This window comes from Penicillium coprophilum (genome assembly GCF_028826855.1).
Source record: "Penicillium coprophilum strain IBT 35676 chromosome Unknown utg000005l_segment0_segment0, whole genome shotgun sequence".
Lineage (NCBI taxonomy): Eukaryota > Fungi > Ascomycota > Eurotiomycetes > Eurotiales > Aspergillaceae > Penicillium > Penicillium coprophilum.
Genome location: NW_026622724.1, coordinates 2,251,656 through 2,319,946, shown reverse-complemented (window position 1 = coordinate 2,319,946; position 68,291 = coordinate 2,251,656). Strand labels below are relative to the sequence as shown.

Here is a 68,291-nt window from a genome sequence, read left to right as displayed (position 1 = left end):
TATTATAGGTAACACTTATATATAATATAAGGTATAGGTAGGGTTACCCTCTATATATTTTACTATATAATAGAATAAGTAGGGGCTACTAGTAATTAGTAGTAATTTAATATAATAATAGATAGATAGATTATACTTATTTCTCTAGCTCCTTTTCTATAGCGGAAGTAGTAGTATAGGTATTACTAGTAGCCTAATAGGTATTACCACTAGCCTAATAGGTATTACTAGTAGGGCTATAGGCTTTACTAGTAGAAGGATAAGTAGTATTAGTAGGCTTAGAGGGGGTAGATATAGGGGGGGTAGTCTCCTTATTATTACTAGTAACTTTAACTAGCTCCTTATTATCACTACTCTTAGTTATATTAATATCTAAGTCTTTATTACTAGGGGTCTCGATAGGGTCACTAGTAATTATTAGTAACTAATAGTAAAAGCTAGTAAGAAAATAGATATAACTTATAAAATACTTTCCTTAGTTATTACCTAGTCGCTTAGTATATATATACTAGTATATACTTTATTTCCCTAGTAACTATTAGTAATTACTAGGAATAGGTAGTAGTAAATAGTATAAACTTATATAGTAGCTCTCCTTAATATACTTTCTAATAGTACTACTAGAATAGAACTACTTAAAGTACTTTCTAGATCTATTACTACTAGTAGATACTATTAGCTACTAGTTATAATAAGTAGTATCGATAAATAGAAAATATATAGCGAATAGTTATAAAAGAGGTAGTATAATATATATTAAGTAATAGCCTTTACTAGTAATAATTAGTAACCTATAGTAATAATAAGTAGAAAAAAGATTAAAATATATAATTAGTCTAGTCTTCCGAAACTTATAGAAATATTTATTACTAATATAATTAGGGTAATTATAAAGTACCTTATAACTAGTAACTATTAATAATAGCTAGTAACTACTAGTAAATTAAAACTTATATTACTAAGTTAGGAACCACTATACCTTCCTAAGTAAGCTCCTTTACTATACACTCTTTCTAGGTATTATTAACCTTTAGGGCTTTTAAATCCTTTAGCTAAGCTAGCTAATCGATCTAGTTATTAGGCGCTATAACTAGTAGCTTCTAGTAAAATTAGGTAATTTTAGAGTTAAACTTAGTTCTCGAAGATTACTACTAGAAATAACTAGTAACTACTAGTTATAAATAAAAGTAATATCTAAAATCGAAGAAAAGATTAGCGAAAAGTGAAAAAAGTGAAATCTCTTTATTAAATTAGCTAATTATATCTTATTCTACCTATTCTAGGTATTCTATATATTATTTAACCTTATATATTAGCCTAGATATTTAATTAAGATATATAAATATATAAAGATAACTATATACTTACTTAGAATAGGTAGTAATAACTAGTAGTAATAAATAATAAATAGTATAGGGAGGGGTTATACTAGTATAAGATAAATATAAGAGGGAGAAAAAGAAAGATAAAAGTAATAAGGGGGGGTAAGTATTTATATATAAGAAATTAGCACTAGGTACCCTCTATTACCTAATCCGGTAATATTTCTTTACCTACTAGCTATATCTATAGCTTATAAGTTACCTAAAACTCTCTTCTATTTCTAAGATCTCTTAATTAAGTAGATTCTAAAGATATAAAATTTATTAACCTTCTATCTAAAATAGGCTATCTAGGGCTATTATACTAATTATATCTAGTTATTACTAGTAATATCTAGTATAATATAATATTCTTATTCTAATATCTTACCTCCCTAGGGATATATATATTTCTTCCTATACTTTAATTACTCTATAACTATAGTAGATTCTTACTTATTACCTACTAGTTATTACTAGTAATAACTACTTATTAACTAGTAAGTTTATCCCCTACCTTTCTTTAGTTTTAAACCTACTAGTTACTACTATTAGTCTTCTTCTTCGAATTCTTCCTTCTTCCTTTACCTATCTATCTATCCTATTTTCCTACTTCTTTTCTCTCTTATATCCCTTTAATACCTTAGTTTTACCTTTCCTATCTCTATATTTCTAGCTCCTTATAGAAACTCCTATAGCTAGGTAGTTAGATAACCCTTCTCTCCTCTATAGGGACCGAGCTAAGATCTAGAAACTATATAAAACTAGTAGCTATAAATTATACCTTAATAAACCTAAATATTCCGAAGAGCTACTAGCTACTCTTAATAGCTCTAAGCTTTCTAGGGTAATTTCTAAGTATAATAATAGCTTTTAGCTTACTATATATAGTAACTTAATATTTCGAACTATCTAATATATCCTTTATTTATTCTACCTACCTAAGTACCCTTATAGTGACTCTTAAGGATTTACCTATATTATTAATATTTTATACCTTTTACTAGAAGATACTAGTAAACTTTATTCCGATATCTAATATAGGAAGAATACCTAGATAAATAATAATAAAGTATAGTATAGAGAGAAGATTTACCCTAAACTAGGTAATATTAGATATACCTTTAAAACCTAGACCTACTCTAGTACTATAGTATACTAGAAGACACTAGAAGCTTTCTAGTATAGCTTTTATTACTTTATAGTTACTAGTAGCCTTCTAGAGTAGATAGAGCTCTAAAGAATTATAATTACTTATAATCGCTAGTAAGAAACCGATTAGAACTAGGTCTAGGAGTAAACTTAGTAGTATTTTAAGGGACTTTATTATAGTTATATATATCGATATAGAACTTAATACCTAGAGGGAAGAATAGTTCTCAAGGAATCGAGATAATAGGTAAGTCTTATTATCTAGGTATTTCTAGTAATTCCTAGTTATTACTAAGAATATCTATATCTAGTAATATCCCTTTATTAGGTACTCTAAGTAGCGCTTTAATAATAGAAAGTAATACTTTATATACCCTCTTTCTTAAGTAAATAGTATAGATAATATATATCTTTATATATTATATAAAGGAACTACCCCCTACTAGTTAACGCTACTAATAACTATATATACCTTATAATAGTAAGATCCTATATATAGTTTTACTATAAGTTTATAATTTTTTAAGAGATACTAGGTATTACTAGTAGCTAATAGTTACTATAGCTTTTTATAAGTCTAAAGGGAAAGCTCTTTCGCTACCCTATAATATTACCTTTACGTTTCTTATCCTAAAGGATCTCTTAGCGACTCTATATATTATTTTTATCTCTTAGGGTAAGTATACCTATTTACTATCTCTACTATACTATATACCTTCTAGTATTAAAGCCGATATAGTAGTATTAATAAGGTAAGCGAACCCTTATAGCTTAACTACTAGTAAGTCTATCCTTTCTATAAGCTCCTAGTAATTACTAGCTATTACTAATAATTATAGCTAGGTTTATCTAATTAAGGATTATAGATAATTTTCTTATAGAGCGAAATATATTATTACTTATAGAGTTATATATATCCCTTAGTAACTATAACCTAATTAAGGTATAGATTATAAAGGAGAAGGTTCTATAAAATATAATTAGTATAGATATATATAGTAATTAATAGATACTTAATATAATTACTAGTGATTACTAACTCCTCCTAGCTACTCTTTTTAAGTTTTTAACCTACTACTAGCCTAATCCTAATAGTGTATATATCTAAGAGTTCTATAATAACGGTATAAATCTATAAATTATCTATTTTACTAGTAAATAGGTAAAATATTTTACCTAGGTAAAGTTTTTTTAAATAGATATAACCTTTAAGTAAGTAGAAGGCCTAATTATAGAGATTATCTTTATAATAAAAGATAAGATCCTAAATCGTAGTATCTACTATACTTACCCTATTATTTCTAATTACTACTAGTAGTTACTAATAATATCTTATCTTAGTATATATACTAGTGTATATTTTTATTAACTTAGATTCTATAGAAATATACTACTATCTATTTAAGGTACTCTTCTAGCTAATCGAAGAAAGGGCCGTAGTAAAGATATACTAGTTTTACCTCGATAGTACTAGTATTAAGGTAGTTATTAGGGATATATATCCTAAGTAGGTAGTAGGTAAGTTTATCTTTACCTATTACTACTACTTATTACTAATAATCACTAAAGGATTTAGCTATTTCCTTATAGAATAGCTAAATATAGCCTAGTTTAGGGACTAGTAGGAGTAAATCTAGTAAATTCTTATCTTCTACTATATCTATTTCTTTTAACTAATTACTAAGTTTTATAGGTAACTAGTATATACTATAATAGTTAAGTTACTTATAGTGACTACTAGTTAGGTAAATAGTACTCTTAATATACTATATAGCTTATAAATTCCTAGAGTCGCTATATAGGCTACTTATAAAGCTATACTATAGATACTTACTAGTTTAAATACCTTTATATCTAAGATACTAGCTAATCGCTATTAGAAATACCCTCTAAATACTAATCTCTTAGAGTTACTATATACCTATATTAATAGAGAAACTAGAATCTAGCTTACTATTATCGAAGCGATTAAATTATAAGTTCTACCACTAGTAATTACTAGTAATTACTAGTAATTACTAATAATAGTAGTATATAACTATATAATAAGTAGTCTTTAAAAGATATTTAGTACTTTATAAAAACCGGTATATAGCCTATATCTATATTATCTATACTAGGATCCTATTTAAAATACCGATCTTAGGCTATAGGTATATATAACTACTTATAAAGATTAGTTATTATAAGTTACTAACTATTACTAGTAGAGATTAATAGTAATAAGCCTACTATAGACTCTCCTATACTTATAGGTTAAAATATAAAGAAGAGAAAGAGTAAGTATAATAAAATCCCTACTACTAGTTAATACTAGTCACTAGTAATCCTTACTAACTATTACTAGCTTACTCTAATAACTAGTCACTATCTCTAGCCCTATAAGATCTATTAACTCCTACTCTAGTTAAGAAATCGGTAAAGGGAAAGAGATAAGCTAGTACTAATACTACTAGAGGTTTATAATTATTACCACTTATTCCTTCTAGCTACTAACTATCCCTAGGCTCTACTAGTATAGTTTATAAACCTTAACTAGCTACTAAGGTAGAACTAGGTACTAGTAATAACCTACTAGTAGTAACTAATAATAAGTAGGTATAGGATAGAGTTTCCTTAAGTGATTAGTTTATATAGTAAACCCTAGATTTCTAAGCTAGGATAATAACCTAGATAAAGAGTGTAGAAGAGAGATTAGAAAAGAGGGGATAGGAAATAGAAATAATAGTATATCTAGGAATTTTAAGTGATTTACTATAGTTTCCTATTACTCCCTTATATTACTAGTAATTTAAGGTAAATTATATTATTAAAGAGATATATACTAAAATAGAGTATTCCTTATAGTATTTATTAGCCACTATTAGTTCTAAGGACCCTAAGTGAAAGAGATAAATTTAGGGATATTATTAAAGAGATATACACTAAAATAGAGTGTTTCTTATAGTATTTATTAGCTACTATTAGTTCTAAGGACCCTAAGTGAAAGAGATAAATTTAGGGATATTATTAAAGAGATATACACTAAAATAGAGTGTTTCTTATAGTATTTATTAGCTACTATTAGTTCTAAGGACCCTAAGTGAAAGAGATAAATTTAGGGATATTATTAAAGAGATATATACTAAAATAGAATATTTCTTATAGTATTTATTAGCTACTAATAACTACCACTAGCTCCTAGAACCCTAAGTAAAAGAGATGAATTTAGAGATATTATTAAAGGGATATTATTAAAATCTAGAGCCTTGATTACTATAGTATATATCGCTTAATATAACGCTATAATAATAATTTTAGTACTTATACTATACCTATTACTATAAGATATTTTTTAATCTTACTACCTTCTATCCTATTACTCCTAGTAGTCACTAATTACTATCTTTATAGCTTAGTACCTAAAAGGACACTAGTAGTAGAGTAATTATATAGGTAGATACCTAGATAAATAGATATAAGTTTAGACTTTATTAGTAGTATCTACTTATAACTAATAATATTTAGTAAAAAGGTTCGAATCTATAATTATATAAGATATAGGAAGAGTTAATAGCTAATTCGATATACTATTATTATAAGTTACCACTCCCTATATTATAACTAATTATCACTAACTACTTATTAAGACTATTCTAGCCTATTATTTATTATACCTATACTATAGCTATATCCCTAAGGGGAAAGGTAAAGCTACTAGTATTTATAAGTATATTAGATATAAGTATACTATAAGTTATAACTATATATTACTAGCTATTACTAGCTATTACTAACTATTTTTATAGACAAAAAATATAGCGTAGTATAAGAACCTTAAGGTAGCTATAGGAGTCTCTAGTAGTGGTTAAGAGTATATTTTATTCCTTAATATTCCTATTTACTACTAGTTATAACTAATATTATTACTAATTAGGTCTAATAGATTAGCTTATACTACTAATAACGAGGATAGTGATACTAGATCTACTAGCGATAATAGCGATAGCGATAGTAATAGCGATAGTGGTAGCGATAGTAGTAGTAATAGTGGTACTAGTCCTAGCCCTACTACTATAGCTACTACTAAGGCTAAGTTTACTAAGACTAGAGCTACTAGGACTAAGGCTACTAAGGCTAAAGTAGCTAAAGCTACTACCGCTAGTAAAGACCCTACTAATAAGGGTAATAAAGGGAAGGGTAAAGCCCCTACTACTAGTAATAACAATAATAGTGACAATAATAGTGATAATAATAGTAACAATAGTAGTAATAATAATAATATATAAGTTAGTAGTTATAGATAGGAATAACTAGTAATAACTAGGTATTACTCTTTATATTTTTTATAAAGCTTATAGTAATTAATTAACTTTTTTAATTATATAATATATAATACTCGTTTTTTACTAGTAAATTATACTAGACTATAGACTACTAGTTACTACTAGTAATTACTACTAATAAATATAACCCCTTCCCTTAATTTATTAGTAGGAACTTTCTAGAAGCTCTTAGTAATATTTAAGTTATACTATATTTTAAATATAGTGTCCTAACTAGTAATTATTAGTAATAATAAATTATCTATATTAACCTCCTATATATTATTCCTATATTATATAGAACCTACTAGATAATAACTTCTATCGAGATATTACTAGTAATTACTAAAAATTAAATACTAATTATATATTAAATTTACCCTAAAATTTTTAGTTACTACTAGTTATATCTAGTAGCTATTAGAAAACCCCCTATATAATACGTATTAATATATTAAGACTATTAGGTAAGTGATAAAATATATAAAAGTTATTGTTAGGCACTTTTTACTAGTAGCTCCTAGTCTACTAGTAAATACTTCACTCTTTCTAGTAGACTTAACCTAATAACCTAACAGCTTTTAGGGCTATAATTTATTTTATTAAACCTATATTAGTCGCGACTAGTAGCTCCGACCTCCTACCAGTAGCAACTAGCCTACTAGGAGCTACTAGTATGAAAAACCCACCTGACAACCTGACAACCTGACAACCTGACAACCCCCCTATTCCTCGCACTTGCTCCCCACTCGACTAGCAACCCTAAGTCTTAGAATATCATAGGTGATACTTGAGGCTGAGGTGCCACTATTAAAAATATCTTGACCTCTAGACATATCACATCACTACGAGTTATTGGCTTTGGCTTGCGAGTGAACCTGTTCCGGTGGAGGCCACTGGGTGGATCTTCTGAAGAATCTACAATAGTTCAAGCCGGAATTGGGAAAGCTGGGCGTTAAATGAGGCGCCATAAATATGCATTTATCTCCCATAGATTCGTGTATTTCCAATTTTTACGGCGACTCATTCACAGGAAGGGGCTTTTGATAGAAGATGATGTTGAAGACTTAAGTAGTTGGTATCTTGGCATTGTTTGCTTGAGATTTTATAGGTTTGCAGTGTTTGAACTGTTTGCAAAGAAATTAATCCGCGCCAACCATGTCGAGGGTCTGTTTATACGCTGATTATTTTCTCACTCAAATGCCTTGAAAGGATACAACATGTTTCCAAGCTAATATCTACATGACACATACGACCATAGGGTGTGGAAAACAGGGCTTCCCGTCCGCTCAGCCGTACTCAAGCCACACGCCGGTGAGTTAGTAGTTGGGTGGGTGACCACCAGCGAATCCTCACTGTTGTATATCGGTGTTCACCCATTTCTTTTTGATTCGTTAGGAAACCCCCTCTTGCCGCTCTACTCTTCAGCCCATTCAGCCCGTTTACCTAAATGCCCTGAACACCACTATTCTATACCTAAATATCCTATACGCCCCTAAACCGCTAACGTGTCCTTCCCCTCCCGTACTGATTTTTTCTTATATATATATTGTTTTGATCATAACAAGCTACTTCTCGAAACGTATACGTTATATATATACAATTTCTCCTCTTCTTGACTCTTAACTAGCTCCGGTAAGATAAAATACCCTATATAATAAAACACTAACTAGGTACTTATATATTCGAGCGCCGTCACTACCAATCTATATACTTAATATTGCCTAAAACTAGGAGAAACAATAAGTATTAGATTTTTTTATATTGTTACTTATATTTACCTTCGGATATAAGTAACCTATGACTTATTAACTAAATTATAACTCGATAAACCTATTAGGCCAGTACTCCGGTATAGACCCTCTAAGCGCCGAACCTAATATTGTTCCTTGATACCTTTAAAAGGACTTAATTTATAGTAAGGTATATTGGTAATAGTATGGTTAAGAGATAGATTATTAACGTCGGAGGGTAAGGGATTAAGTGGCTAGAATCACTAAGTAGCGTAGAATTAAGAGAGGGGACTCTAATATCTAATTATATTCAAAACCCTAGTTCTCCCTTATCTATCCTCCTCCCTTACGACCCTACTAAGTACGCGTGTATTAATAGCGTAAATAAGGCCTTAGTAGGATATATCCTCCCCCTATACTTATCCCCTTCCTTCCTATCTATACTTTCCTTATTACCTAGGTTAGGAATCCTAAAGCTCCGAACTAGAGCCCTCCTAATATCAAAATCACGTAATAACGGTTTATATATCACGTTACTTAAGAGTAGGTCCTACTCCGTTAAGGTTATCTAGTGGGGCGAGCGTAGCGGAAGCTAAGTAGTCCGATACAGAGTCGGGCTAAGATACTCCTCGAATAAGCTTCGAGCTATACCTTCTAGACCTACCCTTACTTCTAGAGCTAGTGTAGGAGAACCCGATAGTATATTATATACCTAAGATAATAAAAGAGATAGAGGAGATAAAGGAGGTAACTTATCACCTTATTAATATACCGAATGATCGGTTATCGGTGGATAAGAGCACAGTAGAGTCGGGCTATTATCGCTTTTGTGTCTCTATTTATACCTTAGCTATAGTATATACAACGGCCTTTTATTATATTCGACTCTATCTAGGCGATTAGAACTCTTGAAGTCTAGCGGGAGCTCTAGTAATAGTTACTAGGGTAGTATCGATAACCTAAGCCTATATTAATAGGGGAGGCGCGGTGTTACCTCTTCTTCGCGTAGGAATTGTGTAAGTATAAGCTCTTTATTAGTAAGGATAAATCCGAAATAAGTACTAAGTATATAGGTATAGTGCTATACCTAGGCGAGGTATATATAGTGGTATAAATATATACCGTTAATAACGGCTTTAGTATACTTAATTTTCTCTTCCTACTAGCGGACTAGTTTTATATCGCTAACCGTAATAATCTTACCTTTACTAACAAGCTCGTTAAGTGTTAGAATATTGATATTATATAGTGTATAGGTACCTTCTACAATAACCTAGTCCGGTAAGATAGTGGTCTCTATACTATTATCACAAAAACTATCGAAAGAACCTAGGTACACTACAATAGTTACGTAGGGATCTTCCGATAAGATTACGTTTTGTAAAGTAATATTTATATAGGTAATTAACGTATTATAGTAGAAACTTTCTAGCTATCTCTTATTGTAGATAATATAAGCGAGGTCTAGTAGCTAGGCCTACTACCGAGTTATAAACTATTTATCTAAAAAGGCGCGTATCCTAGGACTCAAAATATTAGACGATTGAAATACTTACCACAATTCGCTTTGGCTAACCTTATCGTACCGGCTATTAATACTAGAGGAGGATATTGTGGTTATAAGTGTGTGGTAAAGTTTGTCGGTATCTAGCCTATACCACGGCTCGAGGAAATTGTCGATTATTAAGAATATAGTGGATTTCTTATAAAATAATAGTAGGAAAGCGGACTAGATAGATTAAAACTCCTTATTTTATTTATACTTTAGTATGATTAGGCACCCACGCGCCTAACACTGCCCAATACTACCCTTGTTCTTTTAGCGCTATATTATCTAGCCTGTGTGATGTTGTTACTAGCAACAAAGTGTACAGTGACTGGACATAAGTTTTTAACACGTTAGGCCCCACACCCCCCTGATTATATAATATACTGCCGGTCTAAAACCTCTATAAATTCATACTATAAAATCTAGTATGGTGTATACCACCCCTAGCTCTCAATGATAGCCTCCACCCAGTGCGGCATTATCTTAGAGAGATGCTCTAGGTACCTTAGCTCTAATTCATCCTATGCCTACTACGCTGTTACCACTAGTATCTCCTTTGTTGTGTTATTGTTCTGTATATATAGGAGATTAGGCCGAAGCTTGTATATCTTAGCTTTTAATAACGCCTAGAGGTTTTCAATTGGATTCAAATCAGGTGAGTGAGGAGGCTATTCTATAACTTTAATCTCTATCTTAGCTAATATATCCCGTACAATATACGTAGTATATATCGGAGTATTATTATACTAAAAAATACTATCTAGATTTGCAAGTAAGATAGGTAGAACCCGGCGGTATAACTCCTTAATCACTAGGCTAGTGATACTAGTACGCTTAGCCTTAGGATTCCCAAAGAGTGGTATAAGCCCTATATACCGTGTAGCGCTAGAAAATATAGCCCAAAATATCTACTTCACTTGCTTTCCTCGGTGTGGTAATCCTTAATATTGTCCCTCCTTTGGTTAGTCTTTTAGACGGATAAAGGTCCACTCTCGACGTATACTAATCCCACACTTAATAGTACACTTATTAGACCAAAAAACATAGGCCCAATCTTTAGGTGTAAAGTGCCGATAGTGTAGGGCCCAGCGAAGGCGTTTAACCGCGTGTTCTTCCTTTAAAAAGGGCCGCTAGCTATATCGCTATTTATGGAGGTTCTCTGTATTTAAAAGACGTTATATAGAGCGGTATTTGACCTTATGATTAACCTTAGTAAGGAGGTCTTCGGCTATAATCTTTGGGTTTCTATGGATAGCGTTCAAGATCTGGTCTTTATTAGCTTTAGTAAGCTTTTTTGGCCTTCTAGATCGCGGTTTTGATATGCCTACTCGGCGCTCGCTCTCCTTTTTCACAGTGTACTGGATTGTAGAGATTGGAATATAAGGATAGCGGTTATGAATACGTCTATACCCCTATCCTATAGTATATAGCTCATATATACGCTTATATATAGTAGGCGTAAGCTCTTTTGAACGCGCCATAGGTGGAATAGTATAGAGGGTAGAGAGGAGAGATACTAAAGAGAGAGATAAATATAGGTAATTAGATCTCCTTTTTGAAAAGTAGCTTCACGTACTATTTTAGCGTGGTTTTCATATACACGTTTTAGGTAGGCGGTATATCCCTACACTAGCGGTGAGCTATGTGGGGCTATAGGTGTGTTAAAAACATATGTCCACTGACTATATCTGTGATCCCAAGCGGTTTGTAGGGTTTACATACCGCTTGGTACCTGAGGCAGAGACAAAGCAGTCTGCCAAGCCGGAGCCTAGCACTTCGGCCACCGAAGACAGGGCTTAGTGGCCCTATATAATAGATTTATACTAGAAAAGCAAGCGAGGTACGGTTTATATAATTACTTAGTATACCTAACTAACTCCTATAGCTAGTACTATCCAATAGAAACCATGCGATCCTTATAGAATCTCATATCAAAGAGTGATAGGTCACCTAATATCACCTAATCTAAACCTAGTAACCAGTATATAAACAAAAACACTATATATATTCTCCTTTTACAACAAATCTACTATTAATATCCGATATCCACTAACTCTATATTGTCCGTCTCTTATTTTATTAACAAATTAACAATACTAAGCCCTCTATTATAGATCCTATAGTAGTTATACCTATCTAAATAAAAGGAAAACTTATCACAGCGATAGAAGCGGGATCGCCACCGCTATAAATTAGCCATAGGGCGTCGTGCTATATTAACGGGAGCTATTATAAAGGCCCCTATTTATAAGTCTAAGGTTAGCTAAACAGTAGTATAGGCTAGAAAGGGAAATCCTAAGTATCTACTAATTTATATAGTCTATTCGCCCTTACCCTAATCTACTAGTTATATATCCTTACCTTTAACTCTACCTCTAGTATCCCCTAGATAATCTTACTTCCTATAAGCGCGAACTTTCTATTATAACTACTATCTCTAGGATCCCTGCCCTTATCGATTATACTCCGCGGATTGTTAAAGCGGATCCTAGCTCTGGTATTATTATACTTAGCACCCTAAAGCTCTACTAGAACCTATTTTTGCACTCTCTAGAAGCTAAAAAGTTTGGTCTCGATAAGTTACTCGAACTAAAATAGAAGCTTCGCTCCTACGTCGAGTTATTATATAGCTATAGCGTGGTATACCGCGTTAAATATAACTTCGTGTTTCCTACGCGGACAATATCAGGCCGCTAGGTACTATATCTAGGTAGCTAGATAGATACCGATTTTTGTCCTAACCCAAGTTATTTGGAGTTAACTAAGTAGAGGGTGCGGGAAGTAAAATAGTTAGATAAAATAGAATATCTATTCGAACTACTAGTTAGGCGCTACAAGGATATATAGGATAAGCGGAAAGGCTAGCTAGGCTATAGATATAACAAATAGACACTAAAAGAATAGCTAAAGCCTTAGACCTAGAATAATTACTAGCTTTTCGGTACTACTTAGTGTTTAGGAGCGTAGAATAGGAAGGGAAGGAATTGAGTATTAACTAGGGAAACTATCACAAAAGTCTTATTATTTAATTAGAATAAATTCGTCTTTATCGTTATCTACTATATAGCCCTTCTTCGGGGTCGCCGCTTAGGGCATTTTCTCTTATTTAGCCTTACTATAGCTTTACGACTATTCTAGGTCGGAAATTTAAGGCTATTATCGATAATCTTTTAGGAAGTTTGAAAAGTATATATTTAACCTTAAGAGACCGGAATAATAATTAATCGAAAAGAAACAAGTTAATAGTTATAGATAGCGGTAACAAATCATCCTATTAGGGTATCCGCGTATCCTAAATATTTATTTACTCTAAGCTAATCTCTAGTAAAGTTTCCGATAGGTTTATACAGTTATAAAAGGTAACTTAGCCCTAGATTCTCGAAGCGGTTTATTGTCTTATAAAGCCTTAATAACAAAGTTATCTACTATATCTTGTTAAAATTCCGAAGAGACACTTCCGAATAGATCGGTATATTCTAGATATTCGTAACGATATTATCGATTTAGGTATTAGAAGGGAATAGTGGGCGTAAGGTAAAGGTACCGGTGCGGTCGAATTTTCTCTATAGTATAGTTAACTAAGACTATCTAGATAAAGAACGCCCTAAAGGCACTAATATACTACTAATGTTTAGAGTCGTTTGTTTTCTAGAATATACGTCGAATCAATAGGTTCGGATTACCTAGGCCGGCCTAGTTAGTAGATAGAGAAATTTAGTCCTAATTTAAATTTCTTAGTAAGTATAGTTACTATAGCGAGGTTATTATCTCGATTATATCACTTATAAGACCTATAAGTTCTTCTAATATAGAAAGAATAGGCTTACCTCTCTTATTCTCTATCTGTTCTGCGGAACACGCTTCTATATACTCTAAGTTTTAGGGATTAGATATTATATAGTCACCTACTAATAGACCTTATAGTAAATAAATAGGTATACCTTCCCTATCTAGGTACTTAAATCTCCTATTAGGAGTAGGCTCTATAAGAGAATAAATTGAGCTACGTTAACTAGAGAATCCGATATCTAACGAGGTACTTATAGTTAAGGCTTGCTTGATTATAATAGTCTCTGATTTAATTGTTAGTTTTGAGTAGGTATTAATAGAAAAGTGGCTTAGTCTATTTATTTATATAGTCGCTTTTATTTAGTCGTTTATTCTAAAGGGCTACCTAGGATCTTTGTATAGAGGCTCGCTCTAAAGCTCGCTCTAATAGGCTACCTAGCTTAGAATTACTTTACTATAGTGGCCCTTCTAATAGAAATACCTTAAGAAGCTACTATATTGATCTAGTAAGAATACTCGAAGTCGAATTATTACGATAAAGACTTCTCTTTGTCACTCTCTTATAAATTTCCGAGTAGTCTTAGGAGAAAATAAGGATAGAAGAAGGTCCCTAATAGTGAGTAGTAACTTAACGCAAGATAGATATTTAAGTTTCACTTAAACAAAGTCTAGTCCGCTAGCTCTATCCTATACGCTAATTTACCTAAATTGGATATTAATCTTACTAAAGATCTATATATACTTGTATTTATACTCTTCGAGCTTATATTACCGCTATAGTAATAGCTATACTGATTTTAGTGAAGCTATATACCCCTATAATATTTATTTACCTATATTACTTTTACTCTATTAAGTCCGAGTCGCCCTATATTTTAGGATAATAGTAGTTAGTATTTGTAGGATAGACACTATTATTCTATCGATATATAAGAGGGAACACTATATTAGTAGGAGTATCTAAGCTAGTAATCCTAATATTGGGAGCTATAGTATAACTAATAGTAGGACTACTCTAAGAATAGTCTACGGGGTAAGGCTACTCTTAATAACCTTAGACTTAGGAGACTCTCTATAATTATATATAGCACACTTTTACTAGGTTAATTCACACAAAGACTAGAGACCCTAGTAAAAGTCGGCGGAGGATAGGAGTTATTAGGAGCCTAGTATAGTATAGTAAGGCTAATATAAGTCTCAAAAAATCTCCTTGGTAGCTTATAGCGCTATAAATTAGGAAGCCGGCGGTGCAAAATAGATATAGGAGTGGGCGGTAGTCTAGCTACACTTAGACTAGCTCTATTAGGCTATCGAAATAGGATAGCCTCGAGGTATAAGTTATCTTAAGGGCTAAAGAGCCTAGAAGTATACTTAAGGATTTCTATTAGTTTAAGTAAATCCACTTAATTATAGCTACTTATACACTACGAACACACTAGAGTCTAATTATCTTCCGGAGTTAACTCTATCACTATTAGTTCTTAGGAATATAAGGGGCCTCCTTCCCCCTAGCTAGCGGCGTTCCCTGATTTTCCCTTTTCTTCCTATCCGATTAGGTTATATCGGCTTTCCTCCCCTAGTGGTAACTAGCAGTATAATAGCTAGTTATTCCAATATAATTATAATAGCCGATAATAAGAGATTACCGAGCCCCGAGCTAGGTACCTCGCGACCTTAAAGGGGCCCTTAGCGCGATTATAGTTACTCTAGTTTCGAGTGTATAGTCTTTAGTGATAATTCGGCTAATATAATACTATTACGTAAACGTAAAAGAACCGAAATAGAGGAGTCCTCTACTCTTATATAAGCTACTATTAATACCTTATTCCTCTATAGCCCGAAAAGCGCTTAACTATAATATTCAACACTTACGATAAACTAATATAAAACTTCGAGAGGATATTCTCTTAAAGAGGAATAGGCACCAAAAGATATAAGAGGAACTTTTATAGCTAAAAGAATTGGACTATAAGATCTACTATATATAGCTAGACCGTTAGGTGACTTTACTATATAGGTATATATTTTGTAAGTTATACGCAGAAAACCTTTTAACTCTGATAGAGATCACGTGACCTATAAGTTACTCCTAGTATATCATAGTCTCTATACCTTATAGTAGGGGACCTTATCTTCTACTATATATTAACCTTACCTATCCTATTATTTACTAACTAGTTAAGTGGTTTATATTAGGTAATCTCGGGAAGCTAGGTGCCTAGGTAGAGGTTACTAGTAGTTAGAAGAGATAGATTGAATAAAATATACCTCTATACCTCTCTAAATTAACTTCTTAGGCTATATACCTAGGTTCCTTTATATACAAAATCGAGTATAAGACTAAACTACGAGTGCTAAATCGACCTATATACCTTAGAGTATATAGCCTTAAGTGTTTACCTCTTCACAAAATAGCTCTCTCCTTTCTCCTTATATATTAATATAGTTTTCTATAGTATATAGTGCTTCTTATAAAACCTATATTCTTAGTCTCTAAGCTCTTAGGAGATATCCTATTTATAGGGTACCTAGCACTAGATATATCGAATCCAAACTATTTATAGGATAATATATATCCACTATATTACTAGTCTAGCTTAAGGATATAAGTCTAAGCTATAGAGCTATACCTAACTAATCTTAAGCCTCTACTATTCTATATACAATTACTATAATCCTCTCGAATACTTCTTTAAGTATTAAATTAATAGAATTGATTTTAAGGTACTCTATTAATTGTGATATATAGAATATAATATAATATATATAAACTAGAGGAGTAGATATAAGAAGGGCTACTAGAGCCTTATCTATAATAGAGTTTAGATCCCTTTTATATAGTGGGAAGATTCCCTAATAATTTATAGCCTAGAAAATGAGGTATAATATATATATATTAACGGTATTTTATATATAAGTGGTCCCTACCAAACTATATAGTAAAAACGATAAACTTACCTATCTAAATAACTAATATATTTATTTAGTTTTTTAATTACCGATAGTAATTAATAAGAATTTTAATGTAATATATTAATTTCGGAAGAATCAAGTCTTTATATTCCTATAGTTTCAAAAAATACTAAAAAATACACTATTAAATATATATATCTTAATCACTATATTATTAAATTTCCTAAAACTCTATAAAGTACCTACTTATTATTTAAAAAGTATTAAGATATAAGGAAAAGTTTATATATATAACCGTTACTACAATATTATATTATAATTTATCGCTTTTACTATATATTTTAGCGTGGACCACTCGCTTATAAATACGTTAACTAGCTACCTCACTAATAAACGTAATTATCACCGGGTCTAATAATAAAATTTATATTAGGTATATTTTTCCGAAAGGCGGCCTAACCGGTTTTAAATCTATCTAATATAGTTACGTAGCCCCTCTTGACCCCTCTAAAGTTTTTAGAGTAGCCTTACCTCGCTGACTGTATTTTAATAACTTGATTCTTTTAAGAAGAAAGAAGAAAAGAAAAATATTAATATATCGGACTTTTAACTATTACTACCTTCTCTTTCGGAAGGAAAGCTAAGTCTAACAATAGTATATCGATATTCGGCTACTATTCGATAGCGTTTCTCACGGATAACACTAATATCTATAACCGATCAATCACTTATTTTATTGATATCTACCGATATTAGGTCTAGCGCGAAATAAGCCTAGGAGGAAGTATACCCGATTACCGAACCTTTACTAAAGCTAAGATAGTCAAAATTTGCACAATTTTTTCTAATAGATACCTATAAAGCTCTAATAAATACTGCTATTTTAGAACTATTTAAGGTATAAGCTCTAGATTACGCTAAAATATTATTTTATAAATCTCTAATATTATCCCTTTTCTATCTCTAGGTAAACACCGACGTAATAAGGAATAGATTATATTACAAAACTAGCGGGTTTATCTTTTTCCTAGGCGAATCAAGTGTTAGAGAAGCTTTTATAATAATAATTCCTCTAGAAATAAGTGGTAATATATAGATTAAAGGGTAGAGCTTAGATATAAATCTCTATTATTATATTTTACGGAAATCCTGGATTTAGGTACCTAAGGGTACTAAGCTTATTGTGCTACTTATAGATTCTAAGTGAATTAAACTATCTAACCTCTAGATAAGGATAATACTTTTGCTTTCGAAGTCACTATTTATTTAACTAAAATCTCCTTTATAGTAATACTCCTAATTAATAATATTATTTAAAGCGCTTTTAGTAGTAGGCTTATATTTAGGAGAAAAGAAATATTAGACTATTAACTAGTCTTCCTCTAATTAGTATATATCATATTTTATAGGTTACTACGTATTTTATTGGTATTAAATCCTATATACTATAAGAAATAATAGTTAGTTAGTTATATATAACTTATGTTAGTAGGTATCACAAAATAGGAGTTATTCGATCTATCACTTATATAGCGTAACTTATCGTCCGAAATTTACTAAGTAGAATAGTGTGTAAGTTTATTATTAATAGGCGAGGTATACTAGAAGGAACTTAATACCTAATCAAAATCTTACGATCCTATATCCTAAGGAGGCTAAGAAACAGTGAGCTCGGATAGATATATATTTAATACTTCTTTATCGATATTTTATGGTCTAGTGTCCTTAGCTAGGGGCTAAGAAAAATAATCCTTAGATAGATAGCTAAGATTTCTATTGTTAAGAGACTCAAAAAACCTATTTAACACTTTAGTATTAAAATCCTCGAAAGGTTATACAGAATTTTCGTCTCTATATACCTCGAATTAAAACGTATTTAACACTTTATGATTAATATCGTGTGGTCCTATATCCTAAGGAGGAGGTTAAGAGAAAGTGAACTCGAACGGATATACACTTAATACCTCTTTATCAATATTTTGTGATCTAGTATCCTTAGCTAGGGGCTAAGAAAAATTATCCTTAGATAGATAGCCAAGATTTTTGTTATTAAGAGATTCAAAAAACCTATTTAATACTTTAGTATTAAGATCCTCGAAAGGTTATATAGAAATTTTGTCTCTATATACCTCTAATTAAAATTCGTTTAATACTTCTTCGTGAATATTTTGTGATCCGGTGTCCTAAGAAGGAGGTTAAGAGAAAGTAAACTCGAATAGATATACACTTAATACCTCTTTATCAATATTTTGTGATCTAGTGTCCTTAGCTAGGGGCTAAGAAAAATTATCCTTAGATAGATAGCCAAGATTTTTGTTATTAAGAGATTTAAAAAACCTATTTAACACTTTAGTATCAAGATCCTCGAAAGGTTATATAGAAATTTTGTCTCTATATACCTCTAATTAAAATTCGTTTAATACTTCTTTGTGAATATTTTGTGATCTAGTGTCCGAAGACAATAAAGTAAGACCCTCGTAAGGCTATAGAAGATTATTGTCTAAGGATAGATTGTCTTAGAAAGTATTTAATACTCGATTAGTATCTTCTAATTAACTTAGTATTCGATTCACACTTTATAAGGAAGGTAAAGAAAGGAGCCTTAACCTCTCTAGGTAAGGTCTTTTTCGAAATACCTTACTCGTTAAATATAAATAGTTCCTATTAGTAGGAGGGATTCCTATCTCTAGAGAGTTAATAAGATCTATTACTATAGCCGAGGTTAGTAAAAATATAGGCTATCTCCTACTACTTAAGGGAAGATATACCTAAACTATCTATAGTTACCTAATCGTTAGCTATTATATAGTATAAATTTTATGTAGTTAAGTTACTAATATATACCTCTATTAGTAGGGAATAAAATAAGTAATTATAGGCGTTAGAATTAGGTCAAAATACTTTAGTATTATATAAGTATATCAATAATAGTAATAGATAAAAGGTTAACAAATATTTTAATATACTATCTTAAGCTATAGGTACTATTGTGTCTATAGTACCTAAAAGCGCTATTTTAGATTATCTACTAATAGTGTGTTTAGATAATATATAGTTTCCTATATTTACCTTAGATACCTCTATAGAAGATTAGCTTAGGTTATTAGAGTTAGAAAGTTATACTTTACTTCTCTTTTATTTCGATACTTTCCTTTTTATAGTAGTTCTAAGCTTTGACTATATATATAACTACTTAGAGATAAAGTCTACTAGTTTAGAAAGCCTTAAATCTTCTATATCCTTATTAATACTAAGTCTACGAAGCCGATTAATAGTAGTGGGTATACACTTAGAATATTCTCTTCCTATATATCTTAGAAGTGTTAGAACAATCTTTATATTTAGAAGTTTTTGACTCACTTAGTCTCCGAAACTATTAAAGGTAAGGTAATAAGGTAGCTAGGGTCGCTAAATATTTAGACCTATTTATTATATATATATCTAAGTCGAATATAGTAATCTAGGTATTTCTTGATTTCTAGTGTTGTAAGAGTAAGTAGCGGAGATTAGGCTTTAATCATAGCTAGAAGGTTATTTAAAGTACCCTATACCTATTTTTCACCTATATAGTATCTAAGATTAACGACTAGTAAAAGTAAGTTATATAGTTTAAAACGTTAATAAATTTCGAGAAGATCACAATAACCTTCCTTCTAATATAATCTATAGAATATATCTAGTATACCTCCTCGGATCGGAGAAAAGTGTGGCTCACTTATAGTAAAGAAATAACTAGGTATATCGATATAATAAGACTAGTAAATAATAGATAAAGGTAGGGATAATTAACTATATATATACAAAATTTGTGGCCGTAAGTATATTATTAGTAGCTATATCGATAACTATAGTAGAATCGATACACGCGTTGTTAGTGTTCTCTAAGGAGGCCGAATAAGATATAGGCGCTAAGATAGCGTTGGTATTAGTAGGTTATTCGTTAGTGTTATTATTTCTAGTTATCTCTTCGGAGAATATATAGGAGTAGGTAGATAGCTAAGATACTTTAAATCCCCCTTATATAGTTTTCAAAAGTTTTCCTAAAAGCCGCCTAAAAAGTTCCTTTTTATCGATTAAAAGATACTAGAAATAAGTCTCGTATTTAGTAGAGAAGAATTAAACCTTGTTCCCGCTAAGGGAATAGGTAAGCTTATAGAGTAATCTCTCGAGGTCCTTATCTAGCTATTGTGCGGCCGCTATACTTAAGAATAGAAGTATAGAAAGATTAAAAACTAAAGAAAAATATAGCACTAGGATTCTATATAGCTCTAGACTAAGCTAAAGGGCTAAACTAATAAGCACTAATAGATTGTCCGAGAGCATAGTTAATTTAGCGTAGTAGGGTATAGGTAAGTTTATCCTAGCTATAAATTAGTTAGTCTAAGCCCTAAATTATTTAATTGGATAGATATTCTAATCTACCGCACTCTCTACGAGAATCTAATCGCCTAATGTAAGAACTAATCGTAAGAGTATAGTTATATTTTATTAGTTAGTATTTATACCTAGAACTTTGTATAGCTCGAGATCCACTTATTCTCTACTAGTTCTAATATAAAACTAATATCTCTATCTATCTAAATATATATCTAGGAATAATAGGAATAATAGTGAGATAGAAAAACGGTTCTTTTATAAATTATAGTAATCTCGATACTTTTGTAAGATTATAGGTAAGTTCTATACTTATAAAGTAGGTACTTATTAACTAGCTAAACTTAAGTGTGGCTATTAGCACTAAAGCTACAATAAGGATCTTCCTATTATTTAAATATTTAAATGATAGGAAGATCCTTATTATAGCTATATCTACCTATTATCTAATTTTTATATATTATATTACTTTTTTTTATTATTATCGGTCAACTTATTCTAAAATATACCTTAGCGTATTTATAAAAATATAGAAAAAATAGTTTGTATAATAGTGTAAGGAAGCTGATCCTAGTGATATCCCTCGAGCTAAAAAGCAGAGTATTAGGAATATAAGTAGGGCGACTATCCTACTTAGAATACTACAATATAACTATTTATCTTTAAGTTCTATTACTTAGTTATTATCTCAATCTTCTTACCTATATATATCGGTTTCGCGCACAAACTAGACTAGCCTAAAGCGAGGCCTAACCAAAACCTAACGATATATCCGACAATAATATAGAAAACTATAAGGCTATTACTACCGCTATAGCTTTATTAGGATCTACCGCGGTAGGATAAGTGGTAGATACTAGCTATTCCTCTTAAAAAAAGCGCCTATAAAACTATGAAATAAAGGTAGTATAATTAGCTAGGGATAAAGAGGAACGCGATACTAGAAAGGCACAAAACAAAAGCACTATTAGTTAGCTTATATTGTTCTAAAAAAGAAAATTTCACTTATTAACAATTTTGAATAGGGTAAGTAAGACTAAGAGCTATCTATCGTTTTCACTTAGAGGGTGTAAATTGTGATATTAGAAGGAAGTATAAGTACAGATATCTATTAGCCTTGTGACTTAGAACTTAGTTCTTTTAGCTTTAGTGGTAAAGACCCTTTAAGATTACTTATACTTATTTAAGTGATTAATTTCACTTACGCGGAAATTAGGGCTATTTCTATTATATATAGACTAAAATCGCTTAGATTTTAGCTAGAATTCCTATAGGCTGCGGGCACAAACTTTTAACAATATTTTGTCTATAAATTTTAAGAAATAGGGTAAAGTATAGCAAATCTATAGCTAAGTAAGGGTATATAGTATATAAATAAAATTAAGTTCTTATTTTTTAGTATCCTTGTGTAATAGTCCTATCTTTTGTAAGACTATTGATTTTAGGTATAATAAAGTAAGGCGGTCTACGTAGATATTATATAAGCACTATATCTCGACGATAAATAGTCTTTAAACCTAGTGTCACTTTTTATTTATTTCACTAGCCTATTTTATATACTCTTATAAGTTAAGCTCCTTTAGAAATAGACTATAACTAAGGCCTTAATATCTTAAATCAGATCTAAGAAGATATTTAGGTCGATAAGATCAATAAATTTCGAATAAACGGGTATCTTTGCGAATAGGTAACTAGCTTTTACCCCGAATAAATTGCCTACTAGCTGAATAGTGGCTTCTTAAATAGCTTATATAATATCGGTTAAAAGATTCTCTTTAAGGATAGTACTATATAGTTACTCCGTTTCCCTCGTGTGAAGAGTATTTACCCTAAATACGCCGATAAAAAGGTAGTTATAGAAGTAGAGGCTCTTTCTCTTATCCGCGAAAGGATAAGTGTTCCTATTCTAGATATTAAAGCCTAGGGCCTTACTAATAGTAATCCTTTGGGTCTTAGCCCTTTTATCTTAATAGACTTTATCGATAGGGTTTATCTAAATAATATATTCACTAGAGGTAATTCTAGGCTACTCAAAAAAGAAATTCTAGATAGTGATCTCGAGATTCTGTATAGATAGATCGCGAACTTTATATTACAAATTTTCGAGATCAATTTCGACCGAATCGGAAGTTTACCTACGCTAAGGACTAGTTATTCTGCGCCTACCCGCCCTTTAATATAGAAGATATAAGAGATTATATAGACTAGGGGGGTCAACACTTTTAGTATATCTATAATCTATCAATCTTTTATATTTACTAATAAAGGTCTTTTAAGGTGATCGAACCATAGGTTTCTCGATAACCTTAGCGTATTTTTAGTATATTATTGACTAAGACTAGTAATAACTTCGATATTAACCGAATTTAATCACTAGCGAACTAGATACTATCTCTAAATATACTTCACTAAATATTGTGGAATTATTAATACCCCGCTATATAAATATAGCGTATAAAAATAGGCCTTTTAAACTTATATACAATAATTTCGGCCTAGTAAATATAATTATAAAAAGTGAGAAAGATCTTATAATTATCAGGGTTATAGACCTTAAGTGGGTATATATAGGACTAGCGTAGCTATTTAGTTTAGCTCCTTAGTGGCTTCTTTATAACCGACTAGTTAATGAAGAGTGGGATTTTAAGGATAGTAACCCTCCCGAAGCCACTAAATAGTATTTTAACTATCTTAATATTTTTTAAGAAGCTTTGGTAAAGGAAGAGGCGAAAATACCTAGAGAGTAGGGTATAGAACTCTCTAAGCTTATTAAATAGTCCGAGGCTTTAGGAGCTATATAGTTTTATATACTCCTATCTAGTGGATTCTTCGACTTATTTAGTTTTCCTTGTATATAGCTACGGTAATACGTGAGTGCTTAGTGGTAGATAGAATATATTAATAAGTTAGAAATTAGACCGGAAGTGAAACGCTTTACGGCTAATAAGCTCTAAGACTTAGATAATTATAACAAAATTGTCGATTAAATTGAGGGACTTAAAGACTATCTAGATCGTGGCGAGATAATAAGGGATAAGTTTATTATGGCTATCGATAGACTTTTAGTTGTGAACTAGTAGTATAATTATCTCCTTACTACCTATATATACTTAAGAGCCTACGACTAAGGGATTTGCTCTAATAAGATTTAGTGCCTAAAGGCTTTAATTAAATAACAAAATTCGGGAAGCTTTAAATCTTATCTACTATTAGGCTCGAAGGATATATCTAATTTAAATATAGTAAATATCTGAATATATTCGCTCTCCTCTAATAACTTCCTTTATATAAAAACGAAGAATTAACGACGTTATATATCTAAAGTAAGTGAAATTTTAATTAAAAAGGTTAGCTAGCTAGTATAATAACCTATTAACGCTACTTAACTACCCTACCCTTTCTATACCTATATTATCAGAAATAGCTATTAGCTTACTAAGTAACCCTTATAGATTGTATTCCAACTTTCTCGCTACAAAGACTACTTCCTAGCTAGATCGATTCTTTTCTCTTTATCTAAGACAATTCCCTATCTATTAGGGAAACTCAAGAGTAGAGCGTAGAAGGTAGAAATATAGAAGAAGCTATAAACCCTAACTAGCCACTATTTTATAGTAGTATCTACTACTCTAAATATATCTTATAGATATTATACTAAGCGCGTTTTTCTATAGATACTAGTTATCCTACTACTACCTAATCGGCTAAATCTTCGATAGGTAATACTATTACTACTCTAATTCACCTTTAGAATCCTAAAAAGTTAATAATAAGGCTAAATAAGTGTATCTCCCTAGAACCTAGCTATTACAATCTTATATAACCCTATAGGTAAAGGCTAGGTAACCTAGAGGGGATAGAAACGCTAATAATATAGATCTATATTATAGCTAAGCTATATAGACTAGTCTTAGATATCTAACTCCTTAGCGAAGTTACTAAATTCGAGAGATACAACTATATAGTCTAGACCCTAGACTTTGTCTTTATAAAGTTCTATATTAGATACAATAACAGCTTAAAAGGCTATACTTATAGATATCCCTTGATTTATAGAAAAGCGTTATCCGAGCTCTACCTACTAAAACTTCACTACAAGATTAGGGTTATAAAGGGTCTTCTAGGGGAAGAGGAGTGGTGCTATATAAGGTAGAAATACGGGATTGAAAGAGACAAATATTTGATTCTAAGTCGTGGTATAAATCTATATTAGAGGAATTCTTACTCGGATACTATAAAAGTTAAAGCTACAAATTTATACGATAATATACAAGGATTATATCTAAGTTAGTAATATAAGGTTATATAAACGTTTACGGCGTAAGATTATCGCGATAGATTTGATTTAATAAGAGAAAATATATTAACCTACTATATACACTCTTAAAATAGCCTCTCGCGAATAAGTAAGAATTAACTATAAGTAGAATTAGCTTTTAAGTCTATTATAAAAGACCTATACCCTCTTCTATTGTCTACCTATACTCGCACTAAATTTCGGTATTATATATAGCAATATTTCTAAGGTACTACCTACTACCTTTAAATTATTATTTCTAGGATTTTCTCCTTTAACCCAACTTTTTTCCTCTTCTTTATATACCGATATTTTCTTATACTCCGGCTCCCTTATTCTATTCGCTATTTTGTCTCTATTCTTTAGCTTTATACTTCCTCGAGTTCTAAATAATGTCCAAAATATACTCCTTTACTTTACCTACTCTAAAGAAATTCTATACTATAATAAGCTATATAGCTAGTTTATATAATAGATAGAAAGGAATAATTTATTAAGCTATAGCTAGTGTTCTATTACTAAATTAAAGCACACTATTTCTTTACCCTAGTAAAACGAAGATAATAAGGACACCGATAAAGATCCCTTAGAAGAGTAAGAGCGCTTTGAAAAGAGTAGTGAGGACTTCTGGTTTTCTTTAAAAAAATAGCAAGATATTAAGCCAATCCGCTATACTCCTTCCTAAAATAAGCTTTATTTATTCCTATACTAGGGATATCTTATTACGCTTTACTATTATCTATATAAGAAGTAAAATAGTTAGTTAATAAATATAGAAAGCTTCACAATCTACTTATTCTTATAGAGTAAGGAAGTGCTTAATACACTTCTAAAAGAAGTATAGTAATTCTTAATTTAGCGGTATAGGAATAAAATCATAATCTTTCGCGGTTTTATTAAACGGGATATAGTTAGTTAGGTTCTAACTAAGTCGAAGCCTCCTTATTTATTATCAACTTTAGCCTTACCTCTAGAAATCAAGAATAGTATACTAAACAATATCGAAGCTTTCCTAAGTCCTAAAGAAAGGGCCTTTTATAAGCGTTGTGGTATACTATACCGCTAAGGTTATCTTCTCTATAGTCCTCCCGGAACTAGAAAGTTAAGTATATACTTTACAATTATAGGGCGCCTTTAGCTTAATATCTATATAGTTAGCTTAAACTCCCAAAAGCTTAATAAAGATAGCTTAGTCAGCCTCTTCTAAAGCCTTCTAAGATATTATATTATACTCCTTAAGGATATAGATAATACTAGAATTAGCCAAGACTCCTATCGGCGGATAAAGGATCCTGGTAATACTAGTAGAGTAGAGAATTCGCGCTAAGAAAATAAGCTTGATAGCGCTGGTATTTCTTTATCGGCCCTTCTAAACTATATTAATAGCGTTATAGTATAGGAGGGCTATATTCTTATTATAACTACAAATTATCTAGAAAAGCTTGATCCGGCCTTGATTCGAGAAGGCCGGGCGGACAAAAGATATCACTTTAACTTTGTGGACACTATAAGCGCTAAGTAGCTCTTTTATACTTTTTTTAATAAGGTATCTTTATCTATCCCTTCGATTAGTGTAGAAAGAAAATTAAATAATCGGTCGATATAGGAGGATAGTATATTATAGCTTTCTAGCCAATTTATAGATATTATTTCCCTTAGCTAGTTAACTATAGCGGAGATTAATAACTATCTAATAGGGTTTAGAGATAACCCCGAGATAGCTATTTCGAATGCCCTTAACTAGGTAAGAGGTAGAAGGGAAGCTCCTAAGCCCACCGCGGTTATAGAGTGATTAATAGATAGTAACCCTATATATTGTATAGGCGGGCTGTCTAGAAAATCCGCCTATTGTCGAGCACACCGCCTTTTAGCGGAGGGATAAATAAGAGCCACGTGATAGAGAAGCTACTCACGAGAAACACTTGAGCCTACCCTGTAGGTAGCTTAGGGAGTCGACTTAGGAAGTAGCTATAGAGGATATTTTAAGGACACTTAATTCCTATAGTTAGTTAGTTCTTTATCTTTAATTATATATTGTTACTTATATTTACCCTTAGATTACTATATGACTTCTTGATTATAACTCAATAACACAATATTTATCTAAGACTTTTCTATTTTATTAGTTAAGATTTTTATATTTAATTGACTTTCAAAATACACACTTATTTATATAAATACCTATAAGTATCCGCTTTTACTTTGACTAGGTGACTTTGGTACCCTTATAGTTCTATACCAGAGATATAGAGGCTATTTATAATAGATATACCCTATTAATATCTATATTATCCTATAGGAAGACCTTGGATATAGTAACTAGCGCACAATAAAGAATAACGATATTATATATCCTAAGAAAATAGTATTTCTTTTAAAAAGTTAATCGGCTAGTATAAGAACCTATTAACGCTACTGTGTTACCTAAACCCTCTCTATATCCGAATTAACTATCGGCTTACTAAGAAAATATTATAGGTTATATTCTAACTTCCTCGCTACAAAGACTACTTCCTAGCTAGATCTTTATTTAAGACGATTCCTTATCTATTAGGGGAAACCAAGAAGAGGATAGCGCTAAAGGTAGAAATATAGAAGCTATAGGCCCTCTAGATATTACCTACCACTATTTTATAGTAGTATTCCCCGCTCGATATATATATCACTAATATACTCCTTTATATATACTTAGTATATTTTCTCTAGATATCACTAGTTAGCCTAATCCTAACCTATCGGCTCGAACTTTAATAAGTGATACTAATATTCTTCTAGATCCCTTCTCTACTCTAAGTCACCTTTAGATCCTTAAAGGGGTAACCAAGAATTCGCTACCTATTGATCCTTATAAATAAGCGTTAGGTAACCCAGAAGGGGTTTCCGGAAACGCTGAAAATATAGATCTAATTTAAGCCTAGCTATAGGGACTAGTTTTAGATTTTTAGCTTCTTAGTGAAATTTCTGAACTTAAGAGATATAGTTATATAGTATATTAGCTACAAAAATAGTCTATAGATTTTATTATAAGAGTACCTTAGCTACCTAGTATATTAATAGTCTAGAATCTAAAGTAATAGACTATTTATCTACCTTTAAGTATAGATAATAACTTAATTTCCGAGCTTCTGATCTACGCCCTATTAACCTAGTTTGCTTTGATCGTTTTCTCTATTTTTAGAACTCGACTTTAGTATATAGTAAGGTATTGCTAGAGTGGTTGTGTCCTATATATAAGTCCTGTATTACAAATTTTGAGTTATTCTATTTTAAGGAACTAATTATATTATAGGACTAAGATATCTCTCGGTCTCTATATAACTATTAGTTTGATATATAGAACCTATAAGTTCTAGAATAACCTATATCGTTTCCCCCTATTAACTAGAAAGTATAGTCGTTTTAGACTAATTAAATATAAAATATAAACCACTTAAGAACGTATAAAGTAAGATAGAATTTAGAAAGACTAAGGTAGAAATATATAAATCGATTTTTGTATAGATCTTATTTATCTATATTAATATAGCTATAACTAATCAATCCTACGAGACTTCCCTTACTTAAGTAAATAAAAGTGCTTCTTTTTAAAGTTTCTAATAGGAATAAATATCAATATAACTAGGGTTAGAAAGCTAGGTACTTTTCGCCTATACTAAATTAATACTAAGATACCCACTATACCTTATTTTTTAGATTCGAGAATACTTTTCCTAGGACGCCTTAAAGAGATAAAAGCAGGAAATATATATATATTACACTATATATAGAAACTCCCTAGGTATATATATATATTCTATATTCTATTACCTCTATACTAAATTATAGATCTTTCTCTAGATATAAAGTATTTTCGATATTAGCCACCCCTATAATAAGTTATATAGGCTATAGCCGAGTATCTTAATTAACACACTATTATAATAGTAAATACTATAATATATACTATAAAGAGGGCTACTTCTACCCTCCAAGACGCCTTAGGATTGGATTTTACTATTATATAACTATCTTCTATAACTAATATATTTGATTGATTCTCGCTGATATTATAGTCTAGTCCGATCCTCCTATCCACTACGCCATAATATATATCGACCGCGACAGCAATCTTAGAACCTCTGTATCTTAGTCTATCTAGGAATAAGATATAATTGTGTTTAATAGGGAGGCCTACTAAAATTTCCTATTTACCTCTAGGGGGAAAGGGTCATTCTTAAAGTTAGAGATACAAAAAGTGTTATAATTTACTATCGATCTACACTTAACTACTTCCTATAGTAGAATTACTCCTCGATTATTAAGGTAGTTATAAAGTTTATCGAGCCGTAGAAGTAGGCTAAATACCCTTATAATAGTGGAAAGCTATTACTAGGGTCCGCTATAAGTGACCTAGAAAAGACTAAGCCTACGTAGTAGCCCTTAGGTATTAAGTATAAGTACCCTAAGTATATAAGGAAAGAAAGTATATTTCTATCTATATAGGGATTCTTCTCTATACTAATATCTTATAGGACTAGACTATATCGAACTATTTCTTTATATTCTCCGCGAGCTAAGTAACTATAGTATTACTACCGATAAGTTTAAGGAAATTGTTATAAATACCGAACTAAAGGACCCAAAAAATATCTAGACTATCTATAAGCTTTTACGGGTTCGAAAGATAGAGTAATAGTTTAAGCGGGGTAAAGTTAGTATATCCCGAGTACTCCTAGTATGATTTGTAGATAACTCACACTTCTTAGATATAAGTACAGTGATTTACGTTAAGAAAGCTAGCTCTAGCGCTAAGGGGAATAAAGAGGATCACTCTACTAAGGTAGTCTTAGCGGTAATAGGAGCGCCTAAGTATAAAAAACAATAATCTACCCTAGCTAGAACAACAAAAGATCCTACTTCTATATTAGTCGACACTCTTCTAGAAATCTTATCTATACCTCTTAAATTAGAGGATATCAACGATTTTAACTACGAATTACCACCCGGATACGCTAACTTATTTTTGGAGCCTATAATAACCGACACTCCGGTCTCTATTGAGAATACCTTCGTAGGATTCCCCTCTAACAATAAGTAGACTAAAGCCCTAGGCTATTACGGTGTGCGGATAGATATAAACTCCTATCAAAACATCGCCAGCCTAGAAGACTACGGCTCACGAGCTACCAGTTAATCCTAGCCGTACTACCTAGGATTAATTGGATACCCTAATAGGCTGCTACGTATCTAAGTTTTAGTGGCTGTGTTAGACTTATTGTTTTTTTATTCTTTTTTTTTTTTTTTTTTGGTTGATATAGATTGAAAAGCCAGAGGTATTAGTATAAGATAAGGGATTTCTTGATTTGATTTAAAAAGTCTCGAGAGTATAGATTTTCTAATACTATACTTTAATTTAGTTTTTACTTCTTAGTCTCTTATCCGATACTTTCTTTCCTATAGATCTTTTGTGTATTTTATATCTTTAGTTATTAAATATAGAATATATCGGGATAGTATAACTAGTTGATACCTTTTTTATTCTAGCTAGCTATATTATATATATAAGTAGCTCCCTATTTAAGAGTAGAGAATTAATACTTTCTTCTCCCCTCTCCTTACTCCTTACGCTAATAGTAGTGGAATAATATACTAATTTAAAGGACTATAATATATATATATATAGATCTATTCTTCTACTAATCTTATTTTATTAAAATTAGCCTAACTATAATCAATTCTACGAGAGTCTCTTTTCACTCAACGAAAGGCAGATTCTGTAGTTTCTAATATAGGTTATAATAGAGGCGGAGACAATATAACTAGGGTTAGAAAGCTATATGCTACCTACCTACACTAAAATAATACTAGGACGCCTAATATACCCTATTCTTTAGTTTCGAGAGTAATCTATGACTCCTTAAAGAGATATTTATACTACACTATATATAGAAAAGCCTTAGAAATATATATATTCCTATATATTAGTACTAAGTCCTTAAGTCTATTATTTATAACTTATATTATTCTTTGGATGGTATAGTATATATTTATTATACTATTCTTTAGGGGATTTTCTTTCTAAAGGATCTTTAACGATAGCTACTATATAACCTACAAAAAGCTAGTGTCTATTTTTATTTCTACTAACCACTAAGTTAAATAGTTTTTTACCTCCTTATTTTTCTAGCTATATTAGTAATACCTATTAACCCTACCACTAAAAGATTACTATAGCTTATAACTCGATTTTGTAAGTTATTTCTAATATAATATATAGTAGATATCTAGCTAACTATCTAGTTAATAAGATAATAAGTAACCCTTAATTTATAATCGAGTATAGCGATATCACTATATATATTGTCTCTATAGCCCTATAGGTATATAATAGGCCTATTACTACCTATATACTATATAATATTCTTTCTTAGTATATAGGGTATACCCCTTGGATATTTATTCAGAAATTAGTGGGGTCGAATAGTCACAATAAGGACTTAGAATATATAGTGGTATTATATAGTCTTCTAATAATAGATTTCCTGCCTCCTAGTGGTTTATATGGGTCTATTAACTATATAATTTATTCGTATAATAGGGAGGACCTTAAACGTTATCTTATAGATAATTTGGACAATAAGGATAGTAATTAGCTAGAAACTTAGTGTTACGCACTGGCTAACTGGTCACGGTTAGGTTAGGCGGTTCAGGGTATAGTTACCTTAATACACCTCGGGTTTCCCACGTCAACGATACGCCTGTCGTCACTAAGCTATTACCTTATCCGCAGGCCTTACTGTAGCCTAAGTCCCTAGAAGTCGTGTCGAGGAATCGATGCCAGGTAGAGCGCCGAGTAGATCTATACCGGGGTATTAGTCTAGCTCGTAGTGTTTGTCAAGTTATATCTTAGTCAAGAGTCGTAAGTCTGTATAGGTATGTATAAGTAACAATGTAGGATTGAAGATAAAGAACTAGACTAAGTATATAAATGAACGTCCTTATATATCCTCCTATCTTCCTGGGGGTAGTTGGGTAGATAGTAGCTTAGTAGATTTGTCTTAGCGGAATCTATCGTTCTACCGTCGACCGGTCTACTACCTATATAATTATATAACACGATTTCTGGTTAGCTAGGGTGTCCTTTGTATATAATCTAGGTTGATTGGCTCTCGATAGCCTATAATGCTGGTGGGGTAGTTTAGGTCGTTAGGTACCCAATAGGTCTGTAATATCACCTCCTCCTTCCTAGGAGTTTTGTCCTCGAAGCTTATAAATCTGTGGTCCCCCCTTTCCTTCGGTGAGTTAGATCTCCTATCCTTCCTATCCCGTTATACCTAAACGTAAGGCTAATTCTATCTTGGAAAGTACTCCTAAGCTCCCTCGTGATTCTTTAGTTACTTATCGTATATAAGCGGACTATATTAAGGCGAATAGTTTTGTAACTACTGTTCCTTATAGTCACTACCTTAGTTTAGGTATATCTTGCGTAATAGATCGTTCTTGTTGTTATTCTAAGTGTGCTACCTACACGCGGGTAGGTAGGTCGTGTAAACAAGATTTCTATACTTCTCGTGAGTGGGATCTATTGCGTGACGCTAAAGATAAACTTTCTATTAATATTAAAAAGAATAAAAGTAAGCTTGATTTACTAGAGCCCGAGTTATCTACGCTATAATCTTATCTTACGGAGTTATACCAAAAATTACTGAATAAATAAAAATAATATCAAGAGGCTATATTGTGTTAGCGATAGTTAAGAAAATAAATAGCTTTCTTAAAACAAAAGGGTTTTAAAATATTAGAGTATAATACTAAGCTTCTTTAAATTCTCGATAAAAAATATTCGTCCCCTAAGTAGCCTTCCTCCTCTACTCTAGATCTAGAGTAGTTAGCCGCTACTACCGATTATCCTAACTTCGATCGGATATTGTCGGAGATCATTAGTCTCCCTTCTTCTTTCTAGGATTCCGAGTCTTCCTTACCTCTCGTAGTTCCGGAGTTCGCTTTACCTTCTAGTAGTATTGTTGAACGAGCTAGTGGTAGCCCCTTAAATTCGCGATAGGTTCCTATATATTTTCTAAGGTAGGGTAACCTTTCTATTGTACTAATAATTATTGCTAACTATTGTACTATCGGTCTGCTAGGATATATTCGACTTTATATTCTTCTTCGGTTTCTATATCGAGTTCTATATTAGTAGCGATTTTGGTATTATTTAATGTGGGTTCGAGTAATAAGATATAGAATACTAGGTAATATTTTCGTATACTATATAGGAGTTTTAATCGATAATTAACTTATCCTATTTTTTCGTCGATTTTAAAGGGTCCTAATTGTAGATAGTCGAGTTTATCGCTTAGTTATTTTGTTTTGATGTTTCGTTATAGTAGGTAGACCTTTTCCCCCTTTTTTAGGTCTAGCCCTCCTTTATACTAGTTATCGTAGTATTTCTTTATTCGGAGGTTAACGAAATCGATATCCCGGGATAGCTATAGGTAAAGCTATTTAAGTTTGGTGGCTTTAAGTCTTACTAACTTAGCTATAGCTACCTATCCTTATAGGGTTCTAATTACCCTTAGGTAGTACCTAAAATTTGCGTAAAATAGTGATTTATTAGTTATTGTGTGTATAGCGTTATTATATACTAATTACGCCGTTAGTAGTAGTCCTACCTAATCGTCTTGTTAGTAGTTCACGTAGTGTCTTAGGTACTACTTTAGTGTTTGGTTCACTCTCTCTATTTATCCGTTAGTTTATAGGTAATAGGCTATTAATATTCTCAATTTAATACCTAGTTAATCCGTAAAAGATTGCTATATATTAGAGGTGAATAGTTTATCTCTATCTAATATGATTTTGGTTAGTAGTCTATAGTTAGTAACTATATATCGTAAGACAATATTAGCTATTATATCGGTAGTAATAGTTTCTATTATTAGAATTATATAAGCGTATTTTGTTAGCCTATCGACTATAACTATAATTATATTATATCTATCGGAGATTAGTAACTTTGTGATAAAGTCTATTATAATCTAATCCTATGGTTTCGCGGGAGTCTTAGATAGTTATATTTCTCTATATAGTGTATATTATACTAGCTTGTTTCTTTGGTATATATTGTAATTCTTGATATAGAATCTAACTTTTCGATATATATTTAGAAAATAATAGTTTCGTGAGATATACTCAATAGTCTTTTCTATTCCTATATATCCGTGAGTAGGGTTATCGTGGTATTTCTGGATCACTTCTTTCCTTATACTTAAGGGTATATAGATCAGTCTATATATCAGGATAGTTCCTTCCTAATTTCTGACTAACTTACTATTATCTCCGGCTAATTCTTGGATTTAGTCTTTTTCTGCTAGTTACTTGATCCTCTGGATTAGTTTATTATCCTATAGTTCTAGCGTGGCGGCCAGTATTTATCGATTATATAAGATTATTCTATCTAAATTTTATTTTAGGATAGTGGGTTCCGCTACTTTAGTTCCTAACTCGTAATCTAGTTATCTACTAAGAGTGTCTACTTAGCTATTCTCTATTCCTTTATAGTGTTCGATTTTAAAATTGTATTATACTAGGGTTTTAGCCTATTATACTTATCGTTAGGTAAGTACTTTTATTATAGTGAAGAATATAAGGTTTTTATGGTCTAATCGGACCACCACTATATATTTAGCTCCTTTAAGGTATACTCTCTAGACTTAAAAAGCTAACACTATAGCTAAGAGTTCCTTATTATATATATTGTAGTTAAGCTCTACTAGGATTATTTTTCTAGACTAGAATACCACTAGTCGGTACTTCCTATTTATCCCTAGCTAGGTGAGTCTTACTCCTAGGGCGTAATCTAATATATCTATTTCTATAACGATAGGTTATTTATAGTCGAATATAGCGACAATAGTTCCTTAAGCGAATAGCCTTTTAAGCTTATTAAAAGATTACTCTACTTATTCGTCCTATAAGATGGGCTATTCCTTCTTGGTTAGCTAATATAGCCCTATAGCTATATTAGTATATCTATCGATAATCTTCTAGTAATAGTTAGCCAGTCTAAGGAACTATTATACTTCCTTAACGTTTTTAGGCGTTAGCTAATCTATAATACTTTTAACTTTATCTTCCTCTATTCCTAGTCTATTAGGACTAATATAATATCTAAGGAACGTGGTTTCTTATATATAAAACTTATATTTCTTAAGTTTAAGGGTGACTTCTACTTCCCTTAGCTTTTATAGTACCTTCCTATTATACTATATATATTCCTCTATAGTCTTAGAGAACACCAAAATATTATTAAGATAGGTAATAACAAAGATATCTAAGTATTCTTCGAGTATCTTAAAGATAAATCGCTAAAACGTAGTGGGTACGTTAGTAAGGCTAAATAGTATTACTTAGTATTCGTAGTGTCCGAACTTGGTTCTAAAAGCTATCTTCTATTTATGTCCTAGCTTAATCCTAATATAATAGTAAGTATTAGTGATATTATACTTCGTAAAGTATTTTACCCCTCCGATCCTACCCTATATCTTATAAATAAGTGGTAGTAGGTATCGGTCCTTAATAGTGATCGAATTTAAATATCGATAGTCTACACAAAGTCGTAACTATCTATCTTTCTTAGGTACAAAGATAATTAGGTATCCGGCTAGTGATTTTAAGGCTTAGATATAACCTTTCTTTAGGTTATTGTCGATATATTCCTTAAGTATATTAGATTCTTTCTGCGATAATTAATAGATAGGCTTAAAGGTTAGTTTAGAGCCTTCTATAATATTGATTTTATAGTCGAATAGACTATACTTAGGTAGTTTACCCTCCTCTAGTGGGGTAAATATATCCTAGTAATCCTTGTACTCTTCTGGAATCTAGGGTTCGCTATCGGTTACGTATAGCTTTTCGCTCTTAATAAGTATATATTCTAATAATTCTTGGTTAGATATATCTAGTACTTATTTAGTGGCTATAGGGGTTTTATCCTATCTTATTATAGGTCGTTTCCTAATTTATGATCGATTGTAGGGTCCCTATTCGATATACCTATATCTATTGAATTCGATAGTTTCCTTCTACTAGTTAATGCTAGGGTTATACCTTCGGAGCTATAGTATACTAAGAACGATATTGTAGTTCCTAATAGCTAGAATATTAAACTTAATATTTTCTGGGTACTAGTTAATATTTATATAAAGTATTATAGTTTCTTCGGTTACTCCTCCCGAGAGTATTTCTCTATCTAGTCCGCTAACTAGGATTGTGTAAGGTAATCCTTAGGTTAAAATTCTTTGTTCTTCCTAGAATATTGGGCTTATAAAGTTATTTATAGCCCCTAAGTTAATAAGTGTCTAGGCTTTTCTAGTAGGTAACTCTATATAGAGTTTAATATAGGTTCCCGATATTATCGCGGTAAGATATTTGGTTAGCTAGTTCCGATAATTATATATTTATCGCTTATTATACTAAATTCCTTAGTATTCTTTTCGCTATTATAGTTTCTTTATCCACGCTAGTAGCCTTAGTTCGATGCCTAGATCTAACTTACCGGACCTATGAATTATATATAGTTTATTGTAGTATATCACACTAGCTATCCTACTATACTCTAGGTATTATATATATCCTCTATATATATAAGCGGAATCGTTATAAGGGTATCCTATTAGATTATTTCTATTTATAATATTAAGTATCCTTCCTTCTAACGCGTCGACCTAACTCTATTCTTAGAGGTGGTCCTAAAGCTTTGTTTTAGCTTCCCTATAGTTCTATCTATAGTTATACTTAGGTATTCCTTCTTCTAAGTCTTCGAGTCCCTTAATTAGGATCGCTCGGTTTGTCCTTAGCGGTGTATTAGGCTCTACGCTATAATTAGCCCCTTAGGAGGTCTCTAGGTTCTCCTAGTTTCCTAGGGACGTAACTAGTGTCCCTAGGTAACCCACTTCTTACTCCTAAAAGTCGTTACCTATTTCCTAGGAGTCGCTATCTCCTAGGTTTACGTACTAGGTCTATCCTTAACTTTCTATTATATCCCACTCAATTTCTAGGAATTCCGCTTATAGTCCTTCAGCCAACCTTTCAATATATAGGTTACCGGCTAATATCTCTTCTAGGCTTAGGTTATTCTATCTTACCAAGAGATCTTCTAATAACTCACTAATTAGGTATTTATTTTCTTATATTGTATATAGTTCTTTATATAGTACCTATTCACGCGTTATATATAGTTCTTTATATAGAGCCTAGTACCTAGGCCTTAGTCTATTAGGCCTCTTATTCTTATATTCTCGAATATAGTGTCCTAGTTTCCTATATATAAAACAAAGGTTTTTCTACCAACACTCTTTCTACTTATCTTGAGTGGTATCTAACTCTATTAGTTTCGGGCTATATAGATCGTTATTATATAGTGCTTTCTTATAGTACCTATACTATCGAAATCGATTAAATCTATATAATTTACCCTTCTTCTACTACTCTATTTCTTATTACTTATAATATCTCTTATTAATATAGTTATTAATCTTAACTATAATAGCGATAAGTTAGTCTAAAGTGTTAGGTCTATTAATTCGTGCTAGTTTATCCTTAACTTCTAGCTTTAACCCTACTTCGAAGTACAGAATATACACTTAATTAGGTAAGTCTAAGTAGGATATAATCTACTAGAATTCGGAGGTATAGACCAATACACTACCCTACTACTTGATCTTCTACAATCTTCTTTCGGCTATTTGTTAGGTATCGATATCTCTAAATATTTATTCTAGGTATTGTCTAAAGCTAGTATAGCTTTTAAAGATAGAAGTAGTGGTAAAAGACTATTTTTCCGGTATCTTTTTATAGTAGTTATATATATATAGCTTAAGCTAGTTCTAGGCTTATCCACGTAAGTAAGTAGATACAAAAATCACCTTACTAGCTTCACTAGGTAACTTATCTCAGTTTATATCTAAGTATATATCTATTTACGTAAGGAATCCTCGAAGCTTAGATTAGGTTCCTTTCAAGTATTCTACCTTAGGAAGTCGTGGTATACCTATAGTGCTAGCTAGTGTAGATACAATTACCTATTACTTAAGTTATTTAAGGAAGTTATCGACTTACCTAAACTTACTACTATTATTCGCGTTATGATTATTAATAGCCTATATAGCCTTCTCTAGGTTATATCGTAGATTAGCTAGTTACTTTTCCTATTTCGCGATTATCTTATCTCTCTCGTCGTTAGAGTCCAGTTCCTCTTTCTTAGGTTACTAGACCGGAGCCTATACTACTCTCTTTTCGATTTAAGATATATTATTATTTATTTAGACTCGAGACTAAGATCGAGACAGTCTTTAATATATTACACACTAGCTAACTAGTTATAGTTAGGTTAGGTAGTTCAGGGTATAGTTACCTTAATATACCTCAGGTTTCCTATATCAATAATACACCTATCGTCACTAAGCTATTACCTTATCTATAGGCCTTACTATAGCCTAAGTCCCTAGAAGTTATATCGAGGAATCGATACTAGGTAGAGCGCCGAGTAGATCTATACCAGGGTATTAGTCTAGCTCGTAGTGTTTGTTAAGTTATATCTTAGTTAAGAGTCGTAAGTCCGTATAGGTATACACAAGTAACAATATAGGATTAAAGACAAAGAACTAGACTAAGTATATAAATAAACGTCCTTATATATCCTCCTATCTTCCTAGGGGTAGTTAGGTAGATAGTAGCTTGGTAGATTTGTCTTGGCGGAATCTATCGTTCTACCATCGACCGGTCTACTACCTATATAATCACGTGACACGATTTCTGGTTAGCTAGGGTATCCTTTACATATGATCTAGGTTGATTGGCTCTTGATGGCCCATAATGCTGGTAGGGTAGTTTGGGTTGTTGGGTGCCTGATAGGTCCATAACAGTTATCAGGAATACCGATATAGCTAGCTCTTAGAAGCTCTATAGCTTTGGTTTCTTCGATAAGGGGTAATTAGCGGAAAGTAGGTAGGACTAGGGCTAATATAGTTGTAGTTCCCTTACCGAACTTAATCTTAAATCTCCTAAGCTTCCGCCTCTAGTAAAGGGCACTATAAGTATTATAATTATCTAACCGCCCTAAGTGACGAAGGAAAGACAGTATCGGCTAGACACCGCGGACCTTACTTCTAGGATATAAACAGACTAATCCTTACGTATATAGCCACTCTTCCTCTTCTAAGGCTAGAGAGGACTATTAAAAGATAGTTTGTAGGCGTAGGATCTATAAGTGTGAGCTCGTACCTTATAAAATAAAATCTACTAAACTTAGATATTCACCGGTTATACTAGCTTCCGTAATAGCCGGAGGGAGATCGACCTCTAAAAACCTTAAAAAATGTTCTATCTAAATAGATAGATCGTGAAGTAGACCCTCTGTAGTGACTAGTGGATTATAGTAAGCTAGTATTATTGATAGGTAAATAATAGAGAATAATTTCTAGTTAGGTTCCTACTATAACGCTGATCGCGGAACCCTAGAAGTGACTAAGTGGGTATAGGGTAGAATATATTCCCCTTAGATATACTTTCTTAGAAATTAGGCCCACTTAGACCCTAAGGCCTAGACTTAACTCGGCCTTTTAATAGTAGACTATACCCCTAAACTTTGGTTAGTTAGTAGTATTATAGAAATAGAATTTTGCTATATAAGTCTTTAAGTCTAATATTCTTTTGGTTTATCTAAATAAGTATTTTCTAAACCTAGTATAAATAATTATCCTACCTATAATCCTAGGACCTCCTTAAGTCTCTTAGGTCTATCCTTAGGTCTCTTAGATCTATTTTATACCTACCTAGGACAGTCAAAGGTACAAAGTGTGAATCCTTAGTTATTCAAAGCTAACCGTAATAAAAGGTATAGGTATAGAGCGGACTAAACAAAGGGCTATATCTATTCTACGTGGTAAAGGACAAAGACCTACCTAAAGTAAGGCCTAATATTCTTAGTATATCCCTTAATTAGTATATTATTAACTATAATATATTAGGTAGTGTCTAAGTGATCGAAATCCGGGAAATATATTTTCGGGAGACTAAATTGGATAATATAAAGTTATATATCGAGCTAGAGATAGATAGGTATAGAGTAGTATAGTGGTTAGACTTTAAAGACTTCGACGCTATTAATAAAGTAGATAATACCCTCACAAAGTTTAACCCTTTATTCCCACTTAAAATAAAGGTAATATAAGTACTATATATTTAATATATAAAAGGTTTATTAGATATAGCAAAGTTATATATTAAGCTAGAAGACAATAGAAAAATATATTATCCCTAGATAGACTATAGGAAATTTAAAGAGATCGCTAGTACAAGGAAAGCGCTTACGGTATTCTATAAAAAAAGCTGAATTTTGTTAAATAGAAATTCTATATTATATAACGTCACTATTCTTGATTTAATATAAATATCTATAAGTAAGAAAATCCCTAAAAATAAGAAGAAGAAAAGGATCACGGAGATATCTAACAAGACTCCTCTATCTAGCTAGGACCCACGCCTCTAAGCCCTCCTCTAAGTAGATCTAGGAACCTCTAGTCTTTCTATAGGAAGAGCCCTATCTCTCTTCGAAGGATACCGAGAAATAGAGTATTAGCACTCTAAGTCTAAGTCCTCGATATCGAGGGAGCCCTATCTCTAAACTCCTTAGGTCCCTCCTCCGCCGGTTATCAAGGCCCTATAGACAGTCTATTAGGTCCACTCTCCTACGATTAGGCTAGACTATCGGCCTACCTAGTACAAGCTAGGTACTAAGCTAGGTACCGAGCGACCTATACTCCCTCCGACTATATAGTGTCCCTAGGTAGTTCTATAGGTATCTAGTGCTCCCTACTAGGTACTAATACTAGATCTAGGTACCCTAGGTACTCTATTCTTTGATAGGAAAGATATAACTAAGGCCCTTAAGAACTTTAAGAAGCTTTATAAGAGATATAGAATTATAGACTCGGTATCACTCTATAAGCTATTCCTGGATTACTATAAGAAGAATATCCGCTAGTAGGTAAAAGCTAACTAGGTATATCTCGCTCTAAACTAGGAGTAGTTTAAGTATAAGATCTATAAGGACTTTAAGGAGTAAGATAGTAAGTATCAGAGATTCTCGCGGTCCTCGCTAATAGATTTAGTGCACTAGCCCTATAAAACTAATATAGAGCTAAGGTAGTATATCTTATAGCTTATAACGACCGCGTATATACTACTAAAGAAAGGAATAATTTTAGAGTGGTAGTACTACAAATAGCTACTTTCTAGACTAACTAGCTAGCTTAGAGAGAAGGTGATTAGAAAGGAAAGAATTAGCTTCGAAGAGCCCTCGGCTATAGGGCCTATCTAGCTTCGTAGGGTCACAAAGGTAATTAATAAGGCCCTTACTACCTAGAGACTTTACGATAAAGCTATAAAAGCGGTCACCTAAGTTACCTACTATTAGTAGGTATAAGCTTATCCCTAGGAACACCTCCGTAATATACTAGTTCCTCCCTAGGAGTATCCTTATAGGGCTAAAGAAGTACGCTAGTAGGAGAGTTTTTCGGCCAAAAAGCTACTAGCCAATTATATATTAGGAAACTAGTAGGGACTATAGAACGTACTCTACTCTAAATCAAAGGGCCAAAGACTATATATAATAACGAGGTTGTATTTCCTAGGGTCTATCGATATATTCTAGAGTATCTAAAGAACCTAGATAAGACACTATATCTTCTAGAGCTTACCGGAATAAGTATTTCCGCGGAGAAATCTTAGTTTGTGATATAGGGCGTAGCTATAGTAGGCTAGGTTTGTGATAGCGATAGATATCGACTAGACGAAGTGAAGGTAGCGAAGATTATTGAGTGGCCTACTCTAATATTAGTCTTTGAAGTACACTTATTTATAGGGCTTATAGTATACTTCTGGGTTATAATCTAGGACTTTGCCTAAATAGCTTCCCCTATATATTATCTTTTGAAATTAGGAGTGTATTTCGAGTGGTATAATAACTACTAAGAAGCCTTTACCTAGCTAAAAAGTGTTTTGTTAACCTTTCCCTATATATTACTAATCGATTATAACTTTACGCTATTAGAGATTATAATTATAGTAGATATATTATTAAAAGGGTAGGGAGCTATATTAATATAGGTATAAGATAGGGTTTATAAGCCGGTAAGATATAAATCTAGGACCTAGTTAGAGATAGAGTAGTAGTATAATACTAGTAAGTATAAGTGCCGAGGAGTACTAAAAGCACTAAAAAAGTTTCGATACTAGGTTTATAGGGTCTACTTTACCCTAGAGATTAATACTAAAACCTTGGTATTGTAGTTAAATCGATCTGTAACGGATTTATTAAGGGCCTTAGTTACTAGCTAGATCGCGTGGATCAGACTATTTAAATTTAATATAAAGTATATCCCTAGATAGTTCTATAGAGCCGCTAATAGCCTATCGAAACGACCGCTAACTATAGAGGAGCGGGAAGAAGGAGAGTAAGAGGAGGATATAGATAATCTTATTCCTATAGCAATTAGTATACTAATAGTTATATTAAACCTAGTGGGTATATCTACTACTAATAACTAGGAGGTAATACTAAGTGTCGAGTAGGATTAGGATTAAGGTAATATAGAGACTTCTTGTATCCTAGGCTCTAAATACTCTATCGAATTAGAAGAGATCGTGAAGTGGTATATAGCGTTCTACTATCCGCTAGGGATACTAATCCGCCGCTATAACTAATTTAAGAGGGATACCACAAACTTTGTTATATAAGAAGAGTATCTATTCTATCGCGGGAAGGGAAATAATATACTATTAAGATAGGTTCTAGACTCTCTAGATAATAGGAAGAGAGTGATTATCGCTAGTCACCCTATATACTAAGTTTTACCGAGGATAACGTTTACCGAGGAGGATATTTACTAAGGATAACAAAATTTCTCGAGTAGGATAGGAGACTACGTTAAGAAAAACCTAAGAAATATATAGGGAAAGGAGTATTATAATAAGGATAGTTTAGCCTAGAAATATATTGGGTACCCTATTAAAATCCTCTGATCTACCCTATACTATAATCCTATAAGCTAGTATATAACTAGACAATTAACTAGCGGAGGGCGGCCTAAAGTAAATAGAGGCTAAGGTTTCGTGTCTCGACCGGTAGGATCTAGGTAGGAAACCGGTAGAGGCGGCCTATATACTTAGCGTTATAAGTAGTACCCTAGGTACCCTCTCTAACGATTTTATATACCCTCTACCGAAAGCTTACAATAGCTCTAAACTAGTTATAGACCCTATCTTTAGTACCTATAGACTTCTATTTCGAGAACAAGAAGGTTACAAAAGCTTCTAGACTACTATCTAGTTTAATATCTATAGGAAGAGGTTAATAGTGTAGTAGCTAGTTCCTATAGTAAGAATAGCGAGAACGCTAGCCTAAGGAATAAGAGGTTAGTAAGTGGGCGACTAAGAAGAAAAATTAAGTATCCGAAGTCTATATACCGAGTAGCCGAAGTAGATACTATATTTGTAGATATAGTTCTATATAAGATACCGGAAGGTAGAGTAGAGTCTTCGAAGCTTATCTATAAGCTCGGCGAGAAAAGGGGAGGGGAGTAGCTAAGTCGGAATAAAGGCGTTAGAGAGTAGGTTAGTAGAATTATAAGATCCCTATATTAGGTTTAACTAGGCGATTAAGGTAAGGAGCTTATAAAAATATCCCTCGATACCTATAGGGACCTAATAAAGGAAACGCGAGTTAGTGTCTTAAGTGTAAAAAAGAGGGAAGTATAGAAGATTACCTTACTTTCTTATAAATACTTCTAGTCTGATAGTAATACTAGTACTTATTTGATTCGCCTAAGTCCTAAAGATAGCGAAAGGTAAAATAGGACCTAAAGCTATACTAGGATCCGGTGTAAGCCTAGTCGACGATATTAGCGTAGATATAGGTTAGGTAGGCTATAATCTAGGGGACTATAAAAGAGAGCTAGGGATAGGGTAGCTACCTACTATCGGTATAGGGAATAACCTATTAATTAGGTATATTTACTAACTCTAAGATAAAAGAAATAAGTTAGTCGGAGGCGTAGCTAGTTAGAGGTATAGTTAGGTAGACAAAAGATAAAGAAACCTACGGAGAGGCGTGGAGGTATAAAAGGGATAGGTAAAGGAGTAGGAGACTCCACGAACCTTATGATAGAGGATATCGGAAGCAGGGTGAAAGAGATACTTAGAAAGGAAGAAGTTAGGTTAGTAAGAGGTAAAGAGGTAACACTAAATGAAAGAAGTGATACTAGGTGAAAGAAGTGCGTAAAAGTGATACCAAGAAACTACGTTTCAGGCTAAAAGAAAGGCTTATTTACTCTCTATATCTCTGAAAGTATGGTGCTTTGTTATCCTAGCAGATACGCTCTTTTCGGCCGAAAAGAACTTATCATAAGCCTAGACTTAAGATAGGATAACTCGGTTTAAAAGCCACAAGAACAGCTATTTTTAAAAGTCGACTCCAAGATCCTAAGTAAATATATAAATATCATTATACACCTACAATATCGAAGCCTAGACTAGGGTAGAGTCGTAATATATTTTAGTCTCTTACCTAGGTATTTGGTTCGACAAGATATTTACTACTACACAACGTATATCGCGATCCGCCCGGATTATATATAGAGACTAATAGCCTTCCCTTACTACACTAAGAGCGTATATCTAGGGGAAGTTATAGGGTTTACGTATATTGATTTAAATATTAGTGACTTCCTAGTAACTAGATATAGTGGAAACGTAGTATAGGGCTCTATATCCTTTACCGATAAGGATAGTGAGAACTACACAATCGTCCTTCGGAAAATATATTTATACCTTAAAGAATAGTGGTCTAAGATTTCTAGCTACTTAGAAGCTTAAACCTTAGGCTATACAATTATAGTCTACCCTTAGATATAGGGGAAAGAAGAAGAGCGATTTAGAACCTCCTTTGAAGGGGTAATCTACAAGACTAGTGATATCCGGTTAACCCTACTAGTGTTTCCACATAGCTCGATAGGGCCTACTACGCGTCTAAGAAGAGCGATAATACTATAGTTTAGTGCTATCTACGAAGACTATAAGCGAATAGAGACTACTAAAGCCGGGATATAGAGCGAGATTTCTAATACTTACTAGGATATATAGCTATCTCCCTAAAAGCTATTAGGGGAATCGAGTTAGAAGCGTGTAGTTAGGGATCTCCCCTCGTTTCTAGGAGTATCCTACCTTACTAGTCTCGGGGAGCTCTCTAATACACTAGGGAGGATTAAATAGTCTAAATAGTCTATTATCACTAAGCTTAATATCCTGCTTAGAGAAGATAGAGCTACCGCGTACCGGTAGGTTACTTAATAGCGGCTTTGTGCTTCGAGGTAGTTTATAGAGGGTTTTATAAGGATTATTACCGCCGAGAGATCTATATATAGGAACCGATCGTTCTTTCGTCTTTTAAAGGAAGGGGAGCCGATTCTAAAGGTATACCTAGACTACTAGAAAGAGGTGGTTAGTGATAGTGATAGTGATAGAGAGATTGATAGGGGCTCTATGGTTAATAAAGATTAATAGAGGTTATTAGAAGAGGTATTACCTTATATTATTTTATATTGTTTATTTATTATATAAGCGAGTATTTTGATTTTGAGGTTATAAGTAGTAGATAGATATAGATTAAAGAAATACACTCCTATACCCCTCTAAATCCACTTCTTAGATAGTGCTTCTAGGCCCCTTTTGTATATAAGATTAAGTATAAAGCCTAATTATAAGTACTAAATCGACCTATATACTAAAGGGTATATAGCCTTAAGCGTTCCCCTCTTCAATATATATATAGAGCCTATATTTATAGTAACCGATATCTAGTCCCTAAGTACTATAAAATGTCCACGACAGTATATAGTAGAATATTATCTTAATCACTACTTTGCTCTATAGTCTAAGTTACTATACTAAATCTTGTGGTTTCTATATATATTAGAGGAACTACTACTACTATCGAGGGGATAAGGTAGAAGAAGAATTATAATAAATTAGAAGTAAGAAATATAGGGTCTATATACTCTTCTAAAACTATCTAAATAAAGGCTTAATCTAACAAATAAGCAATTTAGTAAATAGGAAAATATAGGAGATAGTCTAATAATATAATAACACTAAAGTATATAAATACGAATTCAATTAAATAACGCCTCCTAATATACTTATCTCTATACACACTTTGTATAAATAGAGGCTATACTATCCCGATACTTTCTTTTAAGTGATCTAGAATATATTAGGTAGTTCCGGATCTTCTAGTCGCTCCTATAGTCTATAAAAGGAGAGTCGATACCCTACTATATTACAAACTATTATATAGTTTTAGGAAAGCCACTTATCTTCCTTTCGATACCCTACGCTAAGCGTAGCGATATTGTGACAATTTCTATAGGGTATCGGATATAAAAGGAAATATATTTGTTATAAAGGGCGCACGTTTAATAACCTTATAGATCTAGCGAGGGAAGGGTCTCGTTCGTAGTAATAAACTCTATCTTAGGCTAATATAGAGTTATAAGAGCGTTAACTATATCTTTATAGACACCGCGACACCGAATTAAACCTTTATATAAGTAAAAGCCTCTATTATAGGTAGGCGAAGTATTGAGTTAGAAGTAGAAGTTAGAGACTAAAAGTACTATTATAACTTTAATAAGCTGACCTTATAGGCGTAGGTATATTTACTCTTTCTATAGCGGTATACTTTGAATATCGTCTAGCTAAATTAGGAATGGTAGCTCGATATTTAAACGAAAGAAATCTTACCTACGTTGCTTATCTAACCTATTTCTGATATCACTATATCTAGTGTGTCTATTAAGGAAGTCTATAAAGGAAGCCTATAGCCTCTGTATAGAGTGGGTTTTTCTCTTAGGTAGGCCCTTAGAGGCTTCTCTGGTCCCTAGTGAGATAACAATATCGCGAGATATATTTTTGTCCTAAATATAGGTAGACTCCTATATTACTAGTTCAATAGGGTTAGGGAACCTAAGCCCACTATCCTAATACTCTTAACTATCAACTATAATAGGCTTAAAAAAACTAGACTAGTAATTAACTAGGAGAAGTAATATATAGATATAGATATATAGATATATATAGGGGCTACTATTGTTGCACAAGCTCTGTTTAAGTTTAGTATAATTCTATAAGAAGTATGATTAGATATTAACTTACGCTTACTATAACGAAGCTTTGTCCCTATTGTCTTTAGGTCGAACCACTATATACCCTGAAAGCTATTAGGAAGATAGAGAAGGATTTCTAAAATTATATATACCTATTGGTTATACTGAACCGTTATAGTTTATGAATATTAAACATTTATTCCCCCTAGATATCGTAGTAAGTACTACCTTTATCCCTAATACTATACTAGGGATATAACTAAATAAAAGTCCTAGGAAATTCTCTTAAAGGGCACCTTCTAGGAATCGCTTATTATATATTGTATCGCTAGTTATATATTTAACCACTACTTTTAGTTTACCTAATACGGACCTAGAGGTTAAGAAATATCGATAGGTAAGGGTCTCGAATACACTAGTATAATAGGAGATAGGCCACTTTTGGTGGAATTTGGCTAGTATAGTTAGGCCCCCTAGTCTATTAGTTATATATTGTGTATAGGATACTATTTATTGAAGACTCACTAGAGCTTATACTAATTACAAGATTAATTATATCGTGGATTAGGCAATCTCTAAGTAATTTCTATAGTTTACCTAAGAACTTAAGGGGCGTTATACCTCGCGCACTACTGCTATTAATACCTATAATCCTTACTCTAGCTATTAGTGGCTTAATATTAACTAGTAATTCACTGTTATTACCAAAAAGGTAATCTATCCGGACTTAACTATCCGATTTCGGAAGATAAATGCTAAATATAGTAGTATATATATTATATATAGAGTGGCTATAGCTTAAATATCTCTTAGGGGGCGGAAAAGACACTAGATATAGACTATATTTATCACAATCTATTGTAGGAAACTACTATACCTTTGGGCGTTCGCTTAGTGAAGCTATATAGTATCTATATATCTATCCTCTAAAGCCTCGAATATATAGTTATATTGATTTTACACCTCTCGATCTAAATAGGTAGAATACTGTGGTCTATATAAAAATTGAAATACCTTATTGTAATAGGACCTATATAGGCTACAGTATATTAAATATAGGTCGAAGACTATAGAAAGTTAGGAGACAATATATATAGAATCTAACACTTATAATATATCCTCTTTAGGTACGTATTTATCATAATACTAGAGGTAATAAATACTATAACTATATTGTATAGAATCTTAAACTAAACGTAGAGCTTAAGAAACTTCTATAGATATATATAGTGATCTTCCCTGATAGGACTTATATCTCTCGAGACCCTAATAAAGTCGAATACTGCTCCTAGGTTATATACAGTATACTTTACTACTAAGTTAAAGAAATATAGAAGGTAAGAGGCGGAGAAAAGATATCGGAGACTAGATTTTATCTCTCTTAATTCTTCTATATAATATCGAATCTCGGTATATAACTGTTAATAGCGAGTGGATAGAGAAAGGTATTTGCCTACTAGTTAGAATATTTTAAGTGTGGAAAAGCTTGATAAAAGTTAGTGCCTAAGGTTAGATAAGGTTAAGTAGTCCTCTATATAAGCCTTACTAAACTTACTATCCTCCGAAAAAATAATAAGCAATCTAGGAAGCGTATCGGAAGGTAACAAAGAATTATTTTGAACCTCTATCTACGCTATTAAGCGTAGCCCAATTACCTCTAAAGTCTAAAAATCATCCGTAAATATATATATAATATCGCTAAAAGTAAAGACGAGTCTAGAATATAGAACGTCGACAATAGTATATAATATAGTTATATACTATATTGTAGTATAAGATATAGTTTTATAGCACTATATATAACTCTTTTCGGAAATAGGAATTTGTAATAGGTTACTATCGGCAAAAAGTATAGGATTATCGCTTATTAAAGATATCGTATCAATCCGTAGGTTAATATATACTCGATCTCCTCGACGTATATTATTTCGATTAAAGATATTCTGTATCGCCTTATCTTTGGTTGATATACCTAAAAAGAGACAAAGCTAAGGGCGTTGAATATCTAGATTAGGTATTTCGCGAACTAGAGTACTTAGTCGATTGGTTCTTTCTATAATAATCTCTCTTAAATCACTATTCTCTATAACGCGAAGCTATCCGGTATACTTATAGGAAGCTATTGTTTAATATCTTATACTTTACGTAGAGTTACTTAAATTTATAGTATATTAGGAGTCTTTGATTATAGTAAATAGTAAATAGCTAAATATAAGATTGTTTTAATATATAAATTAAGTGCGCTAAAAATAACGTATAAGAATATATAGATTAAGTCTTTTCGCCCTTTTAAAGATTATCTAGGATAGCGGATAGCTACTGGTTTAAGGTTTCTATATTTAAAATATTGTTCTCGAGCTATTTAATCATAGTAATTATCTTTTCGACCGATTATAGAAAATTGTTAGTAATTTCGATATATTCTCGATGTTTATTATATAGAGCCTTTATAAAGTCCTCTTTTAAGAGGATTATAGGATCTAGATTTACTGGTTTCTTTGACTATTAGATATAGGATTTTAGTAGGTAATATCTTAGAACTTATATCTATTAAATAGTTAAATCTTTAGTAAACTCTAATTTATATTAGTAGTATACAATATTTTATTTTAATTAACCATTATATATTAGCCGCTATAATTATATTCTATAGATCTTAGCCGGTAAATATAATATCCTAGGTAGCCACTAGAAAGAATCATTAAGAAAGGGCTTATTAATATAACTCCTATAAGCAGAGAGACCTATAAAAGGCCGGTATAGGGGTAACGCCTATAAGGAGTAACGCCTATAAGGGCCTATATAGGGTAACGCGCACGAGAATACCTAACTATAGCACAAAGAGACCCTAGGAAATATAACCGAGGGGTAACTATCACCGTATAACTTATTTAAACTTTCGGCCCTACTTTGATTGTTCCGATAAGCGTTATCCCCGAACTAATAGGTTCCGTCCAATATTTATAGCTAGTACGTAATCAGTAATATCTATAAGGCCGAATAAGCCTTATAAAAATAACCCTAGCGAGGGAGTAACGCGAAGGAAAACAAGGGAAAAGAAATAGTTATATCTAGGAGGTTCCCTACGTAGGAGACTTAATAGGGTAGACTACTACGCGAAATAGGGGGATAGAGCGCCCTATAAGGCGAAGAAAAAAGTGATTTCTACGATATCACGTTAAATAAGGTAGAAGAGATAAGGTATTTTGATTACGTAGGAGGCTCCCTACGTAGGACACTTTTTAAGGCGGACTGCTACGTAAATCATTGCCGAATATATTACGCCTACGCTATATAAACCCTATCTTATCTAATTTAGCTCGTAGGCTAGATTGTTAGCTAAGACACTAAATCGTAAGCTAGACTATTTATAGCAACCCTTATCGCGCTATAACGTGGCGTAACCGATATTTAGGTACCTATAGTATATTAGTGTAGTATATTGCCTATAAGGCCGATCTAATTATAGGATCTAGAATTAATTTCCTATTAGTATACTTAATATAGCTAATATACGCCGAAGACCACTTAGATTTAACTATATAGCTAAATAAAACTATTATAATAAGGAAACTACTCCACTAATCAAAAGGATTATCGCCTTAAATATCTTTCTACTCCCTCTATCCGGATAGTACTAGATCGAACGGATTATTTTAGAGCCTTAGTTAGGAGTCCCTCGATAGATGTGCTAAGTTGTAAGAGAAATAGCTAAAGGTTCTCGAGGTAAGCCTCTAAGTCGGCGATCCTTCTACCTAAAATTAGTATTAGTTAGAGAATATATCTATTTAGTAGACTAACTTTTGCTTCTCCGTAATCCTAGTATAGTTAGTAATAATTTCAATTATAAGGTAAGAAGGGGCACTATACCGGTCTTCTAACCTATTAACACGGTCTTTAAGCTTAGTGATCGATTCGCTTAATACCTTAATATTATATTACGGTATCGGACTAGGTAATAGCTCGGGTAGTGTACTAATCGCTTCCACTTTCTCTTCGATTAGAGCTAGTAGGCTAAGTAGAAATAGGTCTAGATACTTATATAGCTCTAGGTACTTATCCAAAATTTAGTCCTATAAAAATATTTTATCGCTGCCTAGGGTGTACTAGAGATTGGGGAACTTATCCCGATCTTCGCCCTATCTAAGAAATTCATTGAAATCGGCAGATTCTATACTAGTGATATATAAGATAAGAAATAGCGTAGTTAGTTAAATTTATCTTATTGTTCCTATATAACCTACCTAATAACCAGGATTTAATTAGCGCTTATTCCGCGGTGTAGCGCCTACGTATAATTGTAAATTTAGAAATTATTACTTTAAAAGGAAGATCGCGCTAGCGAGACACTCTTACCTTAGATTATCTATTTCCTCTAAGCTAACCACGTCTATATTGTTATAAAGCCGCCCCGATAACCACTAAACTAAACGCCCCGGGTTATAACAAACAATACTATAAGGAGGAAGAATAACTTCTAATTGTCCTTAAGTAGCTAGGTAGACTCTTATAGTTAGAAATTGCGCTTAGATTCAACAAAAGTGTCCCGGAAGACCGATATAGAACTATATCGGCCCTAGAGAATAAGTGGCGATAGTTACAAAAGACCCACTAGTAAGACAATATCACTCTAGGTTAGATTATTATTTCTAGTTTCTAATTTTAGTATAGCTTAGTCGACCTTTCTTATATCTTCCTAGAGTAGGGTTAGTAACTCGGTGGATAGTAGGGGATTAGGAAATAATCTATATAGAATATAATTTCGTATTATATAGATATTAATATACGCGCTTAGAATTTAAGCCTTACTTTTTTCCCCTATAGTTCTAAGTAGTTATAATTATTTAACCCTCTTCCTACCGGGGATTCTATAGAATTCCTATCCCTTAAATCAATCCCTCTAAATAAATCTATTACGATAGAAAACCAAGCTATATATATATACAATTTTTTGACTATTTGATAATTCCCCGCTAATAAGTTAAGGTAAACTCCGAAAATATTCTCGTTCCTTTGAGCGTTATACGCTAGTTCTTCCTACGCGAGTAAGTAGATACTTATTTAATTATAAACCTTCGAAAGTATAGTTTATCTCTCGAGAGCTCGCTATATACCTTAGGGTAGAGAATACAATATATTATTATCGAGAAAAATACCCTATTAGCACACTATAACTAACTATATATAGACTACTTAAAACTTTTCGAAGCCTATAAGTACCTTAAGAAGTAAATCAATTATACTAGATTAGGGATTATAGATCTTCCTCTAAAAGAGCGCCTTATATCTGTAGATATCACTACCGAGGGAGTATGATATTTCCTTCTAAGAATATTTTATTTGGAATATTTTATTTATTCTTAGTTATATAGTTCTATAATATTATCTATTAAAATATAATATAAATTGAACAAAGTTTATCTGATAATATCCCTATTCCTTATTGTCGATTTAAGAATATTGTATACTAGGGCGTTATAGCTTCCGATATATTTACGATATAGCTATCTTTCGATATATATAAATAATATCGGCTAATAAGTCCTTTAAGTTTATTTTGGTATTAAGACTTGATTTCGATATAGCTTATATATTAGGTTATTAATAAGCACTATCCTCACTATCCAAAGTATTAGACACCGAGGATTTGATTTGAAATTTGGCGATATAGTATTAAAACTAGCGCCTTGTAATAGCCTAGCTTTCTGGATAGTTTCTGTTCTAGATTATCTCCTAAACAAAGTTATATATATCCTTATAGTGTGTAGTTAAGCGGTAGAACTTTATATCTCTAACTACTAGGTCTAGCTAAATACCTACGCGATAAAGATTATACACTTCAATATAGCTAGTGCTAGGAGGACGATTTAACACCCTTTTGTTCTATCGGTTAATTATAAGATTTATCGATATTAACTACTCCTTTACTCTTTTACGTTAATCGTTAGGTTCCTAAAGAAGGGATATAATAAATCTAGTCGACTAGTTCTATAGGTGCTCGTAATAGCTAGTATCGATAGCTAGGTAAACTCCCTTATTAAGGTACGTAATAAAAACACTATATAGCCTATTTTAAGGATCGTGTTAGGAGAAGCCTTCGCTAGTGGTTACTTTTAAGCGAAGTCCTATAGGGGGCGCTAAATATATAGGGGCTAAATCTATAGGGAGGCTATTTAATAGGGCTTAATTAATAAATTATAAATATATAGAATAACACAAAAATACTATTTGGTATAAATAACACTTTTCCCCTTCTACCTACTATAATATTTATATATAGCTACCTTTAGTATATTTAAATAATAATTACCCCTAAAGTATATTCTAATATTAAGAGTTATAAATATTCTCGCTTTATAGAGACTAAAAACACCTATTTACTAACTTCTATCGTTAATAATATCAAATCGTAATAATAGAAGTAATAAGTCCCTAGTCGACCTTAAGAGTATAGAAGGCTAAAATATCTAGGCTATATCGAGAAGCGAGAACAATAACTATAATAACGTTAATAACCGCCGCCGCCGCCGTAATAACTCTAATTACCGTTACCCTAGGGAAGATTCCCCTAGTGGTATTAAGTAAGAGAGCGATACCGAACCGGAAGCCGAAAATAATCAGCGAAATAATACTAATAACCGCCGCCACCGCACTAACTCCTATACTAGTGATAATAACCCTCCTAGTATTAAGCGCGTTAGGGGCGATACTAAAGAGGAAGGCGAAAATATCCCGGTTTACGAAGGGAATATCTCCGATAAGGATAGCGAGGTAGAATTGTTCCTTTAAACTATATAGCCAATATCGGAGCTACTAGATTATACCGCGGAAATATCTAGCCTACCGATAGAAGGAACTATACTTACTTAGCGTAGAAATAGCCCCGGGAAATCAGTGATAGTCGGATATATATATAGCGGGTCTATAACTACGCGATTAATCCTAGCGGCCCAGTATTTTATTCCCTCTCGAGTACCTAATATTTTAGAATAAAGCCTTAGCCGCTAAAGGGACTGTATCTAGACCGAACGAGATATTTAAGGTTAGGGAATTGTTGTATAGCGAGTAGATAAAAGCCTAGTTAACTAGGACCTAATATCCTTATTAAAACCGATAAGTAGAGCGTGGTATCTAGAGATATATATCTATATTTATTGGTAGGGTAGAGATATAAGCTAGGAATCGCGAGAAACTCTTCGATTTGTTTATATTAGCGACTAGCTAAAGATAGATATATTAATCTATAATATAGTAAAGGAGTAAGAGGCTAATTACCACGAAGTACTTACTAGAGTAAGGCTAGAGTATCCTATAGCGAGTACCTATATAAAAAATAAACACTAGAGAAACGTGAATATATACCGAGGTATATACTAGTTATAGCTATATACTAAGGAAAATAGGTATATAACAATAATTAGATATAAACTAGCTTTCCCGAGAGAGGATAACTCTTAACACTTCGATAGTGGTATAGGTATAAACAATAATAGTACCTTTTAAGAAGTTAGTGAAGAATATTAAGAGGGATATTATAAAGGGTCTAATAAGGTAGAGGAGATAGATAATATTAAGGAAGTTTAGGACAATAGAGAACAACGATATAGAGATATTTAGTAGCTTCGGCGTGACTTAAGCCCTATTTATAAGGAAGTTTCTAAGGCCTAATCCTTCTTTACGCCTAACGATAGCCCTACCCGAGTTCGATAGTATAGTGAAATATATAATAGAGATATAGTATATTTACTCTAAGAGTAACTAGGTCGCCTAGCTCTAGTTATATACCTTAAGGGAATAGAGACCTAGCCCGGGGTATACTGGAAACACTAACTAACCAGTGTGTACTTTACCTTAATTAGGGTAATTAATAGCGGACACTACTGTTTAACTAGAATAATTAGAGGGGTTAGTAGTAGTAGACACTATAGTCTAACCGCTCTAACCACTCCAATCAGGGTAACTAACCTAACTAGGGCAACTAATAGCGGACACTGTAGCCTAGCTAGGGTAGTTAGTAGTAATAGACACCATAGTCTAACCACTCTAACTAGGGCGATTAATAGCGGATATCATAGTCTAACTAGGGTAACTAATAGCGGACACTATAGCCTAGCTAGGGTAGTTAGTAGCGATAGACACCGTAGTCCAACCACTTTAACTAGGGCGATCAATAGCGGACACTATAGTCCAACTAGGGCAACTAATAGTGGACACTATAGCCTAGCTAGGGTAGTTAGCAGCGATAGATACTATAGTCTAACCACTTTAACTAGGGCGATTAACAGCGGATACTATAGCCTAGCTAGGTGTTATGGACCTATCAGGCACCCAACGACCCAAACTACCCCACCAGCATTATAGGCCATCGAGAGCCAATCAACCTAGATCATATACAAAGGACACCCCAGCCAACCAGAAATCGTGTTATATAATCATATAGGTAGTAGACCGGTCGACGGTAGAACGATAGATTCCGCCAAGACAAATCTACCAAGCTACTATCTACCTAACTACCCCTAGGAAGATAGGAGGATATATAAGGACGTTCATTTATATACTTAGTCTAGTTCTTTATCTTCAATCCTATATTATTACTTATATATACCTATATAGACTTACGACTCTTAACTAAGATATAACTTAATAAACACTATAAGCTAGACTAATACCCTAGTATAGATCTACTTAGCGCTCTACCTAGTATCGATTCCTCGATATAACTTCTAGGGACTTAGGCTATAGTAAGGCCTATAGATAAGGTAATAGCTTAGTAACAATAGGCGTATCGTTAACGTAGGAAACCTAAGGTATATTAAGGTAACTATACCCTAAACCACCTAACCTAACTATAACTAGTTAGCTAGTACGTAATATATTAAAGACTATCTCGATCTTAGTCTCGAGTCTAAACAAACGATAATATATCTCAAATCGAAAAGAGAGTAGTATAGGCTCCGGTCTAGCAACCTAAGAAAGAGGAACCGGACTCTAACAACGAGAGAGACAAGACAATCGCGAAATAGGAAAAGTAACTAGCCGATCTACAATATAACCTAGAGAAGGCTATATAGGCTATCAATAATCATAACGCGAATAACAGTAGTAAGTTTAGGTAAGTTAACGACTTCCTCGAACAACTTAAGTAATAGGTAATCGTATCTACACTAACTAGCACTGTAGGTATACCACGACTTCCTAAGGTAGAATACTTTAAAGGAACCCGATCCAAGCTTTAAGGATTCCTTACGTAAATAGATATACACTTAGATATAAACCGAGATAAGTTACCTAGTAAAGCTAGTAAGGTGATTTTTATATCCACTTACTTATATAGATAAGCCTAGAACTAGCTTAAGCTATATATATATAACTACTATAAAAAGACACCGGAAAAATAGTCTTTTACCACTACTTCTATCTTTAAAAGCTATACTAGCTTTAGATAATACCTAGAATAAATATTCGGAGATATCGATACCTAATAAATAGCCGAAAGAAGATTATAGAAGATTAAGTAGTAGGGCAGCGTATCGGTCTATACCTCCGAATTCTAGTAGATTATATCCTACTTAGACTTACCTAATCGAGTATATATTCTATACTTCGAAGTAGGGTTAAAGCTAGAAGTTAAGGATAAACTAGTATAAATCGATAGACCTAACACTTTAGACTAACTTATCGCTATCGTAGTTAAGATTAATAACTATATTAATAAGAGATATTATAAGTAACAAGAAATAGAGTAGTAGAAGAAGGGTAAATTATATAGATTTAATCGATTTCGATAGTATAGGCGCTACAAGAAAGCACTATATAACAATAATCTATATAGCCTAAAACCGATAGAGTTAGATACCACTTAAGATAAGTAGAAAGAGCGTTAGCAGAAAAACCTTTATTTTGTATATAGGAAACTAGGACACTATATTCGAGAATATAAGAATAAGAGGCCCAATAGACCGAGGCCTAGGTACTAGGCTCTATATAAAGAACTACGTATAACGCGCGAATAGGTACCACGCGAAGAACTATATATAACACAAGAAAATAAATACCTAATCAGCGAGTTATTAGAAGATCTCTTAGTAAGATAGAATAACCTAAGCCCGGAAGAGATATTAGCCGGCAACCTATATATTAAAAGGTTAGCTAAAGGACTATAAGCGGAATTCCTAGAAATTAAGTGGGATATAATAGAAAGTCAAGGATAGACCTAGTATATAAACCTAGGAGATAGCGACTCCCAGGAAATAGGCAATAACTTTCGGGAGTAAGAAGTAGGTCACCTAGGGACACTAGTTATATCCCTAGGAAACTAGGAGAACCTAGAGACCTCCTAAGGGGCTAATTATAGCGTAGAGCCTAATACACCGCTAAGGACAAACCGAGCGATCCTAATTAAGGGACTCGAAGACTTAGAAGAAGGAATACCTAAGTATAACTATAGATAGAACTATAGGGAAGCTAAAACAAAGCTTTAGGACCACCTCTAAGAATAGAGTTAGGTCGACGCGTTAGAAGGAAGGATACTTAATATTATAAATAGAAATAATCTAATAGGATACCCTTATAACGATTCCGCTTATATATATAGAGGATATATATAATACCTAGAGTATAGTAGGATAGCTAGTGTGATATACTACAATAAACTATATATAATTCATAGGTCCGGTAAGTTAGATCTAGGCATCGAACTAAGGCTACTAGCGTGGATAAAGAAACTATAATAGCGAAAAGAATACTAAGGAATTTAGTATAATAAGCGATAAATATATAATTATCGGAACTAGCTAACCAAATATCTTACCGCGATAATATCGGGAACCTATATTAAACTCTATATAGAGTTACCTACTAGAAAAGCCTAGACACTTATTAACTTAGGGGCTATAAATAACTTTATAAGCCCAATATTCTAGGAAGAACAAAGAATTTTAACCTAAGGATTACCTTACACAATCCTAGTTAGCGGACTAGATAGAGAAATACTCTCGGGAGGAGTAACCGAAGAAACTATGATACTTTATATAAATATTAACTAGTACCCAGAAAATATTAAGTTTAATATTCTAGCTATTAGGAACTACAATATCGTTCTTAGTATACTATAGCTCCGAAGGTATAACCCTAGTATTAACTAGTAGAAGGAAACTATCGAATTCAATAGATATAGGTATATCGAATAGGGACCCTACAATCGATCATAAATTAGGAAACGACCTATAATAAGATAGGATAAAACCCCTATAGCCACTAAATAAGTACTAGATATATCTAACCAAGAATTATTAGAATATATACTTATTAAGAGCGAAAAGCTATACGTGACCGATAGCGAACCCTAGATTCCAGAAGAGTACAAGGATTACTAGGATATATTTACCCCACTAGAGGAGGGTAAACTACCTAAGTATAGTCTATTCGACTATAAAATCAATATTATAGAAGGCTCTAAACTAACCTTTAAGCCTATCTATTAATTATCGCAGAAAGAATCTAATATACTTAAGGAATATATCGACAATAACCTAAAGAAAGGTTATATCTAAGCCTTAAAATCACTAGCCGGATACCTAATTATCTTTGTACCTAAGAAAGATAGATAGTTACAACTTTGTATGGACTATCGATATTTAAATTCGATCACTATTAAGGACCAATACCTACTACCACTTATTCACGAGATATAGGGTAGGATCAGAGGGGTAAAATACTTCATAAAGTATAATATTACTAATACTTACTATTATATTAGGATTAAGCTAGGACATAAATAGAAGATAGCTTTTAGAACTAAGTTTAGACACTACGAATACCGAGTAATACTATTTAGCCTCACTAATATACCTACTACGTTTTAGCAATTTATCTTTAAGGTACTCGAAGAATACTTAGATATCTTCATTATCGCCTATCTTAATAATATTTTAGTGTTCTCTAAGACTATAGAGGAATATATATAGCACAATAGGAAGGTACTACAAAAGCTAAGGGAAACAGAAGTCACCCTTAAACTTAAGAAATATAAGTTTTATATACAAGAAACTATATTCCTTAGATATTGTATTAGTCCTAATAGACTAGGAATAGAGGAAGACAAAGTCAAAAGTATTATAGATTAGCTAACGCCCAAAAATATTAAGGAAGTATAATAGTTCCTTAGACTAGCTAACTATTACCGGAAGATTATCGATAGATACGCTAATATAGCTATAGGGCTATATTAGCTAACTAAGAAGGAATAGCCCTTCTTATAGGACGAATAAGTAGAGTAATCTTTTAATAAGCTTAAAAGGCTATTCGCTTAAGGAACTATTATCGCTATATTCGACTACAAATAACCTATTGTCATAGAAATAGACGTATTAGATTATACCCTAGGAGTAAGACTCACCTAGCTAGGGATAAATAGGAAGTACCGACTAGTAGTATTCTAGTCTAGAAAAATAATCCTAGTAGAGCTTAACTATAATATATACGATAAGGAACTCTTAGCTATAGTATTAGCTTTTTAAGTCTAGAGAGTATACCTTAAAGGAGCTAAATATATAGTAGTGGTCCGATTAGACCACAAAAACCTTACGTTCTTCACTATAACAAAAGTGCTTACCTAATAATAAGTATAATAGGCTAAAACCCTAGTATAATATAATTTCAAAATCGAACACTATAAGGGAACAGAGAATAGCTAAGTAGACACTCTTAGTAGATAACTAGATTACGAGGTAGGAACTAAAGTAGTAGAACCTACTATCCTAAAACAATATTTAGATAGAACAATCTTATATAATCAATAAATACTAGCTACTACACTAGAACTATAGGACAATAAACTAATCCAGAGGATTAAGTAAGAAGTAGAAAAAGACCAAATCCAAGAATTAGCCAGAGATAACGGTAAGTTAGTTAGAAATCAGGAAGGAACTATCCTAATATATAGACTAATCTATATACCCTTAAGTATAAGGAAAGAAGTGATCTAGAAACACCACAACAACCCTACTCACAGATATATAGGAATAGAAAAGACTATTAAGTATATCTCACGAAACTATTATTTTCTAAATATATATCGAAAAGTTAGATTCTATATCAAGAATTACGATATATACTAAAGAAACAAGCTAGTATAATATACACTATATAGAGAAATATAACTATCTAAGACTCCCGCGAAACTATAGGATTAGATTATAATAGACTTTATCACAAAGTTACTAATCTCCGATAGACATAATATAATTATAGTTATAGTCGATAGGCTAACAAAATACGCTTATATAATTCTAATAATAGAAACTATTACCACCGATATAATAGCTAATATTATCTTACGATATATAGTTACTAACTATAGACTACTAACCAAAATTATATTAGATAGAGATAAACTATTTACCTCTAATATATAGCAATCTTTTGCGGATTAACTAGGTATTAAATTAAGAATATCAACAGCCTATTACCTATAAACCAACGGATAAATAGAGAGAGTAAACCAAACACTAAAGTAGTACCTAAGACACTACGTGAACTACTAACAAGATAATTAGGTAGGACTACTACTAATAGCGTAATTAGTATACAATAACACCATACACACAATAACTAACAAATCACTATTTTATATAAATTTTGGGTACCACCCAAGGGTGATTAGAACCCTATAAGGATAGGTAGCTATAGCCGAGTTAGTAAGACTTAAAGCTACCGAACTTAAATAGCTTTACCTATAGCTATCCTAGGATATCGATTTCGTTAACCTCTAAATAAAGAAATACTACAATAACCAGTATAAAGGAGGGCTAGACCTAAAAAAGGGGGAAAAGGTCTACCTACTACAACGAAACATCAAAATAAAATAACTAAGCGACAAACTCGACTATCTATAATTAGGACCCTTTAAAATCGACGAAAAAATAGGACAAGTTAATTATCGATTAAAACTCCTATATAGTATACAAAAACGTTACCTAGTATTCTATATCTTATTACTTAAACCCGTGTTAAACGATACTAAAATCGCTACCGATATAGAACTCGATATAGAAACCGAAGAAGAATATAAAGTCGAACGTATCCTAGTAGACTAATAGTACAATAGTTAGCAATAATTACTAGTATAATAGAAAGGTTACCCTACCTCAGAAAATATATAGGAACCTATCGCGAATTTAAGGGGCTACCACTAGCTTGTTTAACAATACTACTAGAAGGTAAAGCGAACTCCGGAACTACAAGAGGTAAGGAAGACTTAGAATCCTAGAAAGAAGAAGGGAGACCAATAATCTCCGACAATATCCGATCGAAGTTAGGATAATCGGTAGTAGCGGCTAACTACTCTAGATCCAGAGTAGAGGAGGAAGGCTACTTAGGGGACGAATATTTTTTATCGAGAATTTAAAGAAGCTTAGTATTATACTCTAATATTTTAAAACCCTTTTGTTTTAAGAAAGCTATTTATTTTCTTAACTATCGCTAACACAATATAGCCTCTTAATATTATTTTTATTTATTCAGTAATTTTTGGTATAACTCCGTAAGATAAGATTATAGCGTAGATAACTCGGGCTCTAGTAAATCAAGCTTACTTTTATTCTTTTTAATATTAATAGAAAGTTTATCTTTAGCGTCACGCAATAGATCCCACTTACGAGAAGTATAGAAATCTTGTTTACACGACCTACCTACCCGCGTGTAGGTAGCACACTTAGAATAACAACGAGAACGATCTATTACGCAAGATATACCTAAACTAAGGTAGTGACTATAAGGAACAGTAGTTACAAAACTATTCGCCTTAATATAGTCCGCTTATATACGATAAGTAACTAAAGAATCACGAGGGAGCTTAGGAGTACTTTCTAAGATAGAATTAGCCTTACGTTTAGGTATAACGGGATAGGAAGGATAGGAGATCTAACTCACCGAAGGAAAGGGGGGACCACAGATTTATAAGCTTCGAGGACAAAACTCCTAGGAAGGAGGAGGTAATATTACAGACCTATTAGGTACCTAACGACCTAAACTACCCCACCAGTATTATAGGCTATCGAGAGCTAATCAACCTAGATTATATACAAAGGACACCCTAGCTAACCAGAAATCGTGTTATATAATTATATAGGTAGTAGACCGGTCGACGGTAGAACGATAGATTCCGCTAAGACAAATCTACCAAGCTACTATCTACCCAACTACCCCCAGGAAGATAGGAGGATATATAAGGACGTTCATTTATATACTTAGTCTAGTTCTTTATCTTCAATCCTACATTGTTACTTATACATACCTATACAGACTTACGACTCTTGACTAAGATATAACTTGACAAACACTACGAGCTAGACTAATACCCCGGTATAGATCTACTCGGCGCTCTACCTGGTATCGATTCCTCGACACGACTTCTAGGGACTTAGGCTGCAGTAAGGCCTGCGGATAAGGCAATAGCTCAGTGACAACAGGCGTATCGTTGACGTGGGAAACCCGAGGTATATTAAGGTAACTATACCCTGAACCGCCCAACCTAACCGTGACCAGTTAGCCAGTGCGTAACATATACGTTTTGAATATCCAATATTTATTAGATTTATTAACTAACACCACTATTACTCTTATTCGATATAGAGCGTATAACTAACAAATCTTTCTAAAGTATATTTTTCGGCGGCGGCTTTCACCGGAGCGATCTGTAAGTTACAGTATTATATAGAGTAGACTTAATAAAATCAAAAGTCTCTAGTGGCGATTTATATATTATATACTATAGGTGTCTTCTAAAAATAACTTAATCTTTGTTATATCGCCCACGGGTGATATATATACTTAGCTATTTTTGATTAATAGTCCACCAATCTATACGCTTGTATATCTATAAGAACCCTAATACTAATTTCTGCGACTAGATAAGATATTGCTTATACCTTTAGATAACTTATAGAATATAGATTACTGATCCCTCTACTCTATATACTATTGTAATTAGGGGGTTATTACTCTTACTCTTCTTATAGACTAATATAAGTCGCGCCTTTAAGTTTATACGAACCTTACTAGCTACTCCGATATAATAGGTAGTAGTGATTATCTTGAAGTATCTTATCTATCTACCTATTATAAGGAGAAAGTCAAGAGCCTAGCTACTCTTATAGCTGATTTATTGGCCTAGTAATATAGTTAGTATATTTATATAAATATATAGCCTGACTGATATTAGAATTCGGTTAGGGTATATAGCTATTATAAACTTATTCCCCCTTCTTATAAGCGACCGATTTAATTTTCTCGCCGATACCCTTAGACTTTCAATTTAAGTATTTATAACTATATATAGTACTTTAGGTATAATATCCACTCTATAAGGTGTTCTTTATATTTCCGTTATAATACACTAAGCTAGGTGGTACCTAAAGCGGAATCTATAAATTTATAGGTTACTAGTAAGAATATTCAATTATTCTTTCTAATATACTAATATTCACTATAAAGGTATTTTCTGGTATTACACTTACTATTATTATATATCTCCTTCGAAGATTTGTAATAGAGATACTTTCTAAAGTTCACAAAATTGCTACTATCCTCGTTAGTATAACTATTCTATACTATCTAATATAGTCTAGGAACTTCCTATAATTAGGAGTTATGATTTCCGGTATTATAATTTCTCTCCTCTTTATACTTCGATAGGTATTACTTCTTATCTAGAATATTAAGTATAGGAAAGTCATATCCTATATAGTTATTATTTAGATAAAATATATAAATACTATTCGAGTTATAATCCTAATTAACCGACTATTTTAAGTTTAACCTAGAATAAGTGTTTATATTTAGATACCTAGTGTTAGCCTACACTCTACTCTCTAGATATATTCCTTTCTAATATTATAGTGGGATAGTGATATAAATAGTAATACTATAAGTATCACGCTACTAGTGCGTAAGGAATAGGGCTTCGCGGAAAGTCTAATAAGGTATCCGAAAAGTGAGTTCTTAACTTAGTTAGATAGACTGTATGGTTATTTAGAGGGACTTATAGGTTATAGCCGCGTTCTTCTTATTGGCACTAGTATTAGAATTTCCCTATTACTATCCTATATTAGACTTATAGTTAAAAGTAATATTAACAATTGTATATATTACAATATATTTATTGTGTAGGAGATTAATTATAAGTGTAGGTTATCCCCTAATATTTAATCTTTCTTTTTAGATTCTAACAAAAGAAAAGCAAATCTCGACTAGATATATAACTAGATAGATAAGCTCCTTCGGAAGGACAATAGGGCTTATATATATTAAAATAATAATAGTTTTACCTTAATTAGTGCTAATAACACACTAGAAGCTTTGTTTCGCGATATATATACTATCCGCCTAACCTACTTAGGAGACTCACGAAATATAGAATAGTAAGTATAGGAGAATTTTTAGGCTCTATTCCGCTATAAATACAAAGGATACTATCCCTAATAACTTTTTTAAAGATAAAAGAAAGGGGTTAATTACTAGTTAGTAGAAAGCCTCCCTTTTAAGGTTTAGAATTAATTTTTACCACTTTAGTCTATATAGAAGGAAGTATTATTATAGAACTTTCTAGGCTTATAGCCTATAAAATAATAGGATTAGTGAATATTATCGATCTTTAATTCCTATTAGCTAGTATTAAAGGAGGCTATACTTAAGCTTTACCTCCTATAAAGTTTTATTCTATAGAGAATAGTAGTTAGGTATATAGCGGTATAGATCCTCTAACAACTTACACCTAGATAGAGGATTCGTATATAGAATATAGTGGAAGCCGACCTATATATAAAAATAGGAAATATAGTTAACTTAAGGCCCTAGTGGCCGAGATTATTTTGAGATAACGTAGAGGGGTATAAGTACTAAAAGAAAGGCACTAGGCCATTTACCGATATATGTGATTATCGATATCGAGCTATATACCTTTAACGACTAACTAAAAGGCCTCCTACTTAGGGTGGATAGGATAGTATAGAAGTACAATATATATAGTATTTTTATATAAAATACGAGGTCTATTCTTAGAAATTAAGATTAACGACTATACTAAATATAAATTAGCTTATCCCGAGCTAGAAATATCCAATTCTAATATATAATCAATATTTACTTAAAGGAAAAATATATCACAAAGATATATATAACGTGCTACCCTTCTAAATCTCTTATATAATCACTCTTTTAGTGTCTTTATCTATAGATTGTATAACTATTTAGCCCCTATAGTTTTTAATATTTATATTTACTCCTTTATAAATTAGATAACAAATAATATTATATCTTTTAAGAGCCACTACTATATATAGGGGAGTTTCCCTTATAAAGGGAAATATATTCTAAAAATATTAATAGTCTTAGTATATAAGGGAATCAAGAGAAGTACCCCGATTAATAAGGATTTTAATAACTTAGAGGGTGTTAGACTCTTTGTTTTGTCTTTCTATAGGGCGTATTATTCTCGGAATAGATCCTTAATAATCAAAGGATTAAAAGTCCTAGGTAGCTCTCGGCCCCTTATCTTTTTAAGAAGTATTCCGATATACTAAATATATTCTTCTCTCTTAAGAAGCACCTAACGTTTAGAGACCGGTCTAGGTTCTTTATTTTTAAGAATATAGCGAAAATAGCCATAGTAGGAGATATTATCCGTAAATTTCTGATTCTAGTTCTATATAACTACTTGGATACACTTCCGGTACCTATTATCTGTCTTTATATCTCCAAAAAAAGGATCGTTATAAGTGCTATCTATAGCCGCCTTAACTAGAGACTAGAACACTTAACTAATATACAAAAGGTACAATCTTTGGTTATCTAGTGTTATATAAGGGTCTCTAAGCTTCTAGAGCTATAACCTATAGGAATTAATCTTAGAATTTATCTCGTTGATTAGGCTTAGAAGTTTGCTAGTAATCTAACTAAGAAGTAGGCTGTTTAGATATATTCGCAATAAATCTATACCTATAAGAGATCGAGGTAAGTCTTCCTATATTCCTTAGGAGAAGAATACCTACTTCTATATATCCCGATCGGATAAGCTCTACTAGCCTTTCTCCGAATCTATATTTATCAATATATACTATCTAAGACAAAACGCTACTTCTTAGTTCTTAGTAAGTGATATAAAGGAAGCCTTACTTTTGGATCCTAGGACTAGCGTATTAGGCTTAGAGATAATGTCTAATATCCTATTACTAGATAGATTAGTATCCTACACTAAAAGAAGGATAATCTAGTTCGTAAAATCGTTCTTAGCGGAGATAACTATAAGGATATCGCTTCGCGGCTCCCCTATATATAATTAAACTATATCTTGAACTAGTTATATATTGGCTATTGATTACTATTGTGTTTCTAAGTAAATCAGACTAGGAAGGTCGACAATTATGAGATATAGCTAGTTAGGGCCTAAAATTTTAACCCAAAGAAGGTTATTAGAAAATACTTTTCTATAGGTAGATATTCCTATCACTACTTTTACAATTTCTATCAAGTTTAAAAGGCTATCGAACCTATCGAGTTATTCGTAAAAGCTCCCGAGAGAATACTACTCTATATCACTATAGGATTAGTAAGGTACAATAGAAACATAAACCCCTACTTATAAGCTCTTCCGAAGAACTAACTTAGTTAGGAATCTAGTATATAGACTACTTTTCACTGGAAAAGACACGCCGGATATCGCTTCGAGGATAGAGCTTTTTCCGGAAGATTAGTCTCCGTATACGATTATTTATAGGAGCGAGATATAATAGCTAATACCTTATAATCGGAGCGTATCGATAGAATCTAGAAGGTCTAGCTACTCTTAAGTATATAAGCCCTTAAGTATATCTATTATAAAGTTTGTGAAAGTTATATTAGAGATAAATTAGAACGAATAAGTAGATACTCTATTATATAGCACTAACCCTATATATTTATAATCTAAAGGACCTTTATATTAATAACAACCCCCTATCGCTCAGAAACCCCTTATATAGCTAATATCCTTATACAATAGTAATTATTCGGGCGACCTATCAATATACTATACCTATATACCACTATATTATAAAATACTTAATCTAATATCCTCGTTAACTAATAGGCTATCTTTGTTATATTCCTAGTATATATAATCACCTATTCTTTGGTAGGTATATCTTATTTCTTAAGTTAACACAAGCTACTTATTTGTGGCTAGACTTATACTAACTTAAGTAATATAATAGAATATACTAAGTATTTCTAGTAGGAGGTTACAGAATTGTTACTAGATTTACAATAGAGGAATATAGGCTAAATAACCCCTTATACTAAGGAATATATAGCTTATAGAATATATGATATAAGCCTACTATCGTATATAAACAGCGCTCTATGATATTCAAAACTATTGCTTATATATATAGATATTAGGAGGGTCTTCTAACGAGGAAAGAAGAAGTAATACTACTAGAAAGATAAATAATACGATATATTTACTTTCTACGTATACTATAATTTAGCTTACACTTTGCCTAGCTTTTTAACACGATTATTCGTTACCTACTTTATTAACGAAGCTCTTTCGGGAATATAAGTCCTATATATATAGTTCGTT

At 32.3% G+C, this 68,291-nt stretch overlaps 6 protein-coding genes across 6 annotated transcripts; 4 read left to right on the top strand and 2 right to left on the bottom strand.

The window, feature by feature from the left end:
- Positions 1-9,083: 9,083 nt before the first annotated feature.
- Positions 9,084-11,615, bottom strand: N7500_008443 (uncharacterized protein; the record flags this gene model as incomplete). The annotated part of the gene is made up of 13 exons (XM_056679587.1): positions 9,084-9,167; positions 9,215-9,262; positions 9,323-9,385; positions 9,545-9,631; positions 9,740-9,823; positions 9,902-9,982; positions 10,127-10,279; positions 10,642-10,712; positions 10,857-10,984; positions 11,017-11,055; positions 11,114-11,229; positions 11,296-11,511; positions 11,541-11,615. Coding segments are annotated over 13 exons (1,245 nt in total), but the record flags the coding sequence as incomplete, so codon positions are not given.
- Positions 11,616-12,267: 652 nt separating this feature from the next.
- N7500_008442 (uncharacterized protein) lies at positions 12,268-12,631 on the top strand (the record flags this gene model as incomplete). Its single annotated transcript, XM_056679586.1, has 2 exons — positions 12,268-12,357; positions 12,479-12,631. Coding segments are annotated over 2 exons (243 nt in total), but the record flags the coding sequence as incomplete, so codon positions are not given.
- Positions 12,632-22,970: 10,339 nt separating this feature from the next.
- Positions 22,971-23,853, top strand: N7500_008441 (uncharacterized protein; the record flags this gene model as incomplete). Its single annotated transcript, XM_056679585.1, has 4 exons — positions 22,971-23,072; positions 23,253-23,325; positions 23,627-23,736; positions 23,779-23,853. Coding segments are annotated over 4 exons (360 nt in total), but the record flags the coding sequence as incomplete, so codon positions are not given.
- Positions 23,854-25,145: 1,292 nt separating this feature from the next.
- On the top strand, positions 25,146-26,062 carry N7500_008440 (uncharacterized protein; the record flags this gene model as incomplete). Its single annotated transcript, XM_056679584.1, has 2 exons — positions 25,146-25,309; positions 26,023-26,062. Coding segments are annotated over 2 exons (204 nt in total), but the record flags the coding sequence as incomplete, so codon positions are not given.
- Positions 26,063-29,529: 3,467 nt separating this feature from the next.
- Positions 29,530-30,645, top strand: N7500_008439 (uncharacterized protein; the record flags this gene model as incomplete). The annotated part of the gene is made up of 9 exons (XM_056679583.1): positions 29,530-29,592; positions 29,670-29,690; positions 29,754-29,774; positions 29,889-29,934; positions 29,990-30,066; positions 30,106-30,140; positions 30,225-30,320; positions 30,351-30,522; positions 30,550-30,645. Coding segments are annotated over 9 exons (627 nt in total), but the record flags the coding sequence as incomplete, so codon positions are not given.
- A 20,737-nt stretch (positions 30,646-51,382) lies between these two features.
- Positions 51,383-51,684, bottom strand: N7500_008438 (uncharacterized protein; the record flags this gene model as incomplete). The annotated part of the gene is made up of 3 exons (XM_056679582.1): positions 51,383-51,422; positions 51,473-51,589; positions 51,614-51,684. Coding segments are annotated over 3 exons (228 nt in total), but the record flags the coding sequence as incomplete, so codon positions are not given.
- Between the last annotated feature and the right edge of the window lie 16,607 nt (positions 51,685-68,291).